The 72,089-nt window shown below is 37.5% G+C and overlaps 2 protein-coding genes across 7 annotated transcripts in view; one reads left to right on the top strand and one right to left on the bottom strand.

Moving 5' to 3' along the window:
- LOC127638898 (ankyrin repeat and sterile alpha motif domain-containing protein 1B) overlaps positions 1 to 21,829 on the top strand; it is a 187,726-nt gene extending 165,897 nt beyond the window's left edge. For 3 of the 5 annotated variants that reach the window (XM_052120631.1, XM_052120634.1, XM_052120635.1), the window contains 9 exons: positions 6,038 to 6,145; positions 8,011 to 8,196; positions 11,068 to 11,193; positions 12,597 to 12,668; positions 13,935 to 14,021; positions 14,189 to 14,326; positions 15,404 to 15,571; positions 19,253 to 19,344; positions 20,500 to 21,829. In XM_052120631.1, coding sequence (XP_051976591.1) covers positions 6,038 to 6,145; positions 8,011 to 8,196; positions 11,068 to 11,193; positions 12,597 to 12,668; positions 13,935 to 14,021; positions 14,189 to 14,326; positions 15,404 to 15,571; positions 19,253 to 19,344; positions 20,500 to 20,548 — 1,026 coding nt within the window. In that variant the 3' untranslated portion in view covers positions 20,549 to 21,829. Of the gene's footprint in view, positions 1 to 6,037; positions 6,146 to 8,010; positions 8,197 to 11,067; positions 11,194 to 12,596; positions 12,669 to 13,934; positions 14,022 to 14,188; positions 14,327 to 15,403; positions 15,572 to 19,252 lie in introns of all 5 variants that reach the window. The other 2 variants (XM_052120632.1, XM_052120633.1) reach the window with 2 other exon arrangements.
- A 5,928-nt stretch (positions 21,830 to 27,757) lies between these two features.
- On the bottom strand, positions 27,758 to 68,129 carry LOC127639278 (apoptotic protease-activating factor 1). 2 transcript variants are annotated; one of them, XM_052121202.1, is made up of 27 exons: positions 67,986 to 68,129; positions 67,027 to 67,201; positions 66,749 to 66,938; positions 65,504 to 65,701; positions 64,550 to 64,739; positions 64,319 to 64,431; positions 63,823 to 63,954; positions 62,930 to 63,168; positions 62,265 to 62,432; positions 61,870 to 62,001; positions 61,654 to 61,767; positions 61,261 to 61,445; positions 61,037 to 61,163; positions 60,800 to 60,925; positions 59,051 to 59,191; positions 57,804 to 57,929; positions 57,536 to 57,688; positions 57,145 to 57,273; positions 56,668 to 56,793; positions 56,421 to 56,540; positions 55,925 to 56,050; positions 52,640 to 52,765; positions 48,959 to 49,087; positions 48,611 to 48,736; positions 47,556 to 47,681; positions 44,518 to 44,664; positions 27,758 to 31,599 (listed from the first exon to the last, which is right to left on the bottom strand). In XM_052121202.1, exons 2-27 carry the CDS (start codon positions 67,162 to 67,164, stop codon positions 31,441 to 31,443), a joined length of 3,786 nt encoding a protein of 1,261 aa, XP_051977162.1. In that variant the 5' UTR covers positions 67,165 to 67,201; positions 67,986 to 68,129; the 3' UTR covers positions 27,758 to 31,440. The 2 variants fall into 2 exon arrangements, with proteins under 2 accessions (XP_051977162.1, XP_051977163.1); XM_052121203.1 differs by having other exon boundaries at positions 67,027 to 67,196; positions 67,986 to 68,111.
- Between the last annotated feature and the right edge of the window lie 3,960 nt (positions 68,130 to 72,089).

Raw genomic sequence — 72,089 nt, 5'->3', positions numbered from 1 at the left:
GCCATGGGATGGAGGTAAAAAGAGAGGGGAAAGGATAGATGGAGTGATAGAATGAAATAAGGACTTTGTGTTTCCCAGGTCATTAAAATCCAATGCATGACTGCTGCTGTAAGCACAAACAGAACTGTATTCACATAATAACCACCAGTCAGGCCTCTGCGCCACTGCTACTTCAATTAGGACGAGCTGCTCATCCATGCCACAGCTCATTCTGAGCTCTATTACTTATGTCTGCTGGTGCCTCAGGCATGAGATCATCAAGAGTTATGTGTCTGTGGTGTATTGCTCTTGCCTGACCTGACCTTTAAGAAGAGCTTTATAGATTTATATAGACGTTATATGTATGGAGATTTAACCTTTCTTTTTAAACTACTGCGTTTGTTGGTGTATATGTGTGAGTAGTATGTATTGGTCCCTTAAAGTCCGCAAGACATTGCATTTTCTTTATTGCCTGGTTGGTATTTTCCTATTTAAATCATGGTTAGGTTTATTGTTGGGTTAGGGTGAAACTTAGGAAAAATTGTAATAACATTATTTGTTTATTGGTCATAAAATAAATATGTTTTACTACAAGCCATCTCATACTATTATTACAACTTGTCATGAGATCAGGATGGTATCATGTAAAATTTTTTTGAGCCTCTGCCTTTTGGAAACCAAGATGGTGAATCAAGTTCACCCTTCCATATAAAATGAGTTGCTATTATTGCTGTAACCTTTATAACATTATTGTTAAAGGAATATTCTTGGTTCAATACAATTTAAGCTCAATTGACAGCATTTGTGGCATAATGTTGATTACAACAAAATATCATTTTGAATAGTCCCTACTTTTCTTAAAAAAAAAAGCGAAACTAGTTACAGTAAGGCACTTACAATGGAAATTAATGGACAATTTTTAGAGAGTTTAAGACAGAAATGTGAAGCTTATAATATTACATAAAACTTATATGTGGTATTTCAGCTGTAAAGTTGTTAAAAATAATTGTTTTTTCAGTTGTTGTAGGCATTAGTTGTCATAGCAACAAAGTTGTAAAATATATATTGTATGAATATAACTTCCATGTTTTGTGGAAACGTTTGAAACAGTGATATTTTAGAGAAAGAAATTTAGCGGAGCAACCTTTGATTGAGATCATTTTTCATTGTGATAAAAGATTACGATAAAAGATTAACAGGACACTATTTTTCTTTGGAATATTGTGCACAATAAAAAGTAAATAGGGTCAATTTTGATTTCATGTTTACTTTAAACAAACTTCTGTGCGTGTTTGTAGCAGCCCCTTAAAGTGTGTCCATTTCAGTATTTTAGACTCATAATTGAGACACACATAGTGTGTGTGTGGGCATGGTTATGTGGTTTACTAGGACAATTTTTTTAGGTTACAAACTGGTAATTACAAGGGTATTATGCTATAAATGTGGTTTATGAGGACATTTCTAGTGTCCCCATAAATTAAATATCTTAAAAAACATATTAAATAGCTTAAAAAAACAATGTTTTATTGAAAATGTAAAAATGCAGAAAGCTTTCTGTGAGGGTTAGGTTTAGGGGTTGTGTTAGGTTTAGGGGATAGAATCTATTGTTTGTACAGTATAAAAATCATTATGTCTATGAAAAGCCCTCATAATTATAGGTAGACCAACATTTGTGTGTGTGCGTGTGTGCGTGTGCGCGTGTGTGTTGGAGATTACACTCTTGTCTCTGGTCTGCCAAGGTTAATCCCTTCTTCAGCCCTGCTTGCTGCTCACTTTCTCTAATCTAATGGGATTAACTGTCATTTTACATCCAACACTGCAGCAATTACACCCACAGAAAGAGAGTCCTCACAAGACTTGATTACGCATGAAACAGGTGATTATTTTTTTTAAACAATACTCCAGTTAGTGTGTAAAAATATCAATGATCTCTCTGCTGTGTGTGCTGTTGACTGCAATACTGTTGCAGTCTCTCCTACAGAGCAGCCACATCTTTCACACACTCCCTGATTTTATTTGTCCAATGAATATGCAATGAGAATTTGCCTTATTAGACTGGCTCCAGATAAACACCCTAATTTGACTGCATTAATTTGTATCAAATTGAGATTTTGGATTTGAAACACTGCTCTGTCAGAACAATCAGTCATTTCTCAATCAGATTTTACACAGTTTAATAACAGTGATTAAACAGCAAATCTACTTATTCTTTCCCCTCAAGTTTGTTTAGATTAATACACCTAAAACTGTTGTGGTGGCTTTAGCCTTGCATTCTTTGCTGCAAGAGAACAGTCACAAACAAATGTTTTTTCTGTATCACCATTTCTTGTGGGCAGTATTAACCTAAAAATCATTTAGAAACTTTGAAAGCCCACCAGCAGTAGTATATGATCCAAGCACCTTTTGCATACTACTTGAGTATACTGTAGTATGTTATTTGGATGAAGCCACAATTTTAGTACTGTAGGTCCCGTGGGGTTTTCACTCAGTAGCTTTAACATACAGGACTGCAGTCAGCATACTGTACCCGGTGGTGCAGTGATGTTCATGAGCATTCATAGTGATTAAAACCCCCAGTCTTGTCTTTATTACCCTACTGCATGTGTAATGTGAGGCTTATGCATGTATAATATCTAAGCACTGCTCATATGAGCCATTTCTGCTGTCTTACGATCTGTACTGTATTCCTCTATGATACGCTGCATGTCCACTGCAGCCTGCGCTACACATTTGCATTTAAATTAAATTCATGGCTCCTGCTTTTTACCGACAAGCAGTAAGCCAGTACTGTACCTTACACACTTGATGAATTCTCTCTCTCTCTCTCTCTCTCTCTCTCTCTGTCTCTCTCTCTCTATCTCTCTTTCTCTGTCTGTCTGTCTGTCTGGCCATTTCATTTGTTTTTTCTGTCTTTTTTCTCCATTTGATTTTCTGTTGCCTGCTGTTAATGCATGCATGTGTGAATATAAATAGCTTATATTAACTTCTGATTACTTAATGTCTAGTCAGCCTCGGACTGACTATTCTCAGATGCATATTGCTCACAAAAAGTTTTCAGAGTCACAAACTTCAATCTAAATTGCTTGTTTTTGCAAACTCCAGAAGCTAGAGTGAAAAGTCCACCAGGAAACAAAGTGGTGTTTACAAGGTACCGGGCAGCTAAAATGAGTGATTCTGAGGAAAAACTAGTCGTCCTAGTTGAAAAGCTTGCAAGGATTGTGCCATTTAAATGTCTGTACATCGTTTCATTTACACTTCTGCATCATTGTTTGAAATAGCTGCTACTTTATTGTACATTGGCCTATTATTGTTGTATCATCGATTTAAAGATGTACACACCTAAACACTGTTGAAAAAAAAAACTATATAGTTGCTCATTTTACATTTGAATCAGACAGCTCCTCCTGCCCAAGATGTCAATGGTCAAAAACGTAGGTGTCCTTGAGGGTGTCTAGGATGTTTCTCATATAAATGCACATCTCTGCTGAAAAACTTAAATCAGTCAAAGCTGGTCTCTGAGCCTGGTCAGGCTTGTCTGTTTGTTGGTTTAAGAGGGGTTATGGACACTTAAGCTTGTCCATGCTGAGAAACTAGCTTTTAGTTTTTGGGTTTTTTTCTCAGTAGTGTGCAGTTTAAACACCCAGAATGCCAAATTATAGCGAGCAATCTGTCTAATTTCAGTGACCAAATACCCAACTGCAATCCTGAAGGGGTTTCAGCCCAGTACAGTCTTAGTTGCCCTAACCGCCTGTAATCTGGCCAGCGTGGGCCCGGAGGGAGACTGGCTTCAGGCCGCTTTAGATTGGATTGTATGTGTTGTGCTGTCTCCTAAGGGTTCATGAGGGTTATGAGACTCTGATATCCACAGTCCTAAACCTCCTTAAACAAATCGATTGTAGACAAGAGAGACATGAAAGAGAACATTCATCAACAAGAACATGAGCATTAAAATGTGTGGCTTGTGTAAGTAGTGCTGCCCATAAGGATGTTTTATATCCTGCATAAACAAGAACAAAGCTCTACCAAACCTTCACATTCAGTGTAGCTTGATGGTGAAATGATCTTCCCAACTCCATCAGAAATAGTGATAGACCAATATATATCAGCCAAGGCAAGTAATCTGCTAATATTTGGCCATTCTGTGGTTTTTGGCAGCAGCCGATATCTCAGCCTGCTTACCAAATTTGGTAGATCCCCTTTATGTTATTTACAAACAGCTTTATAAATAGATAAGAAACATTTTTTTATAGTCATTCTTGATTCATAATTGTGTAAATTGTGTTAAGAAATGTGTTAATATAATCTTTGCAATTTTATGTATGCATCATTTGCCATTGTATTATGTATATATCTGCATACTGTCATTGAAAAACTCATATCGGTTGACCACTAATCAGAAAAGTTGGATCTCTCACTCCCTTCAAACAAATGCCTTTGTTTGAATCTTTTCTTTTTGTATTCTTCACTTGTAAGTCACTTTGGATAAAAGAATCTGAGAAATGAATACATGTGAAATGTACTGCAGTCGATCACACTCACTATACTGTATGTGACCTGCTCCACCATTTTGAATTACATTAACCCAGAAACATATTTTGAGTTGTATGACTAGAGTATAAAGGAAATTCTTTGCTTTCTAGTTAGATAGTTATGTTTCTACTCCAAACCGTTGCCAAGATATAATCATTTAAATGTTGGCTGAGACCTTCCTTTGTATTTAAGTCCATGTGTTTCTGGGTCAGAGAGACTCAAAATGATGGAGCAGGTCACATAAAATGTGTATAAGTTAAACCATTTAGTCTGTAAACATTTGTTCTGGAGCAACTGGCTCTTCTCGGTTCCAGGCTCTGCTTTGGATTTCCAGGATATTGATTTGGTACAGAGGAGGTGAGTGTCGACAGTGTCTTAGGGTGCAGACAGGTCAGTGGGTAATTGAGTTAAATGAACAAGATAACACTCTGTAACAGTTAAAGGTCGGGCAAGAAGGAGGCGGGAACCGGTCGAACCATCAAAGTAATATTTAATGAAAACTTAAACAAAAAGACACAATTATAAACACACGCATGGCAGCTGCGTGTCTCTCTCTCTCTCTCTCTCTCTCTCTCTCTCTCTCTCTCTCTCGAACTGCCGTATCCGGCTCGTCTTTATCCCATTCCTCGGCTGATTAGCCTGATTGGTGGCCAGTCGTGCACACTCATGGCCCGGCCCCACCCTCCTCCTCGTCACACACACTCCATCTCCTGTGTTACTTAGACTTTACTTACTCTTACGTCTGCAGGTCATATGAAGAGTCAGATGAATGTCAAGTGTCATAGTTAAAATCCAAAATTTGTCCTGAATCCATTGGGAGGAAATATCATCCAATTTATGACATTTTCCAGGGTAAAATAGATAGGGGAAGATTGTTGCTATAGGGACAGACATGACAGAGGGGGCCTATAAGAAGCCACTAAACCAGCTTCTTAACAATCATTTGATGCTTGTGTGCAAGATAGTTTACACTAATGGCACAACTGTGTGATAGAAAAGTCTTTATGGATGCCCATTATTTGGAAGTAGTTATACCCACTTCAAATCAACCGAGGTTGCTGTTGTGTGTGAATGAGAGAGAGAGAGCAAGAGAGAGAGAGAGAGAGAGAGAGAGAGAGAGAGAGAGAAAGAAAGAAATGGGGCAGACAAAAAAAAGAGCTTATTAGAGAAGATATTGATCTTTTTGCGTGTGTGTGTGTGTGTGTGTGTGTGTGTGTGTGTGTGTGTGTGTGTGTGTGTGTGTGTGTGTGTGTGTGTGTGTGTGTGTGTGTGCGTGCGTTTGTGTGTGTGTCCGTGTGTCCTCATTCAGGTTTCAGTGATTCTTGAGTGACTGGCTGTATTTGACTGTTATCACACCCCGAGATGCACCCCAAACACTAATACTATACATGCAAATCTCATGTAGACAAACACTCACATGAAAATATGTCTAATGGCATAAAACAGACACAAAGTGAATAAAGTGAAATAGAGGGCCACACAGGAATAGATGTACTGCACTCATTCTGTCTTTTTCTTTCTTTCTCAGGTTCTTAAGATTAATTTGATTGGCCACAGGAAAAGAATACTTGCGTCACTTGGAGATCGACTACACGAAGACCCTCCACAGAAACCACCACGGGCAATCTCTCTAAGAGTGAGTCGAAATCTTCTTCCCTCATATTGCTCTTTCTCTTCCCTTTCCTTTTGCTTTTCCTCTTCCTCTTCTTTTTCGGCCTGTGTCCAACAAAGACTCTCCTCCTCACATTATTTCACGCATTACATTTTCAGTTACCCAGCAAAGATAATTGTTTATTCCTTTAATTTTTATCCAAACAAGATAGTTTTACAGTAACTTTAAGAATAATGGTCCATTTTGTTCCCTTTAAGAACTCTCACCCCAACTCAACATAATCAAATTTTGCCGAGAGGAAGAAAAAAGTAGAATAAATAATAAAAGGGGAAGGGAGTAATTTCATGATTTAATTAGAGGGTATGGCTGTAATACTGTTGAAATAGATCAGTAAAGCATCCCATGTCTTGTTACATTTCTTTGTTGGTCCTTTAATAGCATTATTTATTTGATTTAAAAACCATAATTAGGTCTCTTAGACACAGTGATGCTTTTAGTGGCTTGATGATTTCCATTCTAAAAGTATTTTTCTTCGAGCCATTAAGGTTGCTAAACCAAAGGCATTTTCTTTACTGTTAGTCATTTCAACATTGTCCCCACAAACGCCAAACAAAGCAAAGATACATTTTAACGTTCATCTTAATAAAAGTCACCAATAATAAAATGGTCCCTTTATTGTATGTTTCTGTGTATATGTGTTTATGTGTTGTTTATATCCCTTCTTCACAAGGTCTATAGGATTGTGAGGAAGGGAAAGTTTTTGAGAAGACATGTTCTGTGATTTGGCCTTGTCTTATCAACATTGATCTCCTCATCCTGAGAGCGATGGCATTCTCCTGGCCTGAGTTTCTCCAGGGATTTAACTTGATCTTCCTGGCTGAATCAAACAGCTTATCTCAAATGCAGCAAGGGCTCATCAGCCTCAGTTCAGGGACTCCAATCGATACAGTCCAGTCCAGAGAGTCAGACCAGAGTGGAAGAAATCAGACTTCCTCTAGGCTGCAGTTTAGCACATATTCCTTCTTATTAAAAAACAAGCATCATCTGAAGTAGAATCAGTCGGCCATAACAAAAAAATTAACACACATTTACTCGAACGCATTTGGCACTAAATGATTAAAGGAAGCGAGTATGGGGCGATTCATTAAGAATGAACGTATGCCCACTGAAATTGTGGTTTATTTGCACACACTTTCTTTGTTGTTTTAGCACCTAATTCACTAAAGTAATTATGATAAACCAAGTAATGGTAAACAGGCAATTGTAGTGCAGAACACAATTTTCACTGCACAATTCCTGGTCTACCGTATCCAGACTAAGTGGTAGCTTGTGACTATACAGACTATCGTGATCTGATATACTTTACTTGGACTATACAGCATCACTCCACCGCTGCGAATCATGCAATCTGCTCTTTAAAATGTAGAAAGAGCACTAGACGTGCACGCCGTGTATGGATATATGTCTGGTTATAATGCTCTTCTCCATTATTTGACCTTCAAATTATGATTTACTGCTGCCAATGATCATTAGAAAATGTTCATAAATGTCTCTTTTAAATTGAATTAAGTTTACTTTCTGCTTTCCAACAGAGGTAGTAGCGCAATGTTAATTTGGCCTGGCAAAGAGCGCTCACTTACTGTTAATATGCCGCAATCTATAATAAGCCTAATTTGTATCCAAAGGAGGCATGTCGGTGCTCAAAACAATGACAATGACTTATTTTAAGTACAAATGGCTCAGTGATATAGTAGTTCACGTTGCATCTGGTTAAACTTGATTGTGGGTGATTTTTGAATTTGACACATTTGCACTGAAATCCAGCTCGCCAAACTAGCGCAATTGTTTAGTGAATTCCCCTGTTGTGTTATCTATATCGCCCACTTTAGGAGCCCACAGGTAACCACACTCCCCCTCAGCTGTCTCCGTCTGTGAATCAGGCCTACCCCAACGCCGGCTCTCTGGACGTGCAGCATCTCATCATGCAGGCCGATGCCCGCCGCAGGCGTAACGACAACTACTTTGAAGATGTGCCGCGCTCCAAACTAGAGAGGCAGATGGCACAAGTCAGTATGGTGAGTTAGTGCACTACTCTGCTCTGTGCGTGTTGGTGTGCACTATGTCAAGTAATGGGGAAAATCAGTTGTGTGGCACAATATACTAATGTATGGAAATGGGACAGTTGGACAGTGGGTTTAATAATTCATTTTCTGTTTTATTCATAGAAACATAAATTTAGTATTCCCAAAATAGTGACATGGAAATGTTTTTATCAAGCATTATGCCTTGTGACCATATGTCAATCATAATGTTTTTTGCCAGTTAACTAATAAGGTTAGATTCAGTTCATTATATTTACTGTGCTGAGTCAACCTCTGGAATTCAGCGCAAAAATCTGGTCTCAACTAGTAGAGCATGGATCTAGCAGTGTCAAGTTCATAGGTTCGATTCCCATAAAACTCACATTTTGATCAAATGTATTTGTATTACTTTGGATAAAAGTGTTAGCCAAACGAATAAATGTAAACATGCTGATGTTCCACCTCAAAAATGACAAAAATGTAAAAAGCAACCAGTCACTAAGCATTTTTAGTTGGAACATCTAACTCATTAAAACAGTGCCATTGTTGTGTGGTGTGAAATGTATGTGTGTCTGTGTGCATTTGTGAATGTGTGTGTTGTATAAAACTTAGATCTCTCATTGTGTCAGTAGAGCTTATCAGTGTTGCGGTGTCGTGAGTGTGCTGATGTGTTTTGCAGTGATTATGTGAATGGAATGAGTTATTGCACCCGAACATTATGGCACAGGGTTACAAAAAAAACCTTGTACTCTCTCTCCCTCTTTTACCCTTTATCAGTTCTTCCTGCCCTCTGCCTCCATACATCACAGAGACAAAGAGGGAGACAAAGCGTGTAGGACAGAGAGCTAAAAAAACCTTCAGACCAATGCAACAAATCGAATCGAAGTGCTTAGCAACTATTCAATTATAGTCTGAACTGAGCTCTACAGTTCAGAAAAGTATTATTATTGTACAGTATGTACTCGGTCAAACACAAAGTGCTAAAATAGATTAAAAAAAAAAATTGTTCCCAAAGTAAAAGTCCCTTTCATTTATGTCCACAGAGAAATTGATTTTTAGTTGTAAAGCGTAATCCTTTCAAGACAGACCTACAATGCTGTGAAAATGAATTTTCCCCTTCCTGATTTCTTCTGTATTGTATATATATCATACTAAATTTATTCACAAATTCAAACATAAAACAAAGGCAATCTTAGTAAACAGAATTTTATTTCTATTCTATGTTATTAATTTTATTTTATTCAATCTTTAAGTATACAGTTTTTATACAACAAAAAAGTTATCCAATACCAACTGGTCTTGTGTGAAAAATACAAATACTCAAAATACATTTTACCCCCTTAGTTACTAAATCTCCAAATCTATAAATCTGCATTCATAAAGGGGTTCAACTGGACTAGACACACCCAGGTCTGATTACTTCCAGCCCTGTTCAATCAAATCAACATCTAAATAGAACTTTTTCAGCAGCACTAAGTTGGGTAATAGGAAGCACACTACACCAAGGTCGAAGAAATACAAATCCAGAAATGATGAGGAAAAAGGTGATTGAAATACATCAGTCTGTGAAGTGCTACAAAGCTATTTCAAATGCTCTGAGACTCCAAAGAACCACAGTGAGAGCCATTATCTCCAAATTGAGAAAACGTGGCATGGTAGTCAACCTTCCCAGAAGTGGCCGATCTACCAAAATTCCTCTAAGAGCACAGTGACAACTCATCGAGTTGAGAGATGAAGGATCAAACCTAAGGTCAAGCATGGTGGTGGTAGTGTGATGGTGTGGGGATGTGTTGCTACTGCAGGGCCAGGGCGATTGCTCTTCCAGAAAATCCTAAAAGACAATGTCCGGTCATCAGTCCGTGAGTTGAAGCTCAAGCACAACTGGATTATGCAGCAAGACAATGATCCAAAGCATAGGAGTAAGGCCCCCTCTGAATGGCTCAAAAGAAGCTAAATTAAAGTTTTTGAGTCCTGACTTGAACCCAATTGAGATGCTGTGGCACTTAACTGTGCAGTTCATGCTCGAAAACCTCCAGTATGTCTGAACTAAAGCCAAAATTCTGACTGATCTCCAGTTATCTGAAGCGTTTGATGCAGTTGTTGCTGCAAAATTTGGCACAACCAGCTATTAAGTTTAAGGGGGCAGTTAGTACATTTTTGCTTCAATAAAACATTTTACATTTCTATTTTGTGTTTATTTAGGTTATAAATCATTTGAAGATCCACTCCAATTTAGTGTGAAAAATACACAAAAATAGAAGAAATCAGGAAGGGAACAAATACTTGTTCACAGCACTGTATTATGAAATCAAAGGTTATTATGTAACGGTATATTGTGTCATCGGAGTTATTCATGCTTGAAGTACCGCACTCCAGCGACAGCACAAACGCGTTCTCACGTTCAAACACACCTGAACGGAAAGCAGTTTCAAATGCAGGGATCTCAAGACTATCAAGTAATGACAGTATATACTGTATATATCTGAATATTTTGCAATAAACTTCCTATAAATTCTATTTTACTGACTATAAGTCAGTATTTTTATTGTACAGTCATTTTTTATTCAATTACAAAATTCAAGGGATGAGTAGTTCTTTTTTTGTTGTTGTTGCTTTAAATCAAAGTTTGTAAAGGTGTGACTCATCTTGGAACTGGATGGTTTGGTTTGGCTTGGCTTAGAACACCATTATTGAAGGATTTTACTGAATCCCTATGAGAAAATATATGAATTGGAAAAAATACTTCCGGAATTAAGCGGTCACTGCAGAACTCTATAACTCACAGTTTCTGTGACTGTAATCTGAGCCATGATGCAATGGACCTTGATTTAATTACTTCTGTGTTTCCCACTTCCTCCTTTTCAGCAAGGGGAATGGTGTGAGCCAATCACGTTACGGCCTCCAAACGAGGCTACGTCATCTACGCCAGTGCAGTACTGGCAGCACCATCCTGAGAAGCTTATATTCCAGTCATGTGACTATGAAGCATATGTAAGTCTGTGTGCATTATAAGTGTAAAATTATAAATATTTCTCACAGAGTGTCATCTTATGTGAATTGTGAGCACTCTACCAAGCACTTTAAAAATGTATGCATAAAGAATGTAGTTTATCTATTGAGTATGGTGGCCTTTGTAGGCTGCAGTAATCCAGCGGATAAAGGAAAAGGAAATTTGAAAGCAATCTGTGAGTCCTTTAGTTATTCAACAGTGAATAATGGTGTTTTAACCTTCAATCAATACAGCTTTTTCAGCACCTCTACAGGCCTGAGTACTTCTAGTATTAGCTTACGTAAACTCAATCTGTTTCCTAGCAACAGCCAAATTTGATTGACTTATTCTCCTGTGATGGAATTTATTAACCGAATTCATGCATGTAAGTGTGACTAACCCGTAGAGGTGAAAGGTAGAGATTAATCCCAATGTTAAGGTGGGAAGGAATGGACAAATGCATCCAGCATGCTTGTCCACATCTAGAAGAACATACAATTTCTAAATTCCAGTATATTAATTGATGTTACTCTTCATTGAAGAAACACACTCACATACTAGATTGCTTTCAGTACGGCCTGCTGGCTCTCAAGGTTGTCCTTGCCTGATATCCAGCAGTGCCGCACAACAAACCTCTATCCAACCAGTCTCTTCCTACACACTTCATTTGTACACTGCTACATTTCCTTACAGTTATTGAATCACCTGACAGTCTCATTCAAAGTGTTACACACATCATGGAAAAAAAAGAAGATATATATATCTTGAAATAAAACTGTGTTCCTTGCACACATTTTATTTAAGTTACAGTACAATATGTATGTCTGTTGCACATTCATGTTCAAAAACAACTGCTTTAATATATGATAATTGACATTTACCAATACCAATTCAGCATATAGTGACTTTGGTGTTGTTACTATTATACATGCAAAGGGGTTAGCCTATAATCATTCAACACTCAACACACATCATTTACATATAGACATCTTACAAGTACAGTAGCTAATATAGGCTGTTTAATAAGGGTCAGAGAAAGGGTGGAAAATGGTCATGTAATACCAAATTTATTTAGTTTTTTTGGTTCAAGGAACTTCGGTCAGATGCAAAATCTAGTCATCAGCAGAGTGCTCAAGCACTGAACAAGCACTGCCTGATTTTTGTAACCGCACATCTTTGAACACACGGGTTGCGCATGCGCCTGGATTTATTTGCACTAATTAGTGTGTCCACAAGGTGGCAACACTCACATTTGAGGCATTGTATGCAGACGCTGAGCATTCCCATCAAATTCGAAGTATACATCGGGCTTAACATTATAAGTAAACTTTACAGAAAAAAAATTAAATGCTACCATTTAACGTGTGTGTGTGTGTGTGTGTGTGTGTGTGTGTGTGTATTGCAGTATCTGGGGTCTATACTGGTGAAAGAGTTGCGCGGTACGGAGTCCACACATGATGCCTGTGCTAAAATGAGGGTAAGAATTGTTTCATTATGGCAACCACTCAAAGATCTGTCCAGTCATGCTCCTGCTGGCCTCAGGTCACTGTGACATGCAATTATTAAGAAAAGAAACATAAACATAATAGCTACTTTTATACAGGAATATGGGAACATGCGACATTCTTGGATTTAGTTGGGCTCTTTTAGCTACTGTTGGAAAATCAGCTTCAAGATCCTAGTTGTGAAATACCTAGTTGTGTATTTATGCACAATACAGTGACCTCTGTTTATCCGTTTCCTCTTTACCTCAAAAAATCTTCTCTTACCTAATCAGCCCCCCACTCCCCTTCTCATCAGGTTATTTAACACGAGAAGACAGTTCTGCAGCTCTGTTGTTGTATGCATGTAAAACACCATCTGTTCTCCATCACTCAACTTTCTGCTCCCATCCGCACATTTAGATGAGACTGAGAGAGTTTTAGAACTTCCTCCACCCCTCGCCTATTCACAAACACATCAATACATTGACAGGGTGTAAGTTAGAGGTCCTCTATATCTCAGTCTTTGTTTCAAGCTGAACATTTTGACAGGATCAGAGCAAAAGACACCCGCTGATGCAGAGGAAGCCTCTGACAGAAATAGCTAGAACAAAAGAACTTATTTGGTCAACCAGCTTCATCAGAAAAAAGTCTTTGCAGTATGCCAAATAGGCAGGAACCATTATGAAACCTCATAAGTAACCAATTTAGAACACTTGAAAGACTTAACTCACCATTGATTTCAAAAGAAATGCATTGCACACACAAATTTGGGGTAAAATAATTAGTTTTTAATTACATGTGGCAGCTCACTTGGTTTTGGCACAGAGCAAAAGAAAGAAAGTGAGACAGAGAGGAAATAAGGTCCATAATGAAAATATCCCTGTCTGACAGCAGATATGACGGTGTGGGGAGATAGGAAAATTAATTCTGGATCTCTGCAGCCTCAGCTGTATACTGTATAATTTATGTGAATATGGTACATGATATCATAAACCTTCTAACCCAATAAGGCCATGTTTTAAACAGTGCACAAATGTTATATTGGCCATTTTTACTTGTCTCACTAACTGGGTTATTGCTGTGGACTTTGGTTAATGGTTAGACTTCAACTGATATTGCATGTAAATAATTAAGCATGTGTTTGAGTTTGTATTAAGCAGATCACATGGGGTGTGTGATGTGATGGGAGCTCATGAATGTTAATATTAGGGTTTGTGAAACTGTGTGTTGATCTCTCCTGTTCTCCTCCTCTCTGTAAGAAGTCTACAGAACAGATGAAGAAGATTCCCACCATAGTACTGTCTGTCTCCTATAAGGGTGTCAAGTTTATCGATGCCACAAACAAGGTGATCATCTGCTATTGCCTATATTGTAATGGATTTATACGTGCTACAAAATGAAAATCAAATTTATATCTCAATATCCCATGAAGGAAAGTAGAATAAAAAGTACAATTTTGTACTAAGATCAATTCATTTTTATCTTAATTTCTTACGTGTTTTTACGTGTTTAGAATATCATAGCAGAGCATGAGATCAGGAATATCTCGTGTGCAGCCCAGGATCCAGAAGATCTGTCCACATTTGCATACATCACTAAGGACCTGAAATCCAGCCATCATTACTGCCATGTCTTTACAGCTTTCGATGTGGTTAGTAACATATTGTATAATACATATTTACATATAAACACTCTCAAAAAGCATATAAAAATGCAAAAGTAATTAAAGCTCAGAATAACAAATGCACAAGGGTCATTCTATGAAAAGTGAGCAATTCCATAAATAAAAATAAAATATTAAATTATTATCAAAACTTGGATAGAGGTGTATTTGATTACTTATAAGATTAGTAATCTTAACAATATATATAATAATATAAATCTTTCACTGTCAACTGATCATTAGGTAACACACTTTAAAAACATCAGGAATTTAAATGGAAAGCTTTTTTGGCCAGCCACTATAAACACAGTGAAATTAGTCTATTATTTCCTTTAAGCTTGATGAATTTAATATATATATATATATATATATATATATATATATATATATATATATATATATATATATATATATATGTTATATATTTGTTATATTTTAGTATATCTGATTAAAAAAAAACATTTGATTTCATCTGAAGATTCAGTGTCTTTTGTTATCCATAAGATAATTTAGTCAGGAAGAGCTTTTGAACTATTTATTTGTATTTTTGCATAAGCATAAATAAATATTATTTACAAATATATTTGTAAATAAGCACTTATTTTCAATAGAACATACGTTTAAAATATTTGAAATAAAAAATCGTATAGTATAGTATATTGTAATTGTAGATATTTGACATGCTCTCTAACAAAAAATGTTTTCACTTAGAATTGTCATTTTGTATGCAGATGTCTTTGCTGTTACCGCCTTTCACAGTAATACCAAAGAACTGTCTGTCGATTATCTAGTCACGACACATGAATTATTCATAACACACTTAAAGCATGTTTTAAATCTTTTAAAAAACCATTAAGCTATGAAAGTTATGTGAAAATAATGGTAAAAGTCTGTTTAACCATTAATTACCACTAATTTGAACTCAAATCGTAAAGGTGTTTTAGACGTTTTCTCAGTTGATTTGTAATAGCCCAGATTCCCCCACAAGTGTCAATTTGTAAGTCTATTGGTTTTTTCGAAAGCTCTCTCATTATCTCTGCATTTATGTCTGTGGTTTTTCTACAGAATCTGGCCTATGAGATTATCTTGACGTTGGGCCAGGCGTTCGAGGTGGCGTATCAGTTGGCCCTGCAGGCCAGAAAGAGCGGCCACGGGTCATCCACTCTGCCCGAGAGCTTCGATAACAAACCCTCCAAACCTGTCCCTAAACCTCGCGTAAACATACGCAAGTCTGTGAGTGCCTTTGCCCTTTAAAAACAAACGCACACACTCTCAAACTCATATCCACTCATCTGGAGCTCTAACACAGCAATCTGTCTCATCTCTCTTAGCCGTCACCTTCACCTCTCCCCCGCTGACAGCACATCTTGCACTCATCTTTGTGTGTGTGATCAAGCTGTGCTATTTTAACAGTGTTTTGACATTTTAAAACCAATATTGAGAAATGTGTGTATGCCATTATTTCAAGAGATTTCCTTCTGCCAGTGAAGGTTTGCTTGTATTCATGCCAGTGTGTGTGTGTCGCAGCCCGTCCTGAGGGAGGGAGAGGTGAGTGTTTGATCTGTAAACGGCACACTTCATCTGCTCTCCCTTCAGTGCGTTTAAGGATGAGAGAGAATGATGAGGGCTGTTTGCATGGAGCTCTATGAACTCACTTCCTCCCGCCTGGGCAGACTTCTTCTCCATCTGCCCCAGTCCACTGCCCCTACAGTGGGCATGGCGCCTCCCTCTCTCCCCTGCCACCACCAGTAATACTACACTCACTGGAAGAGACCCAGAGTAGGCGGGAGCTCACCATAAAAATGAAATGCACCCTGCCTGTTGGAGTTGGATTACACAGAACAGAAATGATGGATGCTTGGTTGAAAATAAACAGTGGTGTTGGATTCTATCCTGCAGAGATACTTCTCCTGTTTTGAGAAGCCTAACAGGTCTATTTTATAGGTCATATCACTATCTACAAAGTGTGTGTGTCTATATATCAAAGACATGATATGTACATCATCTAAGATATTGGCACCATTTCCAGTGTGACCCAATTTGCTGTGTCAGGTTGTGCAGGGTGTGGTCATGCCTAGACAAATATAAGGCAATATGCCACTTCTTTAAATGGAGTTCATGAATGTTAGAAACAGCTGGAGCTGTGGTCTTTAAAACTGAGCTGAGCTTCAATTCTGGCTTGCAAACTGTCAGTGTCTCTCCACATGATTTCCTTTTTAATCTCTTAATAAAATTGGCGAAAATAAAATCTTGGAAAGAATGAAAATTGGAAGCCAAAGTCTTTATTAGCTCACTTTCACAGAATTGTCCTTACACAGAAATTCGATCTGCTCTTGTTTCTTGTATAAGTCACTCTCAAGACCATTCTTACATAAATCGTTGTATACAATTCAATGCAACAATTTATGTAAGAGTACATATATGAATCGTTTGCACAAATTCGTTCTGCTCATGTTTCATGAATGAGACCCATTGTGTGGGAGCAACTTCCCTTTGGGACATTTGGAGATGTTCTCAGTTGAAAAAACTATTATTTTTTTTTTAATTCTGAAAAAACAAAATTGTCTGTAGTTATTAACATGGTATGTCCCCATTTAGATAACAAAAGTAAATGTAAGAAAGAGAGAGAGAGAGAGAGAGAGAGAGAGAGAGAGAGAGAGAGAGCGCCATGTTACCCTGAACACTAACAGCATCATCTGTGGCTGTGTGTTGTTTGCAGATATTATTGATCTTCCCTTCTGTAGGAGAAATTGGTCATTATGTTGAGATATCATCTCTCCATATGGACATGATATGCTGTGTTACTCCATTAGAACATAATCGGTCTCTCTTCTATGCAGCACTTGTTTCCTCTCCATCCAGGTCTTTGTGTTCATGCACCTAAACCCAAGCTCCCAAGCACTGACCTCCGTAACCTCTGTGTACCACCTCTAGGTCATGTTTCCCTTTAGCTGCTGGTACCTGGGGCATTTACCTCCTCTTCACCCTTCTCCTCTTCCTCATACCTCACAAACTCCTCCATCATCCACAAACTGTTCAATTTCACGACTTCTTTCATTTTCCTTTGCTTGTTTTTTCCTTCTTTCTTTTTAGTCAGTTAATAAATGTTAACTGACATAAATAAATGTTAACTTGTCAAAACAAAACACATAAAGGCACTTACAGTGGAAGTCTATAGCACAACTGTTGTTCTGCTTGCCCCATAGACTTCAATTGTAAGTGCATAATATATTTTTTGATAGTGTGTTTTTAAAAACTGGGGGACAAGACAAAATCATTTTCTATGGTAATCAGCAGCATGTGACAGATACTGTTCATGGAGCTTTTTAACAAAGAATATTCCTTCAACTGATTTCATCCTGGTTTGTTTTCTGTTTCGTTTGTTTTGTTTGCTCTGTTGGTTCTTATTCATTAAAATCTTGATCAAATAAATGTTGTATTGCTAAAGCAATCACACAGTAAACCAGAACAGGAATTGAACAAGCACTAGAACATGAAAATAATAATAACTATAAAGAAATAAATGCATAATAATAAATTGACTTCAGCACTAATGCAACATTATTTAGGGTCTGTAACGGGTAGGGGATTGGGGTTAGGGGTCAGGGAGATCAGTGTCAACACATTCGTGTATTATTCTTTTGGTTCCGTTGTCCCTTAGGTTATTACAGGATACTACAAATCTTGTTGCTATATTTGCACATTCTTCATTTTTACCTAGAATAAAACACAGTGTATGTTTTTGGGTACATTCATTGAAATCTGGGCATATATTGTTGATTTTATGGTAATATTTGTGTCTAATTGATTGGTATTTTGGGCAATCACTCCCAGGTTGCATTGGGAGCACAGTCTGTCCGTGGCGGCCCTCTCTATAGCCAGACTGTGCTCACTGAGTCTTTACGTTGTCAGTGCTTTCCTTAACTTTCTGTCAGTCACCGTGATCAAATAGTTTGCCACGGTGTACTCTCCATACTCTTGTATCTTCCTCTTCTGTCCATCCTGAACATACAATGAATACCTAAACATGCATGAAAATATTTCAGTATTTCATGACACCAACTCAACCTCCCCTAAAAGTGTGTTATCGAACCATTAAGCTGCTTTTCAGGTTGATGCCTCATATTAGGGGTTTATTGCATAAGATTAGTGTCTCTTTTAAAGTGTTTGGATGTGTAGAAGAATGAAGTTAGTGTGGGTGTGTTTAAGAGCAGAGGTAGTCAGGCAGTGAGGATTATGTTATTTAATATTCATGCAGCTACATATGGAAAGTCCTGATAAAGTCTACAAGCCAAATAGCAGATGTGAATGACTCTGCGTGTGTGTACTTCTATGTTGCTGTAGTCATTCGAGTTTCTGAGCTCAGCTTTATGTGGAGCGAGTTTCGATTGGTTGATAAAGATGTACTAGTTGTAGGGTAGTTTTGCAGATTTACAGGATGGAGATGCAGACTTAATGTGATAAGATTAATTTGTTTGACGTTATTGATTTAAAAAAGAATTTATATACCACATGTGGAGTTATCCACTGTTTTGTATTGGTGTGACAGAATGTGTCATGTGGTTAACTCATCTTAAAGGGAGAGTTCACCCCAAAATGAAAATGCCCTCATCATTTACTCTCTCATGCCATTCCAGATGTGAATTACTTTCTTTCTTTTGCTGAACACAAAACAAGACTTTTGAAGATTTTAGAAGATTATCTCAGCTCTTTTGGTCCATACAATGCAAGTGAAAGGGTGCCAAAATGTTGATGCTCCCAAAAGCTAATATGGTATTGTCCTCCATGTTTGATTCTCTGCCAAGTGGTCAGTATGTGATGTTTAGATCCACAAAATGTAGTGTGACCACCCCTTAACCCTCTAAATGACATCTCTCGAAAAAGCTCTGTCTCTCTCTCCTGTGTCTACCCCAGATGGAGCAGCCCTCAATGGATCAAAAGGGCCACGCCAACGTCCCCTGGATAGTCGAGCCAGGACAGGAAGCCAAAAGAGGAGCCAACACCAAGTATGAGACCACTATTTTCTAATATACTCCCAAAATACTGTCCACTCCTGTGTGTGTGCCTTACAGAGAGCGCCCTCTAGAGGCCCCCCCACGGAGCCACGGGCCCAGTGACCTGTGACAAGCCCGCCCGAGTCTCTCCGCCCAGCCCAGCCCGCCCGTTTACCGTGGCCTCTGCATGATGACGCTGCCGCTGTCTTTTCTCTCCTCCGATCTTTCCCCCTCTCTTTATCTCTCTCGCTCCCTGACCTCTCTGGCCACAGCATGATTCGGGACGGTCCCGAGCAACCCTCAGGCCGCAACGCTGCCAATCAAACGCTTCTGTGCGCTCACTTTCTCCTCCAAAACACAAAAAGTGTTGCAAGCGCTTGTTTTTCATTCAATTTTTCCCCTCTCCTCTTTTTATTTCTCTTTTCCTCCTTTCTCCGCTTTTCTTTTCCTACGCTTCGTTGGGAAGCAACTCTCCAGACTTTCCCCTCGCCTACACCCCACACTCCCCTCGACTGCTTGAATGACAACTTAAAACCATAATGCTGCTACAAGCCTTATAAACAGGTTGTTTTTTAAAGTCGGAATTTACTTTCCTCCTCACTAGACAGCGTAGTTAGCGAGGTGAAGAGATTTTTGAGTTGGGCATCCAAAACGGCTGGTGTAGAAGCGGAGATTGGACTTCAAGGAAGGAGATTTTGCTTGTCTTGTTTGTGCGTCACATAGCAAAGTTTTAGTTTTTTTAGTATCAGTGAATGCTTAGCGGAAAAAAGTCCCTTATTGGGGGAGATTTTTTTAAACCAGACAGCTTTGTGTTTTTTAAACAGCTAAGATTTAAGAGCTTGTTTTAACAATCTATCAAAGTTGAAATCTAAGTTGCAGCCTATCTGAACGGGAAATACGTCAGATAGCATTTACCGAAAGCCTATTTTACTGAGGCATCTGCAAAATGATTTTAAAAGTGCATTGTTCTTTTCCTTCCTTTACAAATTTTTCTGTTGTGTTTTCTTTCTCCATTTTGTGGTTTTGGCAATGAATGAAAAACACGAGCAAAAACGAGCCAGTCCTGAGACATGCAGTGTAGTTGAAAGCATGCAGTCCGTGTGAACTGGAAAAGGGGGGGCTTTTTTTGATGGACACTTTGGATAAGTGATGTGATTTTATTCACAGGGCAATGGCGGACGCCCATGTCTATTACAGTGGAATTCAGAGAATGTAGCCTGCCCCTAACATGGACCCTCACTCACATGCATTGCAAATAAGGAACCTAAACGTGTCACTGGAGCCTCTCATAACGCATGTGTACGGATTCAGTCGAGGAATTTTTCAACGGGGACTTGATGTACACGTACAAAGGACTACTGACGTGGACCCGTGGCCTTTTCTGAAACATTCGCATGCATACGCACACACACACTGCATAGGACATACAGGAGTCTGTTGAATCTGAATGTAGCAGCGATTTAGAGTTATGGTTTCGCTGCGTTATGAAGGACAGCAGCCGTGATTGAACTTTGTCGTGTGAGAGACAGCTGGGGGAAAGGCAAGTTGCGGTGGAGACGGTTATTATGGTGACTCTGACACACTACACTGACTTTTCACTAAATATCTAGTCCGAAATACCATGGCATGTCTGGACTGGGATTCAAATGGACTTCAATTGCTGTACTTTGTTTTATTTTTCTTTCTTTTTTTCTTTGGTTTATTTGTGGTCAATGATATAAAAAAAATAATATGCACAATGTGAATGGAACTTCATTGCACTGGACAACCATGAAATGTATTCTTCCAGTGCCAAAATCATTATGGAATGGTTGTTGACATAATTGGCAATGCCATAAAGATTAATATTCATATTGGCAAGATATTTTAATGTTTAATAGAGAAATATATTACCATTACTGTAACATTTACAATTATTATTATAATTATTCTTATTGTGCAATTCTTGTCTGATGTTGTCTTAATATTACATTATTTTTATATGATACGTCAAGCTTGAATACGTAGCCATCCTAAGGAAACAACAACAACAACAACAACAACAAAAAATATTATTCTAATACAGAAGAACTGAATATGTAGATGGCTCCACTTTACTTTGGTTTTAGATTAAATAAAATAAAACAGATGTCATATTTTCACTCGTTGTCACTGTAGAATTTTGCTATAGTTCTGTAAATACATATTTTGTTGACTCATTGTTCATATATGTAATAAAGCAACAACAAAAAAAAAAATATATATATAAAGAATTACAGAGAAAAACAACAATTAATCACAATAAATTACATTGGGAAACAAGGTACCAAATGTTGCAGATCAAAGTGCAAAACATAAAAACAACAAACTTGTATGTGCAATGGGTGGAGTTGTTCAATCATCATTGCAGACTAACATGTGTAGACAGGCTTGGGCTTCCAGCACACAGATTTTGTAAGTTTGGTCTTTTATTTATATTCTTGCAAAGCACATGGAATAAATCCAGATTGTAGAACCACTGTCTGCTCTGTGACCTGTTTGTTCCCATTAATAGTGTAGTTTTACAAGTATCTATTGACAGACTTATGCCTTCACCCACATATGAGAAGTATCATAATTGATTTTCCCTCATGTAATTTCAAACCCATGTTACTTCTTTTTTCTTCATCTTTCTTATGCATAGGAAAAAATATTTTTTTATGTATATTGCGGTTCATCTTTTCTATACATTGGCAGTTGATAATGACTCATTTGAACCCTTTCGCACGTGTGCTTTTTTCTGTCCTGACTAATCCCCCTATGGGAGATGTATTTAAACAAATTTGTGACCTTACACTTCACAGCAGAGGCACTGGAGGACAGATATTAAATGTATAATGTGGGAGAAAGCTAAAGTGGACTAACTAGTTGTAGCAAACATTGCTAAAACATTGCAGCATCGCTGCATTAAATCAGCCAGCTCGGACGGTAATGGCTTTAAACTTTTATTTTATGATTATTAAAATATCTGTAACTAAAACAAAGATATTGTGGTGTTGAAAAGACTACAAAAAAGAGCAGCTCAAAAGCAGATCACACTGATTTGATCATACACCAATGAGCCCAGCCTAGTGTAATCTAACCGTACTAATCTAATCTAATCTAACGTGCAAAGGGTTAAAGCTTAAAAAAAGAACCACAAGTATCATGAAAATAATCCAAGCGATCTGCGCGTAATATTCTAAGTCTTCTTAAGGCATACGATTTTGTTTTTTTGTGAGGAACTACTGAATTTAAGTCATAGCTTATATTCCCTTACAGAAGACATGGAATATGATGCACAAGTCACATGGACTGATACTTTTGCGTCCTTTGTATTAAAAAGGCGGACCAAGTTATTCATTAAAGCATCCCCTTCTGTGTACTGCATAAGAAAGAAAATCATATGGGTTTTTTAACAACATGAGGGTGGGTAAATGATGACACAATTGTACTTTTGGATGAGAAATCTCATTAATAGAAGACTCAAGACAGCCATCACGATTGGTTTCAGGAGGCTGTTGAAAACAGCAAACAGCCGGATCAATCTGGAAACATATGAGTGTCTCTTTCAAAGTATACCCATGAGAATGGTGACTCCATAACTCATAAGTTTCCAAAATTAGAAACAGGTATGTATCATCCATCCATGTTTAAAGATGTTTTGATAAAGGATGTACTGTATTTCAGGGTTTCAGGATAATGTTTACCTCAGGCAGGATAAGACACAGATTATTTCTTGTGCACACTGTTTCCATGGAGCTTGCATCTTTTTCTACACTCATGTTGCAGTTATGGATCTCCTAGAGATGCCAGAAAACCAGCATCAGACAAATAACTAAAGAGGAACCAACACCTAAAGAACACCAGTCATGCAAGACTCACAGAGCATCTGATTCTCATTGAATTGTATTAGTAAGAGTGCATTAGTTCAGAGAGTGCATAATGTTTTATTACTTTTTCGTCCCCCAATTTTGTTTACAGCATCTATCTGTCTGCATAAATCAGACAGCTCTTTTTCAAAGCAGCTGGCAATGTGACTGACACAACCTAGTATAAAATAGGCAATCATTCACTTTCTATTTCATCATTTATTTCTCACCATAAAGATGAGAGGGAGACAGAGCGAGGATGAGATAACAGAAGTCATGTCCCAGATGGTGTATATCCTGAAGCCTTTGACTAAATTAAGCATCAGGGGAGAACCATTTATGTAATTATCTTACAGATAAATTAATTAACACTTACAGAAAGTGCCAAGTAGATTTCTTCAGCGATATCGAAATAATGGAGGCTTCACGATTATTCAACCAGTTCAGTCATGTTGACATAAAAAGAACAATGATATATTTGAGAACAGTGAATATGTGAGAATTAGCCCATATCTTAAAGAACATGTGAAATTAAACTCCAGGGAGCAAAATAAGTGGCAAACAGTCCTCACACAGCATTTATCATTTCTAACAAAAGAACAAATTCTACTTGCATTAATTTCATACAATGGGGTTCACAAGTCTCAAGAGTCCACTCTTGTGACTGCTTCTGTCCTGCATTGATTTCATTACAAAGTACAGTGTATTATCAGTACTATGTTTTTAATAAAAGCCTCAGTCACTTTATATATCCACACACAGTTCTTGTTTCACAATGAAACCTTGTTTTAACCAAACTGACCTGGGCCTCATTTTCCTGCAGGTGACTGCAGAAGTCTGTATACTTGCAATGCTCTTAGAGCTCTATGATTATTTCAGAGCACTATCTACGACCATTTTCAAGTACTACTTAAGTGAACTTGGCTTTGGGAAACAGGCTGCAAAACTAAGATGTATCTTGAGATGGATTCTGCGATCTACTTAGACTTAAGAGGTTTTTGGAAAATGGAGTGTCTGTAGCCTCCGGTCCCTGTGTGTTTGAGGAAAAATATATTTCCTCATAATATTTACCTGGTAGGTTATAAGTGTACTATTTGAACACAAAATGGATATTTTATCGTTTTGCCAAACTTGATGTGTAAAAACCTGCTCCATCTGTGTTCTGTGAGAAAATATGAGTGCTAGTCAACAGCTAACATGTACTGTAGCAAACGTCTAACTAAATGTTGAACTAATGTTATACAGTAAAGATAGTTACAAGACTGTGTTCCAAAGAGGGGGTGAATCTGCTTAATCTTCCAGCCTCTGAAGATTTACAGTGTTTCAAAATCAAGTCTTGGCTTAGAAGTTTATTTGGTTAGCATCAGTTAGCAACTACACTATTCTGCTAGCAAACGGTCTGTTTTCTCATTGATTCCATTTAAAAGTAGCCATGTACTCTTTAATTAGAATACAACTTCTAACTGCTACCAGATAATCTCATAGTAGCCAATTATAGATAAAGTAGTTAGCGAGCTAATGTTACCTACTGTAGCTAGCCTGCAAAAACTCAAAACTGGTGGATTTTGCTTTATCACCAGGAATTTGGCACTTAAACATGATGAAATCACATTGACTCATGGATTCTTCAGAAGCATATACTAATCTTTAATCTGTTCAATTCTGCGGACGCTATATTGCGAAGAATATTTACGTCCCTGGATATTACGCCCCATTAAATTTTATTGTCCCATGATATATAAGGCAAATTTAGTGTCATTTAAAAGCTTAGAATCTGAACTTTACAGAGGACACTTTTGGATTTATGTTACATAAAATAACAAAACTAGGCCTGAAAACATCTGTGCCGCAAATGAGCGCCACCTGGAGGTAATGATGTAGAACTATATACATAATTATTTCACATAGCACCTAAATAGACAAATCATATATCAAAAGAAAGATCTCATTCTCAGGAATGCGACTTTAGAGTTCGAAAGATTTTTAAAAGAATATTATTTCTGTAAGACAATCATCTAATTTATGTGCTGATCACTACCCCAGAGCTCATGATAGGCATGTCTTGAAAGGTTGATATGTTATAGCACAAAATATTACACACTTATGGACATTTTGAGTGGCATTTTCCAGAGCACAACTCTCCTGTGAAGAACTTCATAGTTATAATCAGTTTAATGTTTATGTGAATGATAGTTAATGATGATGGTTAAATTATTGTTAACAGATACTTTGTCAAATAAACATTGTCAAACATTTTCATTAATAGCCTTACTAACAATCGGTCTTCTGTAGTTTATTTGTACGCAGTGAAAAATGCTGTTTTGGGAAATGATGTTTTGAGCCTTCTACTAGGCCTGTAGATCTCATTATTACCATTAAGAACATCTGTGATCATATCTACTGTATACTATAGTTATTTGTGAACTTGAAAACATCACTCCTGCCACTGGCATTAGAGGTGAGACAACAGGGGCAAGGGCACATTTTGGGAGGATGCCAGGCATCTCAAACCCTGCTGCCATAGCAACACTGGTCACAAGCCATTTAGGACTTCACCTCTTCTGTAGCCAGTGATGGGAGAGGTAACACCTGGTGAAGAACAGATTAATCTGTCAATGTGACCAGATGTTTCAATAGCATCTTGATTTTTAGTTGAACTCCCAACTAACATAAGGTTTAAAGAGTGATCTCTCATTTTAATTACATCCTTGCTTAAAGTTTAAGTTTCCTTAATGTCAGGCACCACAAGACTATCTGTGAGATTTTAATTGCAATAAATAACCTCTGTTCTAAGCCCCTAATTTGTTAAAGCGCTATGAAAACTCTTGGGAACTGAAGGAAACATTCCTATAAACGGCATGCAAATTGCTATTATCAGCACAAAAAAAATGAAGCATATTTGGGTCAGCTCCTCGAAGTCCTCAAACAGTTATCTTAAAGACCAAAATGCTCTCTCGAGGACTAGCAGGTTATTTGTGAGAACGGCCTGTTCTGCTGAATCAACACATTTTGTTGTTTTAGGACAAAGGCAGATTCGGGTGGCTGTTTGAAGTGTGAAGATGTTAAAGGGTTAGCTCAACTTCACCCAAAATGTAAAATTATCCCATAATTTACTCACCCTCAAGCCATCCTAGGTGTATATGACTTTGTTCTTTCAGCCAAACACAATCAGAGTTATATTAAAACATATCCTGGCTCTTCCAAGCTTTATACTGGGAGTATATGGTACCTCATATTTAGAAGCCCAAAAAAGTGCATCCATCCATCCATCAAAAAAGTAATACATACAGCTCCAGGGGACAAAGGCCTTCTGAAGTGAAACAATGCGTTTTTGACGAACGTGAAATCGCAGAGGATAGAGGAAGCCAGTGAACGCATGGACGGCTGTTACAGGAAGCCAGTGATTATAGTTTATAAAGTTATAAATATGGATATTTTTCTTACAAAAATGCATTGTTTCACTTCAGAAGACCGTTATTAACCATTAACCATAAATAAACATTTCAGCTCTGTAGGTCCATACAATGCAAGTGAAAGGTGAACAACACTTTAAAGCTCCAAGCACATAAAAGCTGGTTTAATCAATGTCTTCTAAAGCGATCTAAACAGTTTTGGGTGAAAACGGAACACAAAATAACTTTTTTTTCACTGTACTTATTGTCATTGCAGTCTCGAGGCACGATTATGATATCAAGCTCGATTACAATTCCTAGTGCTTGACGCATTCACAGAATGCTAGAGGCCGCAGATGTCAAGATTTGTGGTCAAAAAGGAGTTATATTCTGGTCTGTTTGTACCCAAAGTCGATTGGATCACTTCAGAAGATATTGATTAAACCACTGGAGTCATATGGATTAATTTTATGCTGCAATTATGTGCTTTTTGAAGCTTTAAAAGTTTTAGTCACCATTCACTTCCATTGTATGGACCTACAGAGCTGAATTGTTCTTCTAAAAATCATGTGTTCTGCAGAAGAAAGTAATACACATCTGGGATGTCGTGAGGGTGTGAGTAAATGAGGAGAGTTTTGATTTTTGGGTGAACTATTCCTTTAACAAACGTATTTCCCTTGCAAACTAACTTTGTTTCCATAGTGAACCTTCAGGATCTGAAATCTGTGGACGGTGGATGTTTGTCACAGCAGTGTGTGACCATGCTGAGAGGGATGCAGCGGGAAAAACCAACTGCACACTGTGGCTTTGGCATCTGCTCACTGACCTGACGAGAGAGCAATAAAGTAGACATCAATAGAGAGAGCGGCTGACAGGAACTGTTCTTAGGCCAAGGGTTGCAGGCCCTTAAACTGATTGGAAGATCAAAGGATATATGCACCTTCACCCTGGGAAAACTCTTGTCTCTGAATCAGGTCCTATAGACGCTGGATTTGATCTGCTTTGTGTCATCCAATCTTTGATCAATATTCAGAGTGGTTGAGGGCACACTGTAGTCAGTAAACAGCATATTCTCATTCACAGATGTATTTTATGCTTGGCTTTCAGATTTTTCTGTCCAATAATCACTATTTATTACTTTTGTTACATTCATTTCTTGTTTATTTCTGTTAAACCATTCACAAAGTCTTCCGCAAATACTGTACATCCTTAACGTGCTTACAAATCCATGCAACCAGTTTATAGGACATGCATAGTATAGAAACATACAGTTAATGATCTCACTGCCTCAGTAATCAATACGTGCTGGAAATAGAAAAGAACATCACATACTGATTCAAACCATCAGTTTCCGTTACAATTTCCGTTACATCCGCAAAAGGCTAAAAACATGATTCAACAAAGCAGAATTTGACAGTAGGTGGTTTTGACTGAAGGATACTGCAATGGGTTATGTAACAGTTTGAGAAATAGCTTCAGGTTGCATGCGTCTTCTCTCAGCCTCCACCGACATTTCACCAGAAAATACGATCTGAGAATGTAATGAAAGGCAAATTGAGGAGGAAGAGAAGACGAGAGAAATATGCAACCCCCACGTTACATCAAAATTTTGTTCACACTGCAGGTATATAATTCAAGCTCAGCCCTGTCAAAGGCCTATGGGAAATACCGTATGTTTAGCACAATAAGTCAAGATTAGTCCAGACCACAATTGATCACTGCATGCTGTAAAGGGGCTTCAGGAACTTCAGCAGGATTACACAAAACTAATCTGTGACCAGATTCTCCTACCTCAATCCAGATTTTAATATCATAAAGAGGTCATGAATGAGCTACTGGAAACCAATAAACATGATGTCACAGTAAGATTCCAACTCTATATGAAACTGTTTGATGGCACCTTAATTATTTGATTTATCACAGCCATGGAGATCTATTGTGAAGACATATCTGTAAATGTATGTTACCAAGGAGAGGAAAGAAGATGAAATGCTGATACTATTGATAATTTGGCATTGAAGTTCCCAATCTTAAAATCAAGATAAGTTTTCTTAAAGTCTGCATGTAAAAGCAATATAGAAACAAGTTCAACTACAATTTTAAGGAATAACTCACCGCATCAGCTCTTGCAAGGCTTAAACTCCCCCATTTTGGGTTCTCAGGCCATAGCCTTATCCACAAGACCAAACCACACCACTCTGAACATATCTAAGCAACCAGGTAGTATGGATTGCACGTGGCGCATCTTCAGGCTCACATTCAGTAGTGAAGTATCTGGTATGAACACTGCTACACAGTGTTCAAACCCAGCATCCTCCATTATGTTCTCTCCTTCCTAATCCTGTGATGTTATACTCTTTTATTAGGCTTCTTGAATTAATAGTGAAATAGAAGTTCTTTCACAATCAATGGCAAGAGATCTGTGGCTCACTGGTATGAGTGCTGCCTCAAATCCCAGCTGGATCTCCAGGATTAAAGTGCTGTGATGAATGGTGTGACTGACGTGAAGGGTGCACCTGGAGAAAGGGGGTGGGGGACTGTTGGTTGGTCCCCCTCTGCCTGCTGGAGCAATGGCCAGCAGTGGTTATGGAACAAAAAGTACCTTTTAAGTGTGTTCTGGACACACTTCAAGATTTGAACTTGCATCTTTAATTAACTCTTGACAAGCATGCTGTAAAAACTATAGAAATTTTGTGAAAGGAATTTTGTGTGAAAAATGATGAAGGGCTTCTATGTAGTGGGCAGCACAGCTGCTGTGTGTTCTTATGACCGTAAGATTGCATGTTCAAATCTTGCTCTAAGCAAGACAATTCTAACAGTCAACCAATCAATCAATCACACATTTAATTCATTGCCATCAATTATTGCCTAGGGCAATAAATAATCATATCCCAAGTAAGCTTTCCTCCTCAAACTCTTGAATTCCTATGACGCAATATTGCGTCTATCACACTGCTTCATTATTAAACTTTACTTGATGTCATGGAAATACTGATGAAACTGTACCTTATGCAATGAACTGTATTTGTGGTATTGCTTTTATTGTCTATTTTTGCGACTGCCTTCTCCCACACAGCCCACACTGAGAAAAAAAAAGAGAGATGAAAGACCATAACATCATAGGATTAGGAGAGTTCTCCCAGAAAAATAAGAAATGTAACAAATGCATACACCTCTGGGATTTTGTATGCTTTGCTCAATCTTTGTTGTAAGCTACAGTGTAGAGTTGTGCAGAGCTCAGTTTGAGAATGTCATTTGGTCGTGATAGTGTGCCGTCTGCTCAGATCAGCCAGCTGCCAACAGGAAGTGTCAGAAACAGACGGAGCATGACCACTGCTGTGTCAGCAAAGCCAGCCATTAGAGTGCCCTGTGCCCCCTTTCTCAATCTCTCTCCACATCTCTCTCACATTTATAATTGTTCCTTTAGCTTTGTGCTTTGCAACTGAACATTACTAACATTTATAAACAGAGATTTTGCAAGATGTTTACTTTGAATCCAAAATTCCAGGTACATCTAATTTAATGCCATAAGAAACCAGTGAAAATAATGTGCTGATAATACACATTATCAACATTAACAATCACATTGACAAAGGATATTATAAATTACATTTAGACAATGAAAAAAAGTACATGGAAGGGAACACTTCAAAACAATAAATGACTCTGGATGCTTTTAAAAGAGCTTGCCGTCGTATTTTGTATTCACATTAGAACATTATTACTTAAATGTCAAATAGAAATATGCAGATTTACCCTTTGGCAATCCATTGGACTGTTGCTCTCCATTGAGACAAAGCTCTGGATTGTACATCCTGTTAGAGCACTTCTATTTGGTATATAACTTTAATGAGCCCTAAGGCTGATTGGTCACACATTATTAATGGGATTATTCAGCCGTAAATTAATTTACCTCATTTATTCACCCTCATGACATTCTAATCATAAGTGACATACACTGTGGGACTCGGGACACAAAGAGATATTTGGAAGAATGTTGACACGACTATGTTTTTTTATACCATGGAAATTAATGGTGACTGAGACTAACATTCTGCCCAACATCTCCTTTTGTTTTTAAGAGAAGAAAGTCATACAGGACAGGAATGACATGAGAGTGATGAATGAAAAAAGGATAATTTTGTCATTATTAATCAAATAAGTACCATAAAGATAAAATGTATTTAGAAAGTGCTGATGTGTGATTTCTCTATTATTGTTTTTTCACAAGTCTCACCAAGAAACTTCCCTTCCCACCTACTGTGCTATAATAGGCACTCCAGACTGTTTTTAGTGCACCGGTTTAGATAAATTCAATAAAAAGTTTTGTTGACATAAGGTTAGCGCACAGTGTCTCTCAAAAGGCCAAATATAATTGGCGAGCCTTTATAATGCCCATGCATGAAGCATCCCTGATCAAACCTGAGCTTTGTATAAAAAAAATTAAAGCACATCCCCAAAGATGTGCTTCTTTCAGATATATTTTTAGAGCTATAAAAGGCATCAGTTGGAATGGATGGCTCAGAGGAAAACCAACAAAGTGCTTCTTATAATCTCTTGAAAAATAAAAGGATCTTAATATGCCAGAACGGGTTTTGTTAATGTGGGTCATGCAGTACTTGCATTCAATTGTGATAGAGATTGTCCTAGAAAAGAAAAGATTCTTCAAGGCAACATTACAAGACACCGATAAGGCAGGTCATTTTCAAAAGCTCATATCCAAATGTTACGAATGAATGCGACAGAATACTTTGTTCATCATGTGCATGAATATTAAACTTGCATTAAAACTATTTTAAAAAATGTTCCCAGGATTGTGCATATAGCACAGTTAAAACAAAAAAGATCTAGATCCCTCCTCCCTCCACTTTCTGTAAAACGTAAAGGATTCCAATGCTGTCGATGGTTATAAACGTGGTGAAATCAGGTGACACGTGGATCTTCTTCAGATTGGCTCCCATTGTGTAGAAAGTCTGCAGGGCCTCTCCCGTCTCCACGCTCCACCACTACAAGAACAACAATAACAAGACATTATTGCATTGGTTTGTTCATGTGTTATGTTTCACTGTATCTGAAATAGATTTAGCTGTAGACTAAACAACAAAATGTAATACCCCACCTTTCGTACAGCATAAATGCAGCTATATATTTTCATGTATAAATAGCCAAACAATCTAAGAAAAACAGTGAGCACCATAATACAAAACAAATCATGTAGCTTGTAACATGAAATAATTACGGTTTATATTGCCAATATACAAAAGCCAAAAGAAATAAAATAATAACTGAACAATATTTACTTTGTATTAAATAATGAAGTATATTTTTCTATACGCTATTAGAACAATGTAATATGTATAAACCTGAAGAGAAACATTTTCAACTCAATTTAAATTTATTTCAATAAAATATTTCACAAATATTGTTCCAATGCAGTTTAACAGAGATTACAGATGATCAATTGATAAGTAAATGCTGTCAACAGAATAAAATAATCGTGATTAATCTGATTGCTTCCGGCCAGTCTTTAGCAAGCAGAATTGAACAATTACTTTGGTAAAGTAAACAAAAAGGTTAAAAAGTTAACATTCAAATATATTCTATAGGCTTTTTTCCCTCTGAAATAGCTTTCATAGAAGAAAACATTCCTAAATTGGAAAAGTCTGGATATATGCAGATGCACATAAAACAGAAATGTTCAAACCTGACAGAACCCAATACAGACACCTGTGGGTCTCCAGTCCACACACTACTAATGGGCTGAGCCCTTTAAAAAAAATGAAAAGAAGGAAATCTTGTAGAAAGCATGTTAACAGAAGTGAGAAAATGAGGCCATCGCACAGCTACCAGCTAAACCATCAGCGACAACAACAGATGCCTGGAACCACCATGCTTGTTTTTACAGCCTCCACAGGCAGACACACAAACACAGCCCCCCAACAGACTCATTAATCATGCAACCCTTTGAGTGAATTAATGGCTCTCATTTGCACTTATCAGCCTCATGCTCCAAAACTTAAAGGAATATTTCACCCTAAAATTAAAATTCTGTCGGCATTCACTCACCATATAATATAGGTCATCCAAAGAGGGACACAATCATTGTTTGCAGGTATGGCAGATTGCTTCAGTCATACTTTTTTCTTAAAATGTCCCCCACCCACCAATGCCCTATTGTCTCAGTTAAAATAGACTGTGCTCTGCATCTAAGGTCAGCTCAAAAGTGCGTGAGTTACCTCTGGGCCACACACACAAACACACACACAAAAGTTATGCTGAAAACTCAATCACAATGGAGCCATCCATTTGTGCCCACACAGATGGTGCTGGAGTCATTTAATTATGAGATCATGGCCTGCTGTGCATTTATTTTATTTTTTTCAGTGTTAAAATACTTGCTTGCTTCTATCCGAATTTAATGTGGACATACAATTATAAGTAATTTTCCTTGTTCATAGCACAGTGGTGCTTCCAAAACATTACTGGACATGTTAGTGACATGTTAGCAACCCGACATATAGTGTTAATTTCGCTAATGAAAACTATAACGAAAAATGTTCATCAATGACCTTTTTTTCCATGACTAAGAGGAGAGGATGACAAGATGGCACTGACGACATTAAACATCAACTGTGAATATATCAACAAGCAATATTGTTGACAAAAAAGACAAGACTAAAATGGATTTAAAAAAATTACATCTTGACTAAAATACCCTTTTTTCCCCATCAACAACAAAAAAAAGAGACGACAAAATATTATAGACTGTTATTTAAGCACAATGAGGAGTACTGTTCAAAAAGTTTACAGAAAGCTTTCATTAAATGATGACAGCAACTGTTGGACTTGGGACATAGAGAAGATCAGATATTTGGGCCCTTTTTCTCTACAATGAGGCTGAGAAAAAAAAAATGCCTTGTTATATTGGAAGAGAAACAATGTGGACACAATATCTGGGAAGAATACAATAAACCTCAAGCGGCATATAAGGGCTAACCACAACGAAACTGAGGTAGGTTAACGTATTGGATGTAATGTTAGGTTGTTTTTTTTTTTTTTTAAGATATATCAAGATAACTGTTGAAAACTATATTAGACAACTTAAGCTATATTAAGACAAGGCGGTGGTGTTACATTATGTAAGCTGTGTTTTATAGCTAAACCGATCTCATTTAGCTAATAGGCTAGCAGCAAATTGTTGAGAAGGAGCTGAAAATGAGCTGCAAAGGTAACGTAGGATTAAGTATAAACCAATGACTTATGTATTTTGGCATGCATTTGGTGACATGCCATTGTGTTTATTTTTCCTTCACATTACCATCAAAATGTATTTTATTTGGCATCAAAATTAATTTGAATATGTAATAAAAACTAATTGCCTACAAAAACATACCTCAAAAAATGTGTCTGCAGTAATATGCCTGCATAGCCCGCATTAATACTTACTTTGCGAGTATAAAACCACCTAGTTTTGATTGTGTAGGGGTTTTCTTTTTCTGGATACTCAGGTTTTGTGATATTAAGTTAAACTCATAGCAATCATTTACTTATAGTGCAACACATCGATTTCCTGATGTTGCATCTGTCCAGAAATCATTGTATTTATTCCTGTCCTAGATTCTAGATAGAGCTACAGTAAAAGCAACCACCCAGGAAAGAGGAGAGGCCAGCTATTTCAAGTGCATTCCTTTCTCACACAAAGTACAAACCAGATTCACAGGAACAATGTTACAAAGAAGAGGCGATAGCTCAATTGATAGGCCGGACAAGCCACCCTCCAAAGACAGTGAAAGATGAGGGCTTCATCATGATGATGGAAAAAACTGAAAAGAGACTGACTGTGCCAAAAAAATAAAAATCAAACCTCGTGGCTAAAATGTTCCTGACCGAAAAACAAAAATTCAAAACACAGACTGGCCATGGCACGCAAAATAACCATTGGCTTAGACATATGGACTAAAAAGGGGCTCACAGCTTCCTTTCTTGCAGTCAGTCCTTGTTATTTTAACTCCCAGGATAATAAAGCTGAACTCATTCTCCTGATCCAAAGGAAATGTGTCACCCACACACTGCTCAGTCTATCGTTACTCTTGTGGATGAGTGTACAGCGGAATGGGGGATCGCAAAAGAAAAATTCTTACCATTATTACTGATAATGGAAGCAACATGTTACTTTTCATTGAGGTGAAGAGGACACCAGTTCTTCTGAAGAGGATGATGAAGTATCCCAGGATAGTGATGAAGAATATCAGGGAGAAGACGTTACAAGACACATGATGTTCGTCATTTAAATATTTATGTATTTTAGAATGCTTATACATGTGACAGCCCTACCATATACTGTGACCATTCACTGTTTTAGATATTGTTCCTAAAATTGAATCTGTGATCAGCCTTTTTTTTTTTTTTATTTGTGTGGTGTTAAATTATGTGCTAATGCATACAATTAATTCTTCTTGGAGGATTTTTGAAAAGTCTGTGTGTTCCATGTTCAACTTTCCATTAGTTACGGAACCATTGGGAGGACCCCCTGTATGGTCCATACCCTTCAGCTTGTTGTCGACATGATACAGCAGGAAACACATCAAATGACTGCTGGACAAAGTCAGGCACCAGGTGAAACTGTTTCGCAAATCATCTGTAGCCACAGAGTGGTTGCTGCAATAGTGTGGACTCATCCTCAAAGACTGTCCAACCAGATGGTTCAGTTCTTATTTGAGGATCTCTCGTTTCCTTGAAGTGAAGGACTATCTTACATCAGTAGCTGACACCATGAGCTGGGACTTCCTGCTATCCAGTGTGTGGCAGAAGGTGGTTATCCTAAGAGACTTGCTCCTTACATTGGCAGAACACAGGAAAGTGCTTGAAATTGACACCAATTCTCTACCCCTTATTGTGCCTGCACTATTGGACTTGAGGAGTCACCTGTCTGAGATCTTCCTAGCTCATGACAGGAGATACAGGGATGTAGCTACACTGGCACAGAAAATGAGTGCAAATATGGATCAATGCTTCAGCTGTTTCCTTGATGTCATGGTCAGCAAGTTCTCTCCTCTTGTGACTGCATGTTTTGTTGCTCCAGTGTATCAGCTGAAGCCCTCATTGAAAATGGTGATGAGGAATTTCAGAATCTTCTAAAAAAAAAAAAAAAGAAGGCAGAAGACTACATTACTTGCAGTGTTCCACCAAGACTGCAAGAGGAGTTGACTGATGAGGAAGAGGACATTGGGTATACAGAGGCATCAGATTTAGCGACAACCCATTTGCCAAAGCGGCCTAGATTTCGATTTTTCAGTGCCAATCGTCCATCAAGGCCAAGCACCTCCAAGATCTCTATCAGGCAGGAGATTCAGAAATACAAAGAGCTGTCCCATCCTAACACTGAGGAATCTGTGATGGATTTTTGGACATCTTAGAGTTACACTGTGTTTACACATCTAAAACCTCAGGCCTTGGACCTTCTGGCAATGCCAGCATCACAAGCCTTTGCTGAGCATGCCTTCAGTTTAACCGGGGACCTTACAAGCAGCCGCCGCAACGGAGCATGAACCACATCGGAAGGAAGTACTTTTCTCAAGCTGAACAAAATCTAAATAGTGTGATGGCAACCAGAGATCGTTTTGGTTGAAGTTTTCCTTTTCAGTTTTCACTTTCAACAACACAAGACATTTGCACCTTTCCTTATCATAGTTGTTGTTCTAACAAACCTTGCCTTGTTTAACCTTTAATATTGATGCCATGTGACCTTATGTTAACTTGATTAATATTAACATTATTGATTCATTATTAAGTCCATGTGGCACAATTTAAGTTTACCTAAGATCTATTTTTTTTTTTTAAATAGTGTGTGTACAGTATTCTTTTCAATTTTATAAAGATAACTACTTTTATTTCTGTTGTTCAAAACAGAAATGTAAGTTTGTCATGTACTGTCATGTTTTTTTTTTTTTTTTTTCAGAATTCATAAACCATGATTAAATATTTACTCATTGGTGATCTATTTAACTGATTTAAACAGAAATGAATGGAAATGAAATTAAAAACAAACTACTACATTTCAGGTCCGATTCTTCAGTGCCAGAGCAACCCAGACATCATCAGTATTAAAGACAATGGACTGAACAAGACAGCAGATGGAGAAGCTATTTTCTTTATTTTATAAACGCTTTCAAACACTATAAACTTCACAATATGGTGACATAAGAATCAGAGTATCCTCTACTGTGCGTACAGCATATAATAAATGCAAACACAGGGCTTACACACCCATGCAGACCCAAAGAACAGGCTAAAACGTGCCATTATGCAACCTGGTGGAAATGTTACTGCGAAAGGTACAAGACCTACTTAAATTATTGACCAACCAAAAGCCACACCTCGCTGTCAATCTGAAGGTCTGTGCAAAGAACCAGACTTGTCCAGACTGCAGAGTCTAAATCATGAGAATTGAGGGTGGAGAGAGGAGTTTATGTATGAGATGAAAAACAAATATTTTCCAGGTGGAAGAGTGTGTTTAATGTATAAGATTGAAAAAATGAGTTGTGTTTTTCCATAAAGAGGGAGAATCTTATCTCTGAAGGCAGGGAAATGTGAAAAGATGTGACATTTTTACACATAAAAGCAGAAAGGGGTCAGAGAGTCAGGGGTCAGCAGTCATTCTCCGAGTTGTAAAGTTTAGTGACATACATAAGGAAACAGAGGAAGTGGCTACATAAACCATTTCTGCTTGCATTTCCTGCCGGTTCAGGGAAACAAACATGACATTTTCTAGGTTACAAGACCACCTGTGGTGGCAAGCCTATACCTGTGTGGTTACGGTCTAAAGTCACCCGATTTTCCGCCGAAGCGATGTTTAAAGTCAAGATAAAATAGCATTTTGAACACACTTCCGTAATGTGACCTCTTTTCTTGTCAAAAATCCTGTTTCACTTGGAAATAAGTACATGACTTGATTTTATTAATTGGGAATAGACTATTCTGGTATGGAACACCCACTTTTCACAATTCAGAGTCAGACCTTAATGTGAGTTTGCAGTCAATTGTGGAGGACTACTACCCTCCAGAAAGAATGCTGTCTTTCACTTTTGAGGCGGCTTTTTAACTGCTTTTTAGAAAGTTGCATGGCACTGATGAATCATGCGCATGTGCCAAAATTAGATTTTGATTTCACGTTGACTTTAAATGGTTGGATAATAAATTAATTTTCTTTTGAAATGGTGCCCCAGCAAAAGCTAGATTACAATATGAACACCGTGGGCTTAGTAAAAATGCAGAACTGAGGCAAAAGATATCAACCCCTAAGCAGAAAAGAAAGGAATTTGTTAGAGTGAAAGTATGCCATATATTTTATATTCTTAGCGACCGGAAAGAGAACGGAGATAAGGATTAGGAAAAGGAAGGGTGTAAAGAGAGTGAGGGTTCCTGGATGGAGCTTTGAGCTCTGCTCTAAATTACATAAACCAGTGTGTCAGCTGGCAACATTAATGCTTAACTCGAGCCTTTAAAGAAAGTGCATTCACGTGTGTACAGTACACATGCACAGGAACAGCAAAGGCATATGCACTTTTGATCTTGCCAATCAAACTTAGCAGTTTTTTTTAAAGAAGTAAATACTGATACAATCACTGTCCCTCTGTGGTGGAATGATATGTTTCTAACGTCCTCGTTTTTGAAGTAAGCAGTAATAGACAGCATTTTTGAATGTCTCCAGTATGAATAATGTTAACATAGCAAAATCAATGTGTTTTCAACCGTAAATGAATTAAAGTGGACATGGCCTGAGAGTAGCTGTCAATGTGGAAAGAGAGGATGGAAAATAGGAAATGTTGCTTTAATATACGCTGACTTATTCACACATACACTATTCAATACATAGTTATATGGGGAGCAAAAATATGAAAATTCTCACAGCTCGAGACAACTTTGCGCACATTGTTGCATCCCATATGATCAAAACAACTACTGATCCTGAGCGTTCAGACTGAGACCCAACAGAAAAAAATCTGATTTTAATCATACTACAAAACATTTAATCATACATCCAAATATGGACAGTTCATTTTATTTCATGTGTCATTATATTTTCATGTGTTTTCACTAGGCAAACGGATAAACGGACAAGTTGGATAAGTCTTTTTACATACAAGTTTACATACTGCCTGTATGAAAAAAAACATTCCTTTACAGAGGAATCCACTAAAAGTGTGCACCTGCAGCGAGTGTGTGTTTATGTGAAATAGTGTATACTGTGCTGTCAACCCTCCATAGGATCTTTCCTGTGTGAACACACTCCAACAGGTAATCTGCCAGGAGTCATGACCAAACCACTGAGCCATGGCACCAGTGTGTGGGTCACCAGTCAGATCACTATCAAATTGATAAAGCCAGAGTTGAGTCATTATGGGCATTAAAAATCCTGACAACTCGTGGGATTCGAAATCCTTGACTCTCTTTCTCCGCTATTCCTTTGTAAGTCTCTGTGGTGTGAGAGAACACCTTGAGTAAACCCAGCAGAGCTCAGGTTTCAAAGCTAGTTTTTATGAGGTGCTGTGTGTAGATTTGTTAATGGTTCACCTGAACTCAAGGTTGTCTTCTCAATGGCCAAAGACTGACAAAAGCAATTTCTCTCAAAGTCAAACATCTCCCCTTTGTACAAAACTGGAATGCAGGACATCAAGTATGTGAGTTAGGAGGGGTGTGAGCATGCAAAGACAGGCCGAAAAGATATTAATAGTGAGGGATAGTTAATCCAAAAAAAGAGAAAGAAAATTCTGTCATCCTTTGTTGAGTCTCATGCCGCTTGAACCACTTATAACTTAAATTACCACTGGATCCTCACACAAATCTATAGTATGACTTCAAAACATTTGGAATATAGGGCACGAGTCATATGGACTACTTTTATGATGCTTTTTTGTCCGTTTTTGAGCTTGAAAGCCAACGGTCACCAACTACTTTTGTACTGAAAAGAGCAGCTTGGACATTTTACTAAATATTAATGACAAAGGAAGTCCCATCATTCAGCTAAAAGAGCCATTCTCCTTTTTTGGAAGAGGAGACTGTTTTTCAATTTACTCATGTATTAATTTAGGTGCATGCACAATAGCTGGACCAGCATAAAAAAAATACAGCTTTTCAGCCTAATAATTTGAGGTAGGAGAATGTATTATGATAATGTTGTCAGATTGTATTGGTAATTTGATATATTCCACTGAATCGTAAGCTTAGCAAACAGGTTTTAATTAGGGCTGTCAATCGATAACATTTTTTAATCACATTAAATTACATTACATTACCGATTAATTAATCGCGATTAATAGCATATACAAGTATTTGCTGAGAAAGCCCCTCGTATAACAATAATTCAATATATAAAGATTATACATATCTATATCAATATATAATTATACATAGTTATCTTTAAATATTAAAAAATGTATATATATATATATATATATATATATATATATATATATATATATATATATATATATATATATAATAAAAAATATTCAGATACTTAAAATGCATTACATTCTTGTCAATGATTAACTCTTCTGCCACAATACAAAAAGCTGCTTTAGAATACAATGTATTGTTTACTACCATATTATTGATTATAAGTCAATCATTGGCATACAGTTCACAGCAATCCATTTCACAAGTGAATTTGTCAATCAGTTGGAAATTTATTAAGAGGGCTTGTTTAAGAGCCCGTCAATCTACACCTGCATCAGACATGCTTGTGTAGTGTCTCGGGTGCGTCGCATCATAAACATAACATTTTTAGTTTACTGTTTCAAGTTAAATATAGTTTAATACTCAATCTTTAAACACATCTTGAGATCCCTTAGTTTGCATTTGCGCTCCTTCAAGTTTTTTGAATGCAAGAATTTAACGTATGTTTGCGTTGTTCTTCGTACTGAAGTGTTTTCTTCACTGTATAAACTGTGAGTTGCTCATACAGCTGAAATTTCACTTAATGGCCTCTGGAGTAAACAAGTGGTATTAAAGGCTTGCATTACTCTGGAATCTTCCTTATTATGGTGCGATTAATTGCGTAATTTTGTCAAATTAATCGCACTGAATTAATGCATTAAATCGACATCCCTAGTGTTAAGATTTTGGTCTTCCCTTGTTTAAATAGATAGGAATTTCTTATATGCCAAAAAAATAAAAATAATTGTTGTCCGAAAGTCTTGGCAAGCTTTGAATGTCACGAGTGAGTAAATGGTGACAATGTTCATTGTGAACTATTCCTTTAATAGTTGCATACACCGATCAGCCAATCGCCTGATATTGTGTAGGTTACCCTCGTGCCACCAAAAGAGTGCTAAACCACAAAGCAGGTCCAAACCACGGAGATCACATTTATTCCCCATTCTTGGGGTTCTTGGGATTTTCTAGAATTTACACTGAATGGTGCCAAAAAAAACAAACATCCAGTGAGCAGCAGTTCTGTGGATGGAAACACCTTGTCAATGAGAGAGGTCAACAGAGAATGGCCAGACTGGTTTGAACTGACAAAGTCTACGGTAACTCAGATAACCGCTCTGTACAATTGTGGTGAGAAGAATATAATATCAGAATGCTATTCCGAGGTGCGGGTTGGCGCTGTTTTGGTGGCACAAGGTGGACCTAAACAATATTCGGAAGGTGATTTTAATGTTGTGGCTGATCGGTGTATATTGGACAACAATTTTAAATCTTTCCAAATCTCTCCCTCCAGTTTCCCAGTTTTTCCTCTTTTAGTCACTCTTTGTCTTGGGGATGGGTATAAACTCTATTGTGACAGTGGGAGGTGAACCGAAGTCCATCTCCCTGGTGGAATTACACAAACACCTCAGAAACTTTTTAAGAACTCGCAGACAAGACCCAAAAGCATGACCAAATCCCCTCTACTGAGACCCACGACACAAGGAGTAGCTACAGCTATAAAACAGAGTCAAATAGCTTATTTTCTCTCTGTTATCTGACAGTAGAAACATACAAATAAAGAGTTTCTCATTTGCAGCCGAATGTTGTCAACAGTAAAGTGTTGTGACAGAAGCATTGTGTTTGGTGGAGGTGAAGGTCTGGATGCCCTTGAGCTGATGTGTGTGAATTACTATGAGTCTCCACACCATGACGTAACCCTCCAAAGGATAAACATACTGGCTAACCTCATCATCCGTTTCTCCTCTCCTCCATAAAATATTTGTCTCGTGCAGAGGAACACGGTCACTCAAACATACATACATACATACATACAATAACCATCTGTCTTTTATGAGTGAAAGCTAAACAACACTAGGATGGAGACAGATGCTGCTATAAATCACTCAAACACACACACCGAAAATATTTACCTCACAGAGTGAAAGTCAAAAATGCGTTTAGGGTGCTGAACACGTACACACCTGCTCACACTCACCCCATATGGCAAAATATATTCTTCTGTCCAACATTTATTTGAAACATATAGTACATATATGTTCTAAACAGCACAGTTGAAAGTTAATTTGGAAATAAATAAATATATATTTCAAAATATATTACGAAATACACAGATACTGATACAATGTGTAACTTGAATGTACTTTACACACACCTTAAAGTTGCTTTAGTGTCTGACAAATTAATAAAAGCAGGCTAATCTAGAAGAAAAACAAAAACTACTAACCAGAAAAACAGACTCTTTTTTTTATTCTTGATTTAATACATTTTTTGTTAAATATGCCAGGTTGATGCGTCACATCATTCTTTACTACCAAGCTGTAAAGAATGTCTACCAAGGTATACAGAGAAATAAAGACAGACCGAAGCCGACATACTGACTGAAAGCAAAACTGAAGGAGAAAGGAAAGCCAAGGGAATGGTAAAAAAAGAGAGGGCACCCTGCTGAAATGTCCTCAGTCAATAAAAATGGGTTGGACCGGAGACAGGACATGTCTAGCTGTCTTAATGAGGACAGACATGGAGACAGAGATGACAGAACCCTCACAAACATGACAGATTATTACATCAAGAAGGACATCAGGACATGGGTCCCCAAAAAGCACAATGTCAAATACCAATTTAATCATTACCAGCCTTCGAAACAATCCAAACGGCCAAAGATCCCAAAGTGAAAGATCAAAACAAAAATCGTATTAAATAGCTGCAGATGAATGTGGATGGCAGCTGGCCAGTCAAATTCAATGTTGTTTTGGTAACCAGGTAAGCTGAACTGCATAATGTGTCAAAGAACAAGCATGGCTGAGGGCTCGCTGCAAACAGAAACATCTCAATGACAAACCATGGAACATAGACATCAAAGAGAGAGCTGATAACAGCGGCAGAGAGGCTGTCACAATGAACGAGCTCAGCCATGGCGATATACAGTATGACCCTCTGCCCCCTGTCTGAATAACAGGTTATAACCAGGAGTTTTACAGAGCGAATAAAGTCTAGCAGCTGTACCTCTAAATCGTGACACTTGACTAATTTTAGTGTATTTATTTCATTTTAGAATCATTTACCACTTTTTATTTATACAATAATGGACTGGACAAGAAAACATTTGAGAACAGGGAAGAACGAGATCCTAATAGACAATTACGAGATAATTTCCTCCAGTTGAAAATGAATTTTACACATCCTCTTAGCGTTCCAAACTCATTTCTTGCTTTCTTCTGCAAAACACACAATGTGTATGGTACCTCATAGAAGCAGCTCTGATTTCAGAGTTAGACAACCTGCTTTTTCATTAAAGGAATAGTACACCCAAAAAAATACATTCTGTCATCATTTATTCCCCCTCATGCCGTTCCTAACCAATATGACTTTATTCTGCAGAACAAAAAAAGATTATATTTTCAAGAAAGTCACAATCGCAGATTTCCATACAATATCAGTTGAAAGTGGAAAAAAAGCACCCAGAAATGTATAAAAGTAGTCCATGCGACTCGTGCGTCATATTCCAAGTCTTTTGAAGCCAGACGATCACTTTGATGATGAAAAGACCTACATTTAAATCGTTATTCACTAGAAAATCACATCATTATAAACTCATGTAAACAGAGCACAGATCAAATATGGCAACACAACAAAAACAATAAAACTTAATTGGCTCTTCTGTCATGACATTTGGTCACGAGACACGTACACGAATCAGTGAGGTTTGATGTTATTGACACGTCACCTTACAGTATTTGACTTGAGCTCTGTAAAGAAGAGCTTATCAACGATTTGATTTGAGAGTGAATAATGACACAAATTACGGTCTATTCATGATATTAGAAGTTTATCGAATGCCTTCAGAAGACTTGGAATATGATAATATATCCATGATAATGGAATATGAATATCCGTACCACACACAAGCTAGCGGTTTATCTTTTGAGATTGAGCCGATACCACAGATTCACTCTCTTTTATGCATTTGATCCAAGAAACTATTCAGTCATAAATAATCAACCATAATGCACCTTTCCAACTCAAGCTTCTCCTTTCTTTGTATGCTCGCAACAGATTTAGAGCAGGTTTGATTCTGTCTGATGATGATCGATGGCTGGGATTAATTTATCATCTGCTTTTACAGACAGCAGCATCCTAAGAGAGGACAGCCAGTGATCAATCAGAGCTTATTATCAAGTCTCCGATGGATCCATCACACACACAAGCTCAAGCAGCTCCAGAGGTTAGTAGCGAATGAGTAGCCTGACAGACACATTTAATATACTGACGGATTGATGCATGATGAAACATCATTAGGCCTCCGACACTTACACAATGCCCAGACAGCTCAAAGTACATTAATAAAGAAATCCCCATGAATGATGGATAATAAGTGACATTGTTGATGGAAGTTAGTCTCACTCCGTTCCTGACATGATAATTTGACTCTGTCATATGAGTGATTGGGCAAACGTCTGCCTGATCATATATAACATGTGTGTGTGTACCTTGATGTAACCTCCCGTAGAAACGAGTACTCTGTTATCCGGGGAGAAATGCAGATCGGTCACCCAGCCGCCGTGGAAAGAATCCATGGAGTCTTTAGTGTCCCGGGAACAAATCTTCAGGAGAGCACCATCCAACATACTCCACAGCTAAAAGACACAAATAACACAAAATTAGATCAGTGCGAGGAATTATGAATACATTTACAGTCATTCTGAACAGTACAAAGATGATAAAAAAAAGTACCAAAAGGATCATATAGCATGTGGGATCAAAATGTCCTTTTCAATTGATGTACTGTAGACACATCTGGTTACTTTCAAAACAGAAAAGTCCTCGCCAGAGCAAATAGAATAAACTAAACTGCATAAACGACCATTTCCAAACTAGTCTGGCATCAAAAACATGAATACAGTACATATAGCATAATCATCCATGTTTAAACATACAGTTATTTCAAATGTGAAGTTGACATTTCTAAAAGGCACAGCAGCAAAAATTGACTTTTTAATTACACAAAGTTCAGAGAGAAGGTGGAAAATGGCTGTGAAAAAACACAACTATAACTGCTTTGGTGCAAAAGAACCTTGAGAAACATTATAGGAGGGCCTCAGGGATAGCAATTAATAAAAATGTACGATTTGACCCCTTTTATCAAGTCAACTGATCACAAATGTATTGCGAGAAGATAAAATAAGACTTGACGAATGTAAATATATATTTATCCGTTAACTTACAGGCATTAAAGCCTGATAAATAACACTCTGATGTGTGTGTATTGCATTTCCTTTTTCTCTGTCGTGGAGTTAAATAATAGAGGATTAAGCTTTGAAAAACAGCACCACAGGCCATGAATTATAACATCACAACATTCTCTCGCTTTTTGTGGTTCTCTTGCTTTCTCTGAGCAGCATCTTTAATTGATGAGGTAGATCTTCCTTCTTTACACTTCTGAGCAGTGGGACTGTCTCACAGCAGGAGAAGCTCAGAGAGAGACAGTTTGGATGAAACGACAGGTGCGCTTTACTGGAGAGGAAGCAGTGGAAGATAGGAAAACAAACGTGGGGATTATTTGGGGATTATGATTTCAAGAAGTCTGCTCTCCATCTTATTTTCTTTTTTTTATTAATGTATATGACTATTTGTTCTCCATGTTGCTTTTGCAGTCTATGTAATTTTGTTGTTGTCTAGTGTACTTGCATTGTGTCTTCCCATTCATATTTTACATTTTTTAGAACTCCTGGGTGACTAGGAACATGAAGTTGTTTAGCCATGACTTTCTTTTTCACATGGGTATAAATATAAGGTAACACAGGCCAAATTCTCTTAGTCATTCATCACAATGAGTAAGACCAAAGAATATAGGTTCTGATGTGCTCAAATGTTGTTGAGCTTCACAAATTGGGAAGTGGCTATAAGAAAATAGCGAAGGCATTGAAAATACCCATTTCCACCATTAGGGCAATAATTAAGAAGTTCCAATCATCTGGAGATGTTACGAATTGGCCTGGAAGAGGACGTGTGTCTATATAGACACCATGCACTGTGAGGTGGACAGTTCGAGTGGCCAGAAATACTCCAAGGATCACAGCTGGAGAATTACAGAAATTATTTGAGTCTTGGGGTCAGAAAGTCTTCAAACTACATTCAGAAGTCACCTACATCACAAGTTGTTTGGGAGGGTTTCAAGAGAAAAGCCTCTGCACTCATCCAACAACAAACTCAAGTGTCTTCAGTTTGCCAGACACTACTGGAACATCTAATGGGACTGGGTTCTATGGTCAGATAAAACAAAAAGCTTTTTGGCAGCAAATAACAGAGATGGGTTTGGCACACAGAGAGAGGTAGCCATATGAAAAAGTACTCCATGTCCATGGTAAAATATGGTGGTAGATTTTTAACGTTGTGTGGAGGTTTTAATGCCAGAGATCCTGGACATCTTGCTCGGATACATGGCATCATGGACTATCAAATAGCAACAGATAAAAAAATAACAAAATTACCTGACTGCCTCTGCCAGAAAGCTTAAAATGTGCTGTGTTTGGATCTTCCAGCAGGACAATGACCCATTACAAACTTCAAAATCACAACAAAAAATGGTTCACTGACCACAAAATCAAGGTTCTGCCATGGCTACCCCAGTCCCTCACCTGAACCTCATAGAAAACATGTGGGGTGAACTGAAGTGGAGAGTCCACCAATGTGGACCTCGGAATTTGAAGTATGGAGCAATGGTCACAGATCCCTTGCTATTTGTTCTCCAACCTCATTAGGCATTATAGGAGAAGACTCAGAATCAGCTTTATTGCCAAGTATGCTTACACATAAAAGGAATTTGTCTTGGTAACAGGAGCTTCCAATGCACAACAAGACAAAACAGCAACAAGCCATAGATAATAATTCAAAAATATAAAAATGTAAATAAAAAATAATAAATAAAATTGAATAGAATTTTATATATATATATATATATATATATATATATATATATATATATATATATATATAAAAATTCTATTCAATTTGATTTATTTATTATTTTTATTTACATTCTTTATATATATATATATATATATATATATATATATATATATATATATATATATATATACACACACACACACACACACACACACACACACACACACACACACACACACACACACACACACACACACACACATACATACATACATACATACACAAGCGGCCAAAAGTAATAAACGCTCAGTTTTGGTGCTTCTTTTCCTTTAAGATTTGACAGTAAACGCTCACTGTTTTGATTAGCCATTAATGTGATGTTGTGGTGGCTGTTAGATGCAAATATCTACTACAGCGTGACATCACGATGTGGAGGAAGTAGAGAATGTGTCGTTTGGCAGCTTGGTTTCAACAAATGCTCATCTGGTAGGAGGAAGTTTTGAGTTCTGAAACTTACAGTATGTTTTTAATAGTTTTTAACCTCTTATATGTCAAAAGATCAAGGAAAATATTATTCTTCATGTCATGCCCCCTTTAAATTCCTTGTGTCTCTGTTTACCCTTATTTCTCCGTTGTCATCGCCCGTTGCAAGCCGTTTGTTGTCCCAAGAAAAACAGCAGCTACGGACGCAGTCTTTGTGTCCCTTCAGCAAAAACAGCATTTCCCGTGAGGCAGTGCTCCACACCTAAGGGGAAAAAAAAAATAGGCAGATAATGGCCATTTTACAGCACAAACTGAACAAGAGCAAATGGCAAATAGAGAGAGCGTTTGAGTTTGGTGTCATTCTCTACTCTAAGGCTATCACTGTTGAACAAGTTTGTCCCATTCACTGACATTCAGTTAAAACTTTTATAATTTTAGTCAAAAGTCAGGTATTAATTGAAGCAGGTCCATTAGGCATGACTGATTTTCTAATCAGCTCATTTTATTTCAGCAAATTAAATTCTCCCTCTCTGTTGGCAAGTAGGATGTTCTGGTGGACAGACGTGTACAAGGCGTCTCATTAGAAAGCTCTTTTTGGATGAGGCAACGTCATATGGAGCGAGAGATATTCACCTCATTATGCTCTCAAATGCACAAGCTCGAGTTTGACCTCTGATACCACACACAGAGGACACAATGAGTGTATGTGTGTATTTGTGGGAGTCCAGAACAAAGGCCCACTGAGTTAATTAGGCAGTGTTTGGCAGTACATGGCGTCATTAATGAGAGCACTCCAAGCTCCGTAAAGTTACTCCAGATCATATGCACAAGCCTCTTGTGACATATCAACACACACATAATGCTCTCACACAGACTCACACCTAGAATAAACACAAACTTTCACTGTAACAGGAGCAGGTGTTAGCACAGTTAGAGCCCAGATCTAAACACAGAGAGAGGTCACTGAGACAATAGAACTCTGTCCCCATTAAACCTCTTAGTTCTATCCCTGCTTTTGGAACATTCTTTCATTTGACATTGATCTGATGTAGTAATCTGTAGCAGGGTTATTATAGTTTTGGATTTTTAATATAGTTTTTCTTCTATTCTATACTCAATTTGTAATTTCAATTAAGTTCACACTTTGTCTGTTAGTTTTAGATTTCATTTTGTACTTTGTCTTTCTCTGACCTTGGAAGTCCTATCGGCTGAGGAGGTGGCAAAGAGCCGTCCATCAGAAGATGCGTCACATGACAGAACAGCTCCCTTATGACACTCCAGGTCCTGCAGCCTCTGTCCACTGCTTAGATCCCAAACCTGCAACAGTCAAAAAACAAACCCACCTTATAATTATTTGCTGAACAAGAAGTGCCACAATTTCAAACATTCTGTTACACAGAACATAGCAATGTTCTTTACTGAAAGCTTCCATAGAACAGAGCTAAATTATGTTTTTACGGCATCCTTCTAATTATGCATTATATATTTAAGCTTCTTTTACAGGCAACAGCTAGAAATGAGAACAGAGGCTGTCATTACCTTAACAGTGCCGTCAAACGACCATGAGAGCAGATGAGGCGAGGAAGAGGAGTTCAACAGGTGGAATTTTCTGACTGGTTCCTTATGACCCTCCAGCACCAAATACTCACCTGTCCTCCATTTCCATACCTGCAGAGGGAGACAGAGAGCATTCAACCTCCATCTAATAAAAGTTACGTAAGGGATAATGTACGGTTAGCTTCAAGTCGGGTTCCTGATCAACCTATCTGGGTTTATTTTGTGAAAATCACTTCATCCTCATTATCCAGCCTAATACAAGACTGCTTGCCAAATAAATGGATGAGACATTGATGAGTTGAAATTATTTTATTATCCTACCCTTGTAGAGATTGCACAGTGATCCGAGAAGTAGGAAAGATACCCGGATGAGCATTCTGATATATCTTAATCCACTGATTTGCGGTTGTTCCTCAGGAATATCAGACCACTAGATGGCGCCATTGAACAATCAGAATAGAGTTGTAAACTGGTTTGGTTGGAGTGATGGAGGAGTCAGGAGACAATGAGGTAGGTTCAATGTTAGTACTTTTAATCTTGTACTTGTTACACACACGACGGTAGCCGTCGTTACAATTATATTTCTCTTTCCGACAGGGCACAGGTTTCCACTCTGGCTGTCGGACTTCATGCACTCACTCTCTCCCTCTCTCGACATTTGGCGTCACAAGACACAGGTGTTAGAGGTAATTACAAACCAGGTGACAAGCCTTACCGCTCTCTCCCTCTCCCGTAGACCGACACATGACCACGCCCCCCATGCCACAAGAGTATTTTAGAGACCCATGTAATAAGAAAATGTATTGTGCGGTACATAATTTTCATGATCCAAAAGTCCAGGTAGCCAAACCTTATAAGGGGTCTACAGACATAAAAGGCCTCCATGGATGTTTGTTTGTGATTTGACAAGCCAGCTTTCATTGGTAATTTTTATTAAATTAAAACCAGGTTAAAAGCTTATAAAAGGTATAGTGATTAAAAGCCTATAAGGTTTAGAATCTATTTTTGATAAACACTATATAACTGAAACTGGTCTGACATGATAAATCTTTTCAAAAGTGTCATGTTCATGAATATTACCATCCTTTATTTTAGTTTTAGATGCACTTGGAATGCCTTTGTAAGTTTCTAATTTTAATGTGCATGCAGCTGTTCACAACAATCAATTACTAAACTGTTTTCTCACGCATGCTCTGCTGAACTACAGGAGCTTGTCATCAATGACAAAACAACTCAGTAAGCCCTGTAACAACCCAGTGCCTCAAACTTCCCAAATTGAGAGAACAGCTGCAGCAAAAGTTTTGTGCACTGATGGAGTGATTATTAAATTACATCGGGAACTCACATGACAACAGTCCCTCAATTCTTCTCACAGCCAGACAAAAACGATGTGAATTAAAAAAGGCATACAATTAAAATAATAATAGCAGGATAAAATAGCTAGGCATGACATGCCAACTTATAATAATACAAATACATGTACTGTCCTAAATTAAAGATGCTGTGCGATTAGAGCCAATCAGAACATACAGTGCAATATTCAGACCCATTAATTTTTTTTTCACATTTTGTTATGTTGCAGCCTTATGCTAAAATGCTTTAAATTATTATTTTTTCACATCAATCTACACTCCATACCCCTTAATGAAAAAGTTAAAAACTGATTTTTGATAACCTAGCATATTTATTAAAGAGTCAAACTGAAATCTTACATTGACATAAGTATTCAGACCCTTAAGTTGAAACAAGTTGTACTTAGTTGAAACAACTTTGGCAGTGATTACAACTTCAAATCTTTTGGGGTATGATTCGACAAGCTTTGCACACACAGATTTGGATATTTTCTGCCATTCTTCTCTGCAGATCATCTAAAGCTCTGTCAGGTTGGATGGGGACCATCGGTGGACAGCCATTTTCAAGTCTCTCCAGAGATGTTCGATTGGGTTCAAGTCTGGGCTCTGGCTGAGCCACTCAAGGACATTTACAGGGTAAACTTTGACATTGGTGAATGGGAGACCACAGAAAATATTATTTTCACTTACCCATTTGCTCCAAGAGTAAAAGAAAAAATCCACTATTACATTTGAATGATTTTCCAGAAGAAAAATAAAATTAAGACAGTCAGTTGGGAGAAGATGCCAAATGTACTGTCACACTCTCAGCAGCTGTAATCGAAACCCCCTCAAAGCTGTGGTAATTTTTTTTACTTTAAACTAATTCCAGGGTAATATAACACAAAGCTATAAACTTACACTCAATACTTATTTACGCTGCTAAATAAGGCAGAAAAGTGTAATCACAGTCTGTGGTAAAGGTCTATTGAGGCAAAACAGTACATCAGATCAAAGAATCTTCTTTATCACAGTCTGAGATTTCTTTAGGTGCTTTTTTGTGAGTTTTGCCCTGAGGAGAGGATTCCATCTGGCCACTCTGCCATAAAGCCCAGATCGGTGGAGTGTTGCAGTGATGGTCGTCCTTCTGCAAGTTTCTCCCATCTCCCCACATGATCTCTGGAGCTCAACCAGAGTGACCATCAGGTTCTGCTCTCTTACCAAAGCCTTTCTGCCCCGACTGCACAGTTTGGCCAGGCAGCCAGCTCTAGGAAGATTCCTGGTTGTTCCAAATTTATTCCATTTAAAAATGGAGGCCAATGTGCTCTTGGGAACCTTCAATGCAGCCAAAAAAAACGTTTGCCTTCCCCAGTTCTGTGCCTTGACACAATCCTGTCTCTGAGCTCTGCAGGCAGTTCCTTTGACCTAATGGCTTTGCTTTGGATCTGATATGCATTTTCAGATGGGAGACCTCATATAGACAGGTGTGTTCCTTTCCAAATCATGTCCAATTGAATTTGGCACAGGTGGACTCCAATCAAATTGTAGAAACATCTCAAAGATGATCCAGAGAAATGGGATATACCGGAGCTAAATTTCAATTTAAATCTGTTTTTTGAATGAAGGGGTCTGAATACTTTCAGAATGCACTGTTAGATGTAATGGTGCATTTAAATCACGTCGGATTGATCATATTTACAAGTTCAGCACACATGAACGCCACCACCAAATTGAAATTACCGGTGAGAAACTCTGGATTTTTGATAATCTGAAGGCCAGTCTATCCTACTTGGGGGCATCAATTTGAGAAACTTTACAGAACAAATTGATATTGATCACAATAAATTGTGAATGTTGATGGTACAATTGACTTGGCATGGATTTTGCATATTCTTGATGAAGAACAGCGATAATTTTGCTAATCTTGGAAAACACAACTCATTTAGTTGGTTTATGAAGAGACAGAATGTGATACAAAAGAGAGAAAAATATGAAATTGCCCAATTATTTCAACCAAATCTTAACCCTAATGCACATCTCACTGTTTATCTAACTTCCGTGCTAGTTAGAACACAGAATAAAATAACCAGCTATATGAGATGGATTTTAAACCAATAAATTATAATGTAGGCAGAGCTACCTAGCACAACACTACAAAACAATTACGCTTAGCACGCTTAATATAAACATTATTATCCAAGTAGTACAGAATATTTTTAAATGTAGTCACTGCTTTGAATGACTTGAGGCAAATATGTTTAACAGACTAATTCATGTACTTTTCTCTCATCTCCATGGTGATAAGAAACAGGTGCTGATGCAGGTGAATTACCCGAATAGTGGTATCCTCTGAGGATGTGATGAGGGTCTGACCGTCATCAGTGAACTGACAGTGGTGAACTGTTCTAGTGTGACCCGAAAGCTCTGCTAGAGAGTTTCCAGATGGAACCTCAATCACCTGCAGAGAGAGAGAGAGAGAGAGAGAGAGAGAGAGAGAGAGAAAGGGGTGAGGTGAGATTCAACAGCACATCAAAGAAAAAAAAAATTATAACTGTGATGGGTCAATTTGAAGGAAGGACAGAAAAAGAATATTCTAACACCAAACAACAACAAAAAATATATTCTGTTTTTAGAGATGACAAAAAAAAAAATAGAAGAGAGAGACAAAGGACACAGTGAGAGAAAAAAAAATTGAGATACACTTGACTTTGCAAATCACATCCTCTGAATAAGAGTAATCAGGCGTGCCCGACAGATCAGGTCACAAAGCTTCAGAGAGAGATTCATTAAAAATACTTTTTTTTCTGATAATGAACACAATATAAAACTACAGATACTAGCACCCTGCACTGACCTCAAATTAACCTTCAGATATTGGCCTGAACCACTCATTACAATCATCTAAAGCTACAATATTAGAATTCATCAGCTAATGCATCCATATTGTTTTTAAAGGTTGTTTATAAGAGCTGATTCTAAGATCAGTTCTCCCTCCCCTTTAACAGTGTCCCCCTCAGGAAGACAGGGCTGACTACGGCCCCTCTCTATCACATCTAAATCTTTAAAATGCTAATTTCAAAAGCGTCCTGGGGCAATAGGAACATGTGCTGTGTTTTTGGAGAGTAATTTATAAGTATGTTTGTGGGCTTCAGATCCTGGACTGGTGTTCTGATGTTGTGTGAGCTTCATGAAGCAGCATCTAGCACTGTGTAATGCAGATTCAGAGCTTGTGATTGACATATGGGAGTGTACATAATATGCAAATTATGATGTCAGTGTTGAAGTCTTCATGGTACATTTTTGATACACAGTATTGATATTTAAACTGACATTCAATCCATGTGTTTTCTGGGCAAATTTGGATAAAAAAACAATAATAATTTATAGTCATTGATCTTATTTGTGTAAAGGGTTGCAAACACTGACAGCGATTTACAGCACCAAAGCAACCGGAAGTCATTTATTTTTACTAAGCAATGATATGAAGCAAAATAATTAACAGTGACCATTTACGATACAATGTGGGCCTGTCCAGTGACAAGACAAAGTTTAACTTTATGCAAATGAGCAGTGATGTGATGCAGCAACTGCCAACAGAAGTAAAGACATTGTTCTACATCATTTATCTCTGCCCACATACTGTAGTATATAAGGAGATAGTTTATAAAAAAAAAAAAAAAAAAAGGGTGCAGAAAAACGACAGAATTGTGGCCATTCTGAATGTCTGATATACATATTAATTTATTAGAATTAATAAATGAAGGCTAACTGCTAACTGTGCATTTCTACAATGCAATCTGTAACAGAAAACTAACCACATGGTTGTCAGTGTGAACAGCCCATAAAACACACTTACCGCTTAACATACCTGCACTGTACCTGTCTCTAGCCCTAATGCCAGCACAAAATCATACTCAAAGTTCAACACCCCCCAGAGGTTGCTTAATCCAGCTGTCTTTTTTGCTGTCATTTCACTAACAGCAGGCTCTGCTTGAGGGGAAAACAAAACATGTAACAAATGTACCGTTACTGATATACTGCCTTCACTTTAAGTCTAGCTTTGGTTGTCCAGTTATTGGTTATTATATAGCTTGCCATATCTTGCACAGTTGTAGAAGTAGATCTGGCGCTACTTTACCTACTCACAAAGTGCATGGATAGAAACAACAATCATAATCATGCGCTTTCAATGGTCAGAGTTGTTTTAAATAAGAATGTTGTGTATTTTTATCTCAACCCTGATAAAGGCCTACGTGCCGAAACGTGTTGGATCATTTTTATTTATTTTAATTCTAATAAAGTTTTTCACTGCAAGTGTTGCTGGATTCGTCTGTGCCATTCATGTCTTGTACAGTGCCATAATGATTTTCTGCCCTCTGGTGTTTAATAATGGAACTGTATTCCTGCAGATGTAAAGCCTTCAATGCAGATTACATAAACACAGTACTAGAATCTGTAGAAAGTCGCTTAATTTCATGCTTGCATTCTGATATTAATTTGTAAGCTGCTTTTCACGCTGTTAGAAATGTAAAGGAAACATCAGGAATGTTTAATGCAATGTTCCATGTTAAAAACTATTTAAGCTCTGTTACCACTGACAATAAGTTTGACTCGCCCCTTGGTTTGTGAAAACAAAATATCCCATTTATAGTGATGTAAATACAATAAAATAAGTTACAATGAAAGAGGGAACAATCCTTTAAAGTGTTTTATTTAATTTACCTTAGATTAATTTAACTGTCTTGTCCAAATCGCTCTCCTGAAGACAAACAATCCCAAAGAGAAAGAGAAGAGCTATCTAAATAAATAGATGTTGGTTGGCAGTAAAGGGGTGTAATAAATAGAAATGGATGGACGTGAAGCTCAGGTGGGGCCTGCTGTACACACACACACACACACACACACACACACACACACACACACACACACACACACAGAGTTGTGTTTCCATGTTTTATGGGGACTTTCCATAGACATAATGGTTTTTATACTGTACAAACTTTATATTCTATCCCCTAAACCTAACCCTACCCCTAAACCTAACCCTCACAGAAAACTTTCTGCATTTTTACATTTTCAAAAAACATAATTTAGTATGATTTATAAGCTGTTTTCCTCATGGGGACCGACAAAATGTCCCCACAAGGTCAAACATTTCGGGTTTTACTATCCTTATGGGGACATTTGGTCCCCACAAAGTGATAAATACACGCTACACACACACACACACACACACACACACACACACACATATATTCATTACATCAGTCAGCCGTTACCTCTGGGCTTCCCCACTGTCCCTAACATATCAGTCACATCTATTGCACTACAGGACAGACTTTACAACACATGAGGACAATACTCGCCTACAGCACTCTGACATTCACAGAGAGAGAGAGAGAGAGAGAAAGAGAGAGATTAGAGTGTTGTGTGCTGTTGACAGGTGTGGTAAATCTCAATGGCACAGAGTAAAAACACCCACAAGCAACCTGCTGGATATTTTTACTCAAAGAGTGCTTTGTATGCCCAAACCAGCCAGATAGTCTCCGCCAACACCCTAATGAAACTGAAATACTATTAGGATAAGACAGATGACTGTACAGCTGTGAGCTGATACCTGTGCGATTCCATTCTCAGCCCCTAGGGCCACAAGAGGAGCATGTTTGCAGATGCACGTACAGCGGATCCTAGATGGAAATTCCTCACTCTCAAACAAAATAGCACCTGCAGATCCAGTCCGTACCTGATGGCCAACATAACACACTCTTAGAACAACGCATACTATATACAACAGGAATGAGCAAAACCATTATTTTCAAAATCAAATAGTAGAATAAATGGGTCTTAAAAGGTGCACTTAGTGATTTTTTAAAACAGAAATAAATAGTAATAGTAAAATAGAATTTTTGAAAAATGTGTTTAAAATGATTCATGTGCACTATCCTAAATCTATGGCGCTAGGTCTCAGCGCAAAAACACAGAATATTACGGAGTGCAACCTCGAGGAAGCCCTGTATATTAGCAGGACTAATATATTTAAAAAAGGACAAAATGCAGTTTTCACACCCTTTAGATAGATCTAACACAGTATGCAGGTGTCCGGTGGGCAGTACCTGTAATCGGTTTCTGCTGTCAGCTGCCACTATTGTAACATCATTCTGGGAGAACAGAACATCAGAGTCCCTCTTCAGAGCCACAGCAGAGGAAGTGTGAACACTGTCCGTCTCCCACATCTAAACACAGGTGGGAACACGTTATGTGATAACAGGTCAATATTATGCAGAGAATAACAGCAAAAATCCTTAATTATGGCAGTACAATTGCTAACGTAGAGGAACAGAGGGACCGGAACTATATTACCCTAATGGTCTGATCATCAGAGGAAGACAGGAGAAGTGAACCATCAGGAGAGAACTGTACACAGTGAACCCAGCTCAGGTGACCGTTGCATTCGGCTTTCTTCTTACTGGTCTCAAAATTCCACAACTGAAAACCAAAGACACTCTTTAGAACCACATAACAAAAGATGAGTAAATATGATAATCATATAGTTTTAAAATTATGTACTGTACACACACTTGAGTTTTCAGTACTGATGATTCTTATATAGAAGAATAATACATTTTATAGTTTACAGATTTTACATTCCAAAATCTAGAACGAGTAAAAATAAAGATTGAGTTGTGATGTTTAAACCTGTAAATTTAGGATGTATACCAAACTTAATTTTTCTTATAAATGTCTCCATACAGTTTTAATGTTTTGAAATTCTTCTACCAATCTTATTTCACACCTTGAATTTGAGCATCTACGAGTGCTGTCTGTCATGTGATGTACCTCTACAGTGTAATGGGAGAGAGCGACGGCCAGCAGATTGGAGTTGGGACACGCGTGGCAGTACTGCACTGTACTCAGGCGACTGGTTCTCATCTCCAAAAGCATTGTTGATGTAGCTACATCAAACACCTACACAACACAATCAACACATACACGGTTTAAATACCAACCACGAGAGCAGAGAAAACAAACAAAGCTCTCATTATGGCTTGAAAATATTGTCATAAGGAGCTGGGATAGTTAATATTTTATTTGGTGCATCAAATGACATTATTTCAAGACTATTCCTTTTCTTTTAATATGGTGCCGTATTTCTCACACACACACACACACACACACACACACACACACACACACACACACACACACACACACACACACACGTACTTACAAACACAGCGTTCCTGGCAGCACAAATGACCCGCGAGCTGTCAGACGACCAGGTGCTGCATTTCACAATGACATTTATTTCATCGTCGCTTTCCGGGAAAAAACTATTGACATCGATTGATTTCCACTCATTGGCAGAAGACACCTCAAACAGCTGACAAATACAAAGAAGTGAGGCCACGTGTATTGATATATGAAATATATAAGGCAGAACATCAGATTCTAGATTAGTACTCTTGTTCCAACTATCCCATCTCAGACTGCCTCACCTTTAAGGTGCCGTCACTAGATGAAGTGGCGAGGTAGGCATCGTTGGGAGAAAAGCAGCAGTGATTGACAGGCTCCATGTGTCCGAACATAGTGTTCTGAGAGGTCGTTTTGTTTGGGTTCCATAGCTGCAGGAAAGGTAGAGATGGGGATAAATTTGTTTAGACTTTTTGTTAAAGGGGCCATATCATAAGGAACTAAATTGTTCTTGATCCTTTGAGATTACTGTACTGTAACTTAGAACTCAAAAACTTCCTCTCAAGAGACAAAAGAGCTTTCATTGAAAAGCAGTAGTTCATTCAATACTTCTTTCTGACAGTGAGGTAATAAATTGTATTATTCCTAAACACCTGAAAAACAAAATGATGAGAATGAAATGTGAGAAAGTCTGTTCAAATGTATTTACTGGCTGTGTGTAGCAACTGCAACTCTGCATATCTTTCTGAATAATTCCAACAATACAAACAGGTGGGAAATTTATTTAACAAGGTCCCTGATCGTTTCAGTGCGATCTTAACAGTTTAAGCAGTGTGGATGTTTTGTGAACCAGTCACAATGTAATGCAGACTTAATGAGTCAATTTTTAATGGATGGGGCAGTAGAAATTACATCAGATCTGTCAGCAAGCCCACAGTTTGTGAATAAGAGCGCTGAATCTCATTTCACATGCAAAGAGGGTGTTTGGTCAGAGAGATGAGGGGAAAATGGTCAGAAAATAACTTCAGACCTTAGGGGGACTATGATATGACTCCATAATACAGATAATCTGTTACTTTTTGAGAAAACAGGTTTCAAGAACATGTTTAGTCTGCTTTAACTGTCCTGCATATTGATACATCTGCTGTAGCATTCTCTAAATCTAATTTCAGGGTGTTTTCTTCCACTCCTCACGTCAAACATATTCCACGAAGTGCCCCTTTGTGTTCACGCCTCCACTGGGGGAGGTGCTCTCATTACGTGCTCTCTCTCATTCAGTTTCATACCAGCAGATGAATACAGTTCCACTGCAGACCCCTGCTGTCACACTCCTACAGATCTAGCACAATTCTTTGCAAATTTCACAAGCTGTAAAATTACACGGCTGCCCCATTCCCCTCCTCTGCTGCTTTGACAGCTGGTAGGATGCTTGCTCATTCTTAATACTCATATCCATTAAATATGTTTCTAACTGTGGAAAGAGGATACCAAGTGTGAGCAAAAATAGATTTAAACATGAAACTTTGCATGGCAAACACTGATGTCTTCTCACCTTGGTATTGTTGAATTTGTCATTAGAGCAGGTGGCCAACAGGACACGTTGACCCGTGTTGGTGAACTGGCAGTGGTTTATCTGTTCGTCATGTTCCTCGGCAAACTCTCTGACCAGAGAACCTTGCTCAATATTCCACAACTACAACAAAACACACGGAGACATTTCTCATTGGCCTGACTGATTTCACACTACATAACCTTCTTAGAAAGCTATTATCAGCATGAGCGAGAAACTGAGACAGACCTTAGTCATCATGAAACGTTTGCAACCCGTTTTACTTCAATAAAGTGACATTTCCGAGTAAAACAGGAAATTCAACAAGAAAAAAAAAAAGACGGGACTTCATTTTATCCATCAGGTAGGTATTTGAGTGTGTTGTGAAAAGTGGGCGGTGGAAATTAAAGCAAACATGTGACATAAACCTGTTTTAGATGCTGTTATCACATTTTCATAAAAGATTGTGAACAGAAAATGTATTTTGAAAAAATGTGCAATGATTAATAGTATGCTCAATAAGACCGAGAATGTGTTTTAACAAAGTCAACAAGAACCAATCTAAATTTCAAGTTGTATTTTTGAAGTAGAGCTTATTAGTAGAAGTAGAAATGTTATTTCAGTGGGATTAATTATACAAAAAATAACGTGTTAAAAAAAAAAAATTGCACAATTAGTCATTCCCCAGAGAGAAGTAAAGAATATTCCTTCAATCAGAGCATTCTAGCTTTAAGTACCACCTGTTTTCAGCAGGGGACAGTAAGCGAAATGTCAGCTGTACAGGCAAAGCGCAACTGTACAGAGCAAGCCAAACTCAGACATGCACAAGATGAAAACACTTTCTTGCATATAAATACATCTGGACACAAATTCAGAATACAGGGATCTCGAGATGTGATTTTCAACGTTTCATGTTACGTTTCACAGCACAACTTGACACAGCAACTAAAACCATTGTTTATGACGTGATGCAATCAAAGTGAGACGCTCCTAAAGCGTCTGTCTGACACAGGTCTACGTTGACATGTCCATAGAAAAGTTCTTATAAATCTGTTTTAGACAGATTAATTAAATTGCAAAATGGATTACTTTGGACTGTAGGTCTATAGGCTTATTTTCAATAACATAGAAATATAAAATAGCCTTCTAAAGCCACTTTATTTATGGTCTTAAAAATGATTTTCTCGTCTGTCACAATAATGTAATAATTTTTTATTATTAAATATATATTATATTTATAAATATTTAAATATTAATTTATCCATATATCTAATTTTTGTTATTTGGGTGGCTTTTTCAGCAAATATTTATATATACACGATTCATTCTATTAATTAATTTGCATGTTAAGCAATTCATTTGATGAAAATTAAAAAAAAAAAAAACGACTGACAGCCCGAATTTAAATTCAACATGAACTCAAAATTGACTCAAATAACTTTCTTAATAAATGTCCCAAGGCTTACTGAGCAAGATTAACACAGCACAGTTCTGAAAAGGAAAACAAAACAACAAAATTACAAAACCAACTTTTTTTTTACTGCTGATATAACTAAGTTCACATGGGTGGGAAAAAATATCAACCAGTCATATCCAAGCACACTTTTCTGATCCAATCAAATCCCAAAGAATTAAATCAAGTCCAGCCCTGCATTGTTTCAAGCTCAATGTTCTGTTTCACTCAGAAATATCACATTATGGAAGTTAAATGCATTGCAAAAACTTTACATAGGCAAAAAGACACATACTGACCTTAACTTTCCTATCACTAGAGCAGGTTGCTATGTAACGGTTGTCAGGGGAGAAGGCACAGCAGAGAACATCATCATCATGAGCTTGTAGTTCAAGAAGCTTCTCTCCAGAGGTTGTCTTAAAAACCTATAGAGGACAGAGATGTGAATGAAATATAATATTTGACTTAAAGCAGTCAGATATTATTGTGTACAGAATGCCAAAAAGTTGAACAGCAGGACACAGTTGAATGTTTACCCGCAGAGTCTTGCTGGCCCCACAGGAGGCGATTTTGCTCCCATCTCTGGAGAAACAGGCATAATATAGGGACCCCTGGTGAGGATGAATGACCAGCCGAGACAAACTATCCTTACTGTTATTGTTCCTATGGAGGCAAAAATGAACACCATCTGCTTTCAAACAAAATCTAATCCACAAGAAACTTGCTATGAGTGTAAATGTTCAGCAAGTGATATGCATACACCCAGTCAAGATAGAGCTGCCCCCTAGTGGCTCTGTCCTGTGCCTGCATCAAGGCCTGCCTGTAAACTTCAGAGCAGGTGGGCTGAGACAGAGCCAGCTGCACCACGTCAGGAAACGGCCTCTGTTCCAGATGATGCCCATTCAGAGAGAGGAACTCCTGAAATTGCAGTCTCACCTCACTATTCTGTGCGCAAAACAACAGAATATTTAATATTAATCAACAAGTCACATTTGCACATCTTGCATCTGTGTTAGTACCATAAAGAATTTTGTTACCCATAAAATCTAAATGATTGGTTAGCATTTGGACAGCCAAACCTTACTTGGCCTCAAATAAGTATAAAAGGTCCTTAAGTGGGAATACTGTATGACAGTGATGGGTTTTGAAGTACCTCTTTGTCTAATATTTCACCATATTCCACAAAGTCATTGATGAGATGAGCAGATCCCATAATCTGAGCTTTGTCTCTGACCCAGTCCAAGGAAAACATAAGTGAAAAAAGCTCCTGAGAAAGAAAAGGAGGAGAAATAAAGAGGATTTAGCATGAATTAAAAATCCTACCAACTGTATGCTTCAAATGTCAGTTCAGGTCATTCTGTAGATTTACCTTAGAGAGGCCTGCTTTAGCCATGTGATATGGAAGAAAGTGATACCAGTACAAACACTCTTTATCTCCAGAGCTGGGTTTGCCTTTTTTATAGAACTGCTGGTATTGACGGACCATCTTTTTATGCAGTTCCTTTAAGAAATATTGTGTCACTTAAATACATTTTAAGTTTCTAATAATACTAATAGTAGTAACTTTTGTAATTCTCGATCAGAATGAAGATGATTAAATCATTGTAAGATTTAAAAAACAAAAGCAAAAGTAAAATCTCATGAAAACACATCCCTCAGAAGATGAGGAACATAAAATCACAGATCCTCTCCGCATGACTGTGTGGTATGAAAATGCAAAACTTTTCTTTGTTGGGTTTTCCAAAAATGGGACACATGACTTACGGTCAACTCATTGCGGTTCTGTTCAGTGAGAAAGTCCAGTTGCAGGTCGTGAAGGTAATAGAGGTACGGCCGCTGGTTACAGTCCCGAAATAGCAGAGATTTATTCACAAACTCCTGTAGGACGTCCTCCACCTCCTCCAACTCAAGACCCCACAGCACAGACAGAACCTACAGTTTGAATACAGTTTGAATATAGAACTTTCCAGCAAATCTTTCCAAATTTGCATTTGGCAGCTGTGCATGTTAATCAAATGAATTAAAGCAAATGTGTAATTTTTGTGCCTCTAGTGTCAAACAGAATTTCAGAAATGATTATCCCTTTCAAACAGGTTTCTCTGAACATGATCTGTCATTGGTTAGCTAAATAGAAAGTCCCACCCCAAACTCATGCCATTAATTGGGCCAGTGTTCCTTTGAAAGGATGCTCAAACAAACAAGAACAATATTTTGACAGCACCGCAGAAAGCTGTCAAAACTGGAAAGGAATTTAACATTAAAAAAATCTAAAATAAATAATAAATACACCAGCTTTAACACAACCAAACTATTTAGACAGCCCATTTAAAACACTACTTAAGTGGATTATAAAGAAATAATAAATAATTGATAGAGCATCTAAACAATTCATCACTTTAATAAATGGTGACAGTCATTTCGTGGCTGACCTTAGCAGGCACTTTGATGTCTTTCTGCATGACGCTCAGGTCTCTGTACAGATCTCGGTGTTCAACTTCCAGGACCTGCAGGCTGGCGTCCATGGCCTGATCCAGAGCATCATAGTCATAGGATGAAGACTTACGGATCCGCTTGAACTGCTTCATCTTCAGCTGCCGCAGATAGTAGCCCCAGCGGTCTGGAAACTCCCTCAACAGAGCTCCGATCAGAGACACCACCAGAGGAGAGCCTATAAAAGGAGAGATGTTTGCAGTTGGTGCACATACTGGATTGTTAGTGTAGCTTGCTATGGTAATTATTCAACTAGTCCCGCACCATTTGTGCTACAAACATGAAAGATTCCTCAAATTGTCTTGCTTGTTGAGTGCTATTTGTATGCAATCAAACTTACAATTTCACCGGTCAAAAGAATTCTCAGATTTACAGCAGGATCCCAAGCTATATCAAGGGCCACAATATCACAGAGACTTTAGGTTGGCCCTTTTCACTTGGGCCAGTAAGCAACCTAGCAACCACCCAAAACACCCTAGCAATGCCCTTGCAAATGCATAGCAACAGAAAGGCAAGCTCCAAAAACACTGTATTTTAGAAATCTAGTTTATTTAATCATTTTATTTAACAATTGGCATAATCTTCTTAAGTTGTGATTGAGTCTAATTATATAACAAATGTGTAAAATACAGTAAAGTGCACAAATATTGGAAAGATAACCAATAAAATGGACATAATGATACTTGATCAAAAAGACATGATTGGTCATCAAGTCCAATCATTTACCTGTAGATGACACTGAGTGAATGTGATATAAATGCATTTCATGAGAACTGGGTCATGTTTGCAAAGACCTTAGTGTTTATTTTTGCATAAAAAGGGTAACGCGTACCTTTGCATTCGCTGACAATACTGCGGGCCTGTTCTGGAAGTTTCTGTGGTTTCTCATTCACATACAAAGCAAGAACTTCCAGGGCTTTCTCCTCATCTAGACCATTATCAACTGGCACTTCAAACCTTTGACCTAAACACAAACAGAATGAAAGCATTAACTTGGATAAACTAATGAGGCTAAATGAATTATAGGGCAAGATAGCATCTCAAAAATCGCAGCACTTTGTTTATAGACAAAGAATTTTCTCTCTCATAGCCCAAGCTGAAAATAGCTTATCTCTTATGCCAGATGCAGGATCTGCTGTTCTCTGATACATATAATCTAATTTAGTTAAAAAACAAATGAACGGCCTTGGATTTAAAGCAAGTCTGAGAAACAAACAGGCAGAGGACTTTTATTCAAGAGCCACCATTCACTGTGAGCTAGTCTAGAATTAGTCTTGATCTATGCAAATTAGCTGCAGTATTGGCATGAACATGAACAAACTACTAACCACTAACTGATTCAGTCAGACCTCTATTCCGTGTGGTCAAGAGGACTCGGCACTGGATATCAAATGACCTGAGAGTAGAGCTGTCCCAAATATCATCCAAAATCAGCAGGGACCTGATGGAAACACACAAATGAAAGAAAATAAATAGGGGCTAATATGATTACGCAAATAAATGACATTGATAGAGTTCATATGCTGTCTGGCTGCAGACAAACTGTCCCTAGTGATCACCTGGGAAACCTGCGGAGCATTAGAAAACGTAGGCGTTCTTTGGCCTCTTCCACAGAGCAGGGTGGCCGCTGGCTGGCGTCCGAACTTTGACCCTGTTCCAAGCGGAAACACAGAGACTGCATCCTCACCAGCAGGTCTGCCCGCTCACACTGCCCAACAGAGAGCCAGTGAACACCATCCGGAAAACACTCTGGAGGATGGAGGAAAGAAGAGAAATGGATAAGCAAGAGCGCCGTCTTACTGAATATCATCGCATCTGTGATTCGGCTGTAGACACAAAGCTTCAGTCAGTAAAACAGCACAATTGTAAGTGTGACATTGCTTTTAAACAACAATTCTATAAACACAATGTAAATGTGGAGAAACATTTCGACACGATACACAAAAACATGGTAACCAGCAATTGTTACCTCAAGGTATTAAAGGAATATTCCAGGTTCAATACAAGTGAGGCTCAATCGTCAGCATTTGAGGCATAATGTTGACTACCACAAAAATGTATTTAGACTCATCCCTCCATTTCTTAAATTTTTTTTTAAATAAAAGCAGAAATCTGAGTTACAGTGAGGCACTTACAATGAAAGTGAATAGGGCCAATTTTTGGAAGGTTTAGAAAGCAGAAATTTGAAGTTTTTATATTTTATAAAAGCAGTTATATAATCCTTCTGTTAAATCTTTTAGCTGTGAAGTTGTTTTACGTAGTCAGATTTAATTACATTTTTTACTTGAATAAACCAAGAATATTTTAGATATTTTTCTTTTTATAGTGTATGGCCAGTTATTATTTGACATATCAGCAATCTCGGAATGACACTTTCCAATCAAGTTAAAGGACCGGAACAAACTATCATTTAAATGGAAACATTAATAAGAGAAAATGGACGCAAAAGTACATATATTAGAAACACCTTCTTTAATATCTCACAAAAGTCTGAATCAGTACCAAGTCATTACCCTTAATGAGAGCATGGTCTCGAACAGCTTCTGCAGCCATCACAGACTTCCCTGAGCCCGCCATGCCAAACACAGTGACCCAGCCTGTTGTGTCCTGCAGATGGTAGAGCTTCTCCCGGATCATGTTGAGAAGAGCGGGTCGGCTCACAAACACAACGGGTCTCTGAGGAACACCACCTTCACTCAGTATCAACTGGACTGGAATGCAGATGCAGTGAAAAGAGAATGTGTCAAGTACTAACCTACATAATGTTTTGCCTTTAAAGGGGCCATATCATGGAAAACATTAATTTTTTATTTTTTATCCCCTATTTGGAATGCCCAAATCCCAATGTGCTCTAAGTCCTCGTGGTGGTGTAGTGACTCGCCTCAATCCTGGTGGCAGAGGATGAATCTCAAGTTGCATCTGTATCTGTGACCGTCAATCTGTAGCTTGTTGAGAGTGTTACCACGGAGACCTAGCACGTGTGGAGGCTTCACGCTATTCTCCGCGGCATCCACACGTAACTCACCATGCGCCCCACCGAGAGCGAACCGCATTATAAAAGGAGGTAACCCCATGTGACTACCCTCCCTAGGTACCGGGCCAATTTGGTTGCTTAGGAGGCTGGAGTCACTCAGCACACCCTGGGATTCGAACTCGCAACTCCAATGGTGGTAGACAGCGTCTTTACTCGCTGAGCTGCCCAGGCCCCCTCTAGAAAACAGGATTTTACTTGTTTTTCTGAATTTGAATCTTCCAAATCCAACCTGATAAGTTAAGAAAACCATTCTACATAGGGGCTGCCATTTTAGAATCACATGTCCAGCTGAATACTACTCGCTTAATCTCAGTAGCCATTTCGTTATTGGACACTTTCGTTCTTGGATTAAATTAATCTTGACTGATTGTGAATAGTGAATTTCTACAATGGCATCTGTAGCTGAAAACTATTGATTTTGAATGATGCTGCAGCCACACCACTAGGTGTCACTGTAAGTCCAAGATGTCATGAACAAAAGGTTTCTGAGTGTACCTTTAAAACTCAATGCTAAAGAAGTGAACATGTGATGTTTAAAATAAATTAATCCCTTTAATAACTATCTACTTTGTTTTTTTAAGACTCTATTATGAGATCATCTCATTTTCATACACAATAAACATATTTTTAGACATAAGAACTAATAATTGCACAGACAAAGCTGACATCTAAACACTTTACATTTACATGCATGTCAGAGCACAATATCTACTGAACTGATTACCAGAGGGAGACACTCCATCTGCAAAGCTTCGCTCTCCTTCAGGGCTGAGCAGAGGCAGGTCATTTTGAAGGAGGCTGGCTAGATCTCCATAACTCTCTCTGATCAGAGCATTGTAGAAGGAGATGTAAGCCCTGTTGTCTTTCCTCAACAGCAACTCCAGTAGGGCAGCAGCTTGCTCCCTTTTAGTGGCCTGGAGAACCAGGGAAAAAAGCTTGACTGTCAAGTCTTTTTTTTTTATTATTTTGTAAAATTGAGCATGTTGTACTGTCAAAACAGACCTTGCTTAGCACTCTCTCTTCCTCGTCATTGGTCAAGACTCCATCGCTGATCATGTGGTCCATCAGGAAGGAGGCTTTGATGTCTTGCTCCAGAGTGGCTCTAAAGTGCAGCAGACAACTGCGAGCTCGTTCCTCCATCTCCACATAAGCTGCAGCTCACCTCGACAACCCTGCACTTGATTGACAGTTACAAGCAGGATATACAATCATAAAGGGAGGGAACACACTTCATAAATAAACATTTTATTTATTACACAAAAATAGCACAAGCACAGTTTACCAAGTTACACATTTTGCAATATTACATTTGATAGGTTTTAAATAATACATTAGATATGCCGTTTAAAATTATGTCAAACTTGGAGGATGTCCACAGTTGTAGTGATTAACTACACCTGTTTTTACTCTGCTAAGACACATGTGTGACACTCAATAACTGAGGGGAAAGCCACTGTACCTTTAAATATAATGCCATATACTTCATATGTGTTTATATATCATTTATATTTATATTATCTATATTCAAAACAGACCTGGCCTATTACATAGATATCTAGATGCTAAACTGCGTTAAGTAACATCCCTGCTTAGCCAGCTTTCTAAAACCAAAATTGAAACACAAGACAGGTCTATGTGAGTCTATTAAGACTTTCTAGAACTTACTAGAAGTAATAATAAACTTGGGTGTGTATATACTGTCATCAAAAACGAAACAAAAAAAGGTCTCTAATTTAACAAATAATGCAGGATGTTATTAACAATATGGTGCACGCGAATAAAAGTAAAGGTTAATATCATATTAGTTCGGCTAAGAGACTACTAGGACTTTTAATATTAAGGTTGACTCTGGTGTGGTTTATCAGCCCATTTCAATTACCAAATGTTTTCTGATCAGTTACCTAGACATGATGACAAATTAAATACAAAAATATATTAATAAACTAAATCAACATACTTACAGATATTGTTCCTCGCGGGGGAATTACTAAAATAAAGAGACTTCTTGACAAACTGAGGTCTATGACGTCAAGTAAGATATTTCAAAACATTCCAGTTGGTGAATTTCCGATTGTCCGCACCACAAATGCTGCGCTTCCTGCTTTTTAACCCAAACAACTTCCCCGGTGCGCTCTGACCAATAGAGGAACGCCATTTAGTCATGTGACCCTCCTGCGGTAACGCGGAGTTCATCTGTCTGTAACTGGGCAGACCACCAAATACTGAACAACACAAACACATGCACAGTCACTTCTCAATTTAGGTAAACATTGGCTTTTTCTCTGTGACCAAACTGAATACAATTTTAAATTATTTATTTGTAATCATCCTGCAGATATTGTTATTTGAATGCACAAATTCTCTCAGACCATTACGAAAACCTGTGTTTTGCATGTTACTTGTGTGTACTTTTTTCAGGATCAACAGCTATTTCTGTGGGGAATTCAAACGGCTGCAGCTCACAATGTGTTTACCTGTACATCAGGCGCAGGGTGCAGCTGTGCCGCTCAGGTGAGAGACGGGTTGTGGTCCCGTTCTGCTATGGATAGACGATGGATAGTCTATACTTGTATCCTAGTCCAACAGTGGCAGAACAATGATTCCTTCACTGTTTGTATGAAACATACCTGAGCCTTTGTGATACGGGCAACTTTACTTGATTTTTGAACTGCAGGACCAACATGAATAGAATGTATGGAAAAACAGAAATATTTTCAGATTCAGAAATCCCTAACATGATAAACATGCATTAAAATAGTCATGTCTTTAGTTTCTAAAGAGAAATGTGCTTTTCTACTGATTTGCGACATGTAAACCTCATGTCTGTCAATATTTCTGGCCTCGCTCGATTTAAATTCCAAAAGGCGGCAACACCTGCAGCATCAGAAATACTCCGATTCAACGTAAAGCTGGGTCACACTTAATTTCAAAACAACACATTTATTATTACTTAACTCATGATATAGGATTTAATTCAGCCCTTTGTAAAATGATCCTGAGCTGGCAGTTGGTCCTTATGAACTTGTAAAGCCACTCGGATAAAACAGACATAAAACGCTTATCTATGATCCTGTAAACACTACATGAATCTGATTTTTTAAAATAAATAAAAGGGTGACATAATTACATAAATGAAAAGATAAAAAAGATATTTTCAGGATCATAATGTATGAACCAATTATATTATGTGTAGGGTCTAAATTTCCCTTAATGCCGACTGAGAAAGTTTTTGTTACGCAAAAAAACATGTTCAAAACAATGCAAGGAATTTTTTGCAAAAATAAAAAAAACACTAAAAATGCAGGGTCACTTGGCACAATAAGGTGGTAGAGCAGTTGTTTGGTACATGGGCTTTAAAGGAATAATATACACAAAATTTGTAATTCTCTCATCATTTAGTCACCCTTATATCATCCCGTATGTGTATGGCTTTCTTTCATCGGTAGAACACAAATTAAGTATTAAGCACTATTTTTAGAAGAATATCTTTCAGCTAGTTTGGTCCATATAATGCAAGTGAATGGGTGCCAAAATTTTAAAGCTCCAAAAATCACATAAATCAGCATAAAAGCCTAATCCACATGACTCCAGTGGTTAAGTCCATGTCTTCAGAAGTGATATGATAGTTGTGGGTGAGAAACAGATAAATATTTAAGTCCATTTTTGCTAGAAATTCTCCTCCCAGCTCAGTCAATCTCCACTTTAACTTTCACTTTCTTCTTGTGTTTTTGGTGATTCACATTCTTTATGCATATCGCCATCTACTGGGCAGGGAGAAGAATTTCTAGCAAAATGGACTTAAATATTGATCTGTTTCTCACCCACACCTATCATAACACTTCTGAAGACATGGATTTAACCACTGGAGGAATAGGCTACTTGTATGCTGCCTTTATGTGCTTTTTGGAGCATCAACATTTTGGCATCCATTCACTTATGGATGAATATATGGACCAGAGCTGAAATATTCTTCTGAAAATCTTAATTTGTGTTCTGAAGAAAGAAAGCCATAGACATCTGGGATGGCATGAGGGTGAGTAAATGAGAACATTTTCATTTTTTTGTGAATTATTTCTTTAAGTAGCACATGGGGGCCACAATATCCTCCTTTTGAGATGCAGTGCTCCACATTGATTTAGTCATTGTATCTTTTAAGCCCAGAAATAGTTGTTCACATTCTAATGCATGATGCACACTTTTCTGAAGTTTGTGACTGGTGGAATATTCTGCTGAAGTATTGCTGTACAAATGTTGATACTTTTCTATCTTTATAAAGGCTAATCATAATTATAAATTATTTTAGCATCTCTACTTTCCTGGTAATTTATTATAAAAATTAACACAATCTCTATGTATACAATACAATCTCATGTATACATCAGGGGTCAGTATTATATACAAAAAAATAACAATATTATACATTTTTTTATTATAAAATGTATTCTGTTATATTAATACTTGTAAAGCTGCTCAAGTTATTCAGCCAAAAGCAGTGAGTGGTTTTCTCATTTCCTTGTTATTGTTGTTTGACTAATAGCCTTTATATGACATAGTCTACTATACAGTTCTCAATTCGTTTACATGTACATTTCAAGTCCAACATTTGATATGTCCAACAATATACGTTCACTTCAGACAAAACTGACTGCATTTAGTTAGTAAACCTACCAAAAATTACAAGGTAAACTTGTAGCTTATTTCCTTCACTGTAAAAAAAACAATCCTGTTAAAGTTACAGTAATAAATTGGCAGCTGTGGTTGCCAGAAATTCACTGTAAAAATAAATAAATAGGGTAACCATGTTTCAGGCTTTACGGGATGTAATTTTGATGCCTGTATATTTTACAGTGCATTACCTTTTATATTATTAAATTATATGAACTTAATACTTTAACCTTCTGAAACTGTAAAAATCAGCTTTTCACTTTATATTGTTACTCAAAGTAGTATTTACAGAAAGGCATATGATGACATGAAGTTCATCAATAGTGGCCTTTCCAAGAGCAATGTCCAATAAACACATAGAGACAACTTCATCAAATATAACAAAGAACACCCCAATGTAGATAACTGATATTAAAAATAAGAAACAACTATTCCCATAATGTATAATTAAATGTGGTGGGTAACACAAGGAATTCTGGGAAAGCCTGATTATTTTTATTTTACCATAATTTTAACAATAATTTACAGTAAAAATTACATTTATTCTCTATTTAAACATAATATAATTTTTTTTAACCATTAATTATACAGTAAAATCAGACTTTTTACATGTAAAAAAATTTACTGTAAAATTTTGTGTATTGTCTTTTTAAATATATTAGAACTTTTTACCATATATTTTAAGGTAACTGCCCATTTAAAAATAAAAATAAATTTACTGTAGCATTTTTGCAATTACGGACATTTTTTTTTTTTTAAGTGTTGGGTATATTTTAACCAATGTGTATGAGTAGTATTCAACACCCCCCAAAATAATTTATTTTCATTGAACAAAAAAAATATAACAAAAGAAACATACATATATAGTTAAGTATTTATTTGATCAAACAGAGAGTAGTGTAACCAAAAATTTTGGTTTAATGTATATATATTAAAACACCATGTAATTAAAAACAAAATGAAATGGAAAAAAGGTCCCAGTTTAAAAACAAACTAAATAAAATTAAAAAATAAAATGAAATCATAAAACACACGTTTTAGAATAAAAAAAAAATACATTGCTTTAATGAAGAAAAAAAGTTTTGTTCCAGAACTGGCTGTTCAATTTGTCCTGTAGCCTAGTCTTATAACAATCCATTTTTCACCCAAAAATGATAACCACTGGAATCATATGGATTACTTTTATTGTGCAGTTGTGCTTATTGAAGCTTCAACATTTTGTTCACTTGCATTTTATGGCCCGACAGAGCTGAAATATTCTTCTAAAACATGGGAAATAATAAAGTATGAGCAGGCGAGTCCAAACTTTTGACATGTATTGTTAAGAGCAATTGTTAATAAGATGAACCCCAATATTACAATATTGTTACAACACTGTTGCCTGCTTGGTAATGGGAATA

This window comes from Xyrauchen texanus, chromosome 47, assembly GCF_025860055.1.
Source record: "Xyrauchen texanus isolate HMW12.3.18 chromosome 47, RBS_HiC_50CHRs, whole genome shotgun sequence".
NCBI classification, from domain to species: domain Eukaryota; kingdom Metazoa; phylum Chordata; class Actinopteri; order Cypriniformes; family Catostomidae; genus Xyrauchen; species Xyrauchen texanus.
This window is presented reverse-complemented; position numbering and strand designations above follow the sequence as displayed.

Coding starts and splice junctions, on each gene's coding strand:
- LOC127639278 (XM_052121202.1), bottom strand. CDS start 67,164: ATGGAGGAACGAGCTCGCAGTTGTCTGCTGCACTTTAGAGCCACTCTG. Junction 65,702..66,748: donor AGATGGAGTGTCTCCCTCTG/GTAATCAGTTCA, acceptor TCTGCATTCCAG/TCCAGTTGATACTGAGTGAA. Junction 59,192..60,799: donor CTAGTGATAGGAAAGTTAAG/GTCAGTATGTGT, acceptor GTTTTGTTGTAG/TTGTGGAATATTGAGCAAGG.